This window comes from Solanum lycopersicum, chromosome 7 (assembly GCF_036512215.1).
Source record: "Solanum lycopersicum chromosome 7, SLM_r2.1".
NCBI lineage: Eukaryota > Viridiplantae > Streptophyta > Magnoliopsida > Solanales > Solanaceae > Solanum > Solanum lycopersicum.
Genome location: NC_090806.1, coordinates 29,292,469 through 29,364,557, shown reverse-complemented (window position 1 = coordinate 29,364,557; position 72,089 = coordinate 29,292,469). Strand labels below are relative to the sequence as shown.

The 72,089-nt window shown below is 36.6% G+C and overlaps 3 protein-coding genes across 7 annotated transcripts; 2 read left to right on the top strand and 1 right to left on the bottom strand.

Moving 5' to 3' along the window:
* Positions 1-111: 111 nt before the first annotated feature.
* LOC138337377 (uncharacterized) lies at positions 112-504 on the bottom strand. The gene has a single exon (XM_069287287.1). The coding sequence runs from the start codon at positions 502-504 to the stop codon at positions 112-114; it is 393 nt and encodes a 130-aa protein (XP_069143388.1).
* Positions 505-24,880: 24,376 nt separating this feature from the next.
* Positions 24,881-39,162, top strand: LOC101261632 (pentatricopeptide repeat-containing protein CRP1, chloroplastic-like). Of its 4 annotated transcripts, none has more exons than XM_069286785.1 (3): positions 24,881-28,684; positions 28,970-30,043; positions 38,832-39,162. In XM_069286785.1, the coding sequence occupies exons 1-2, from the start codon at positions 27,623-27,625 to the stop codon at positions 30,020-30,022; spliced, it is 2,115 nt and encodes a 704-aa protein (XP_069142886.1). In that variant the 5' UTR covers positions 24,881-27,622; the 3' UTR covers positions 30,023-30,043; positions 38,832-39,162. The 4 variants fall into 4 exon arrangements, with proteins under 4 accessions (XP_069142886.1, XP_069142885.1, XP_069142884.1 ...); XM_069286784.1 differs by lacking the exon at positions 38,832-39,162 and adding an exon at positions 33,420-33,837; XM_069286783.1 differs by lacking the exon at positions 38,832-39,162 and adding an exon at positions 30,566-30,866.
* On the top strand, positions 38,859-67,903 carry LOC138337169 (uncharacterized). 2 transcript variants are annotated; one of them, XM_069286787.1, is made up of 3 exons: positions 38,859-39,012; positions 53,398-55,540; positions 67,332-67,903. In XM_069286787.1, exon 2 carries the CDS (start codon positions 54,298-54,300, stop codon positions 55,516-55,518), a length of 1,221 nt encoding a protein of 406 aa, XP_069142888.1. In that variant the 5' UTR covers positions 38,859-39,012; positions 53,398-54,297; the 3' UTR covers positions 55,519-55,540; positions 67,332-67,903. The 2 variants fall into 2 exon arrangements, with proteins under 2 accessions (XP_069142888.1, XP_069142887.1); XM_069286786.1 differs by lacking the exon at positions 38,859-39,012 and having other exon boundaries at positions 53,305-55,540.
* The last annotated feature ends 4,186 nt before the right edge of the window (positions 67,904-72,089 follow it).

The window sequence follows — 72,089 nt, the reverse complement described above, 5'->3', positions numbered from 1 at the left end:
AAGTTTCAAGTACATGCAAATACGCTGAAAATGCAAGTACAAACTGTAAGTACATGATTCTAAGACTTAATTTATGCATAAATGCCTTGAAACTGAAAAGGAACTATTATGTCAAGCTTGAGTGGAATCGGAAGGAAAGAGGTGAGGATACTTAGCTTTCATGGCTGCTTCTGCTTCCCAAGTAGCTCCCTCTATAGACTGACTCCTCCACAAATCCTTGACTGAAGCAACTTCTTTGTTTCTCAAACTTCTAACCTGATGGTCAAGAATCTCAATTGGTATATCCTCATAAGAGAGACTATATTTCACCTCCACGCTCTTCAATGTCACTATTGAGGCTGGGTCAACCACACACTTCATCAAGAGTGAGATGTGGAAGGCTGGATGCACTACTGCTAATTCTATTGGCAACTCTAACTCATATACCACCTTGCCAAACCTTTTAAAGATCTTGTAAGGTACTACATATCTAGGACTGGGCTTTCGTTTCTTTCCAAATCTCATTACCCCTTTCATAGGTGAGACCTTCAGAAAAACCCAATCATCGACTTGGAACTCTAGTTCCCTTCTCCTTAAATCTGAAGGTCTTTCAAATTCTCTTTCAACTCCTTAAGCTCTGCTTGTGCCATTCTGTAAGGAGGAATAGAAATAGGCTGGGCATCTGGAAGGAGATCAATTCCAAAGTCGATTTCCTTTTCGGGGGGACTCCAGGAAGATCTTCTGGAAACACTTCTGGAAATTCATAGAGTACTGGAACTGACTTAAGACTTGGGGTTTCAAGGATAGAATCCTTAACCCTAACTAGATGATAGAGATAACCCTTAGATATCATCTTTCTAGCCTTAAGGTAAGAAATACATCGACCCATAGGCGCCAAGCTACTACCATTCAATTTTATGATTGGTTCGTCTGAAAACGTAAAACAAACAATCCTAGTTCTACAACCGACTGAAGCATAACATGAGTGTAACCAATCCATGCCTAGAATGACATCGAAGTCAACCATTTCTAACTCTACTAAATCTGCTGAGGTGACTTTTTGAGAGACTGTGACAGGGCAATTTTGTATACTCGTCTAGCTATGACTGGGTCACCGACTGGAGTAGATACTGAGAAAGGTTCTGAGAGAGTTTCTGGACTGACATTGAATTTGACTCCTATATAAGGAGTTACAAAAGAAAAAGTAGCCCTGGATCTAACAATGCATGAAAACATCAAGGTAAAAGACACGTAACGTACCAGTGACGACATTAGGAGAACCTTTTTGATCCTGGCGAGCCTGAAGAGCATTAAACCTATTCTGGCGCTGACCGCCCCCTATAACAGATGAGTTACCCTGCTGAGTTGGCGACTTATTTGTGCTGCTAAAGTTGTAGACTGAGCTCTACCATTACCACATACTTGACCTTGTCTAGAAGGACAATCTCTCAGCCAATGACCAGACTGACCGCACCCAAAACATCCCTCTTTTCCTGCAAGACACTCGCCCGAATGGTTCTTACCACACTTAGGGCAAGTGGGGTAAGTCTTGGTGCCTGAAACACTTCCCTGAGATTTAGATCCTGGTGCTCTACCCTTCTGGTCGTACCTATTCTTGGAGGATGGAACACTAGCGGATGAAGGAGTTGGAGCCAAAAACTTTTGCTGACCCTGCAAGCGATGTCCACCACCCAATTTTTGCTGAGAATAGCCACAGTTCCCAATCCTAGCCTTCTTATTTTCCTTAGCATGTTCCCTAAGATTATCACCCTCAACCTGCTGAGCATGACTCATAAGTCTAGAGATGATCATATCTCCAAGTAACATCGCATTTCTGCACTCAGTTTTTGCCAAATCTTACACTTCATACAAAAACTTATTCATCTGCGCCCTGGAGTCTGCAACCATGTGAGGAGCATACCTAGAGAGTTGGTTAAACTTGAGTCCAGACTCTTGGACTGTCATGTTACCCTGCCTTAAGTCCATGAATTATTGGGCTTTTGCTTCTCTCAACTCTATTTGCAAAAACCTATTGAGAAAAGTCTCACTAAAGAAATCCCAAGTGATAGGAGCCATATTTTCACCCCTATTCTCCTTCCACTGAGTGTACCAAATATGAGCAACATCCTTTAACTGGTATGATGCTAACTCAACTCGATCATTCCCACTGACTTGCATTACCTCAAATATCTTATTGATCTCATCCGAGAAATTCTGAGGATCCTCATTAGCTTGCGGTCCTAAGAACTCAGGAGGATTCATCCAAACAAAGTCACGGACCCTTGCTACAACTGATTCACCATTTTCATTCATATGAGCATGAACTCGATTGTTCAAGTTAGTCATACTCTTAGCCAACATCTGTATGGCATTTCTAAACTCAACATTGGAGACTTCCTCATCTAGGGTTGGAGGAGTTGCATTTGCATTTCTGGCGTTCACATTCCTAGTGTTAGCTCTACGAGAAGGTATGATCTGAAACGTAGAATGTCAAGTTCTAATGGAATAATATCATACTTCACGCACGATAAGAATACCAAGAAAGTGAAGTTTTTTCCTAAAACAATTCATAGCCTTCCTCTCATTAGACGTGGTGCACTTCACACCCATGAAAAGGACTCTACTTAGTGCGACTTTTCATACATATTAGGACACTTAAACCTAGTGCTCTGATACCAAGTTTTGTCACTCCCCGAGCTACCCTTGAGACGCGGATATGGAACTTAGAACCACAAGTGATCCCAAGCTAAACCTGCAACCAGGATCATGAGCATACTAAAGATAATAAACTAATGCGAAAGCTAAATCATAATTAAATCTAAAAACATAAGGAATACCCATATTTTATAACTGATATATTTAAAAACAATGAGTTTAATACAATGGAAATATTAACTCAATACTAAGTTGAATCTAACTATGTCTGAATTAAGCCTCTAAACTGGACTAGAAATACTCGGACAAGCCCCAGCTAAATCTAGAAAAACTAAAACTAAATAACTGAAGACTGAAGTTAAACTCATGATTGTTGTCCTCGGAAAATAAGGACTCACCACTGAAACTGCTGAACTAGAGATTGAAAATCAATCTAGGCGTGATCTAGATATTGAGAACTTGAACCTACATCAAGAGAAGATGTAGCACACGTATGTGTCAGTACTTGAAAGGTACTGAGCATGTAGGATAGAGTAAAGATGAATAAGACATAACTCAACAAGCACAAAAGAAAGTATAATAATGTGAACATAATATACTGAATTTCTGAGCTAACTTAATGCAATGGCCAATTTATAACATGCTGAAATTGAATACTGAATATACTGATAAATGTTCAATGTAGAGAGTTTGGCTGATCTGTGGGAGCTACTAATAACCGATAATAAAACCACATGAGCTAAATGTGGAGTCCTATGTATACGCCCCATCGAGAGGACCTAATATATCTTGCCAAAGGTATAAAGGCATGTTGGGGTGATCACTAAATTGATTGCCCACATAGGGGACTTACGACCTACTTGGCTAGTAGTTATTAGACTAATTGGGTGACGCTGAACCCTAGTCCAACTCGTTATTATGCTACTCCCATGAATCCTATTAACTGATTGATTATGTCTTAGTTTCTGTAAATACAAGATAGCTCGAAACTGAACATGCAAACTGAGAATGCAACAATGAATCTGGTAATTATGCATTTATAACTGAGGCATATATATCTGAAGTGTTTGAAATATCCCTAGCATGTGTAATTCATGAATTAAATAAATACAAAGCTAGGGTTTTGAAATTCATGCGAAAATCTAAGTAATAACATGATAATCTTATTTGGAACATATATTTAATAAATTCATGAAGTTTTGTTACAGTTCTAGAAACCCTAGGTCTAATCATGATACGGAATCAAGAATCTGACTGAAAACTAGGGACCTAATGGGTGAAAGGAACCCACTAGTCAAATCTCACATACCCGGTGATGAAATCCACGAAAAAATACTTAAGTTTTAGGGTGGGAACTGTTGGAACTTGTGGCTTTCATGAACTAGGGTTCTTAAGTTTTTTCTCCTCTTTTAGTTCTAATATTGTAGGGTTTTATTTAATGATTTGACTTGGATATGTTTTAATTATGTTTCTAGGATTAAACTCACTAAAATCTGATGATTTATGGTTAAAACGACGTAATGTAAGTTTTAAATGGAGTGGGAAAGGTCAAAAAGACTCTGGGAAATTTGCGGTCAAACAAAACGATGGCCAGGATTGATTGCACATCGTCTGACCGATACCCTGTCGTTGGGCCCGTCGATTGGGTATGTTCGACATGCCGTTACTAAAATTGGCATAACTTTTTACTCGGAGGTCTGATTTTAGTAAAGTCGGTGGCTATGGAAATATAATTCAATTATCTATATGTGGATAGTTCATGGGACATTAATTCATTTTTTACTAAGAGTTATGATCATTTTTAGTTAACCCAACTCTATTTCCCCTTAACTGTCTGCACATTTTCCACCTAAGGACTGTGCTGGTCATCCATATCTCTTGTTAGAGAGTGGGTGAATGGGTGTCTCGATTGACGGTAACAGACTATGTACCGTCCTCTGACCTACGGACCGTAGGTTTGTCCGTAAATCAAGACTTAGCCAAATTTTCCAAGCTATGTTTTTGGGAGTTTCTGATCCCATCGACGGTTGTGCAGGATGGACCGTCATCTATCCTACGGAGTGTCGATGACACCGTTTGTCGCACCTGCAGATTTTTCTGAAAAAATTGATTTTGTTCTATTTTGGCTACCGGGTGTTACAATAATCATAACCTCGATAACCTCCAACTTTATAATCATTGTTCTTGTAACCTGTTAACCTCCTCCATCATATTCATGTTAATGTCATTTTTATGACTAACCTTTTGTATGTCTCAATATTACACTATAAATAGAAGCATAAGAATTCATATTGTATACACTTGAAGAGTTGGAATAATAAGAAAAACATTCATCTCCTTTCTCCCGATTTCTATTGCTTTGTTTTTCAATATTTCTGGTCTTATTTTGCATTATCATTACAACAGAAATAGACATGAATAAATTGTTTATAGTTTTAAAACAATTGTTTACCTAATTGTTTGGCTTTATATAAAATATTTTCGGATAAGTTTTTTAATTTTCTTTGTCAAAATGTTGCACAAAATGGGAAACATGGGTTGGGTGGTTAATTTAGATATAAGAGGGTTTCTGTACAATCAAAATAATTAAAAATTGAATATTAAACCCTTATGAGAATATAAGAGGTGTTTTATGTGTTGTTTAGAGTTTAAAATTAGAGGGGTTGACCCTAGTGTCTTAATAAACGAGCTTAGGGTCAAAACATCCGGACATGACTCTTAAAGACCAACCAACATGTCCTTGAGGAGGACCCAGAGTTTGGCAAGGAGGATGCCAAGAAAGTATGCAGGCACCCCCTTTTTTAGGGTGCGTCCTTGGCACTTAAAAGGAAAATAGTCTTCCTTACAACGCGAGCTTGTCATGAACCATTCTGCCTCAAATAAATTCCAGAACCAAGAATTAGAAGTGTTCTCATGACTCACCGCCATAACCTAGATTTGGTTGCGTCATTTTATAGCCAAATGAGACTTGCTTAAAAGGTCCAAATTGTGTAGGGTGTTTTGGGTACTTTGAGATTTATTATAAGAGGTTTTGATTCACTTTTAACCCCAATTCACTAATCAAAACAAAACCCTCAAGTTGAAAATCAAAAGCTCTTCATTCTCTTTCTCCAAAAACCTCCATTGATGATGCATTCAAGATCTGAGGAAGAAGTAAAAATTCTCCAAGTTTCAAACCTAATTTCATGGGATTTCTATCAATAAGGTATGATGATTTTATCCTTGATTCTTCTATCATTCAAGGATCCAATTCAAAGGCTTTCTAAAAGATCTCAAAATCGTAAAAATCCTATTTCGAATTATAAGCATGGGTTCTTCCATAACAACATTTAAATTGGTGATTTATGAGTTATTCAATGTTAATCGATAGTTTTATGATAAAAAAACTCCATGAAACCATGTATTCCTTGAATTCCTAATTTTGGCTCTAAAGTGGGTATTTTGATTATGCTCTAATTATGTTGAATTCATGTTTAGATTGTTATGGGATATTTAGTTATATGTTGATCATTGTTCATAGTTTTCTCTATATTATTGATATCTATATTGGGGTTTGTTAAATCATTGACGTGGAAGAATTGGTGGCCTAGTCTCATGGACATTGTAATTGGTAAGTTCTATTAATGTGTTGAATTGTTGGAGATGTTGAGTGATGGTGATGGTGGCTATTGTAAGGAGGTAAGTGTCCTAATTCCCTTATTTAATGTAGAATTTATATTGGATTGCTATTTATTGATATGGTCCACTTATGGTGGTAGTGCTTAATTGTTATAATTGCTATAAACATGGCCTTGTTGGAATTACTATAAGAATGTGTAATGTGAAGGTGTTCATGTGATCTTAAGGAATATTATGTATGGCTATGTGATACTGTTAATGAAAGTATGTTACATCTAATTGTTGGTATGTGATGATGATATACTATGAAGAGTCTCTATATGTTGATTAGGTGTCTTATTTAGGTAGGCCTAGCTGTCGCTACTTGATGGATGAAAGTTATGTGAATGTGATCTCTTGATTTGATAGGCTTAGACACCCTTGTCATGCATGTATGAACGAACGGAAATATAGGCTAGGTAAACTTAAAGTAGGTACCCTTCTATAAAATACTAATGTGAGACCTTGAATATGAAAAGAAGGTTAAAAATGTGAAACCTTGAATATGAAAAGTAGGTTAATAAAGAAGCCTTGAAGTGGTAGACCTAAATGATGCCTCCTTCTTAGGTGGAATAATGGACTTAGAGGTAGGTTGACTGGAACTACATGAAACCATATCTAATAAATTCATAAGATCTATCCTAATGAACCTTGACCGGCAGCCTCTGTGGACCCCTTCTTGGAAATGGTATTATTAATTGGTAGGACTCAGTAATGGTACCTTCTCTAATATACTTATGTGAATGAACTTACTCTATGAGAACTAAGGCAAAGCACCAAGTGGATATGCTTAAGGGAGTAACTCTACTTGAGTATGAGGCTGGAGTACAAAGAAACCTTTTGATATCTCCTAAACCATGTGTCTAAATGGAATGTGTCCTAGTTCTACCCTTGACAAATAGGATGTAATACCTCGAAAATTACTTATGTAAAACTAGAACCTTAAATGTTTATCATGATATTATAAGGTCAAATATTGGTCTATAATGTGGTATTGAGGTAGTGTTTAGAGTTTTAGGTAAATTGGAAGTCAAACATCAACGGACTACCAAGACGTTCGGCGACTAAGTCACCTATGTGCCTCATATGTGTTTATGTGTGATTCATGAGGTTATAAGGTCCTTAAAGGAGTTATTATGGTATTTGAAGGCAGTGTGTCATGTTTCGTGAAGTTTGGAGGTCAAACGTCCATGACATTCGAAAAGTTTGCCTTGAAACGACCTTGTGTGTCTTGGCATATTTTGTCGAGTTTAACGTGTTAGTTTTGAATGAAATTCATGTAAGATGTCATAAACTTGTAAACAAACATATTTAGGTCGGAAACATCGGGGTGAAAGTCCCTAAGGACCAACCAGGGGTCAGTGAGGAAGGACACTTTCCTTGAGCCAAGACTGTCCAAGATAGCCCCAAACGACGGAGGCAGTAGACGGCTCGTGGGATAGTCGATTCCCCATCCATGGGTGTCGTGGGTGGAAAATTAGGCTTTGGAGGATAGAAACCAAAGACCAGCCTCAGTCCCAAACCACGACCAATACGACGGTCCATTGGTTGGGAAACGAGTCATCGATGGCCACTCGTTGGTTGAGGTTATTTCTGCGCAGGTTACTGTAATGTTTAGGGGTGAAGTTTTAAATTCACCCCATGTCCAAATAAGATAAAGGGATATTACTTAGTCTTTAATACTCCATTGGAGGAAAACCTCAAGGAAGGGCATGGATTGGAGGACTGAATGGAGATTCTTCATCAAATTGGTGGATTATATTTAGTGAGGTATGATTTTCGATCCTTAAAACTCTTTTCATCAAGGATCCAAAATTCAAAGAAGTTTTTTAAGATTTTTCAAAGATGAATTGTCCAATTTATGATCTATCCGTGGGTTCTTGTATTAAGGGTTTTAAAGCATAGTATATTGATTGATTTTTTTTAATTATATTATTTTAACTCAATTAACATATGAACCCATGTAGTTGATGAACCCTAGTATTTCACTACCTTATGGGTTGCTTGATAGTGACTTAATGCTTATGAATTCTAGTGTAGTTTTCTATGGGCTATTCAATGATATAAGAAGTGCATTCATTGATGTATAGGTTGTCTTATATTGATAAATCTATATTTAATTGACATAGAGTATCATATTTATATATTGAATTGATGTTTATGGCCATGGGTAAGGGTCTTATGGTATTAAATTGGGTGATTTAGCACTTGATTGAAGTGTTGAAAATGGATTGGTGGTACTCTGCCCTAAATTTTCTTTATTTTATGTTAATTAGACTTCAATTATGTTGTGATTGGTATAGTCCACTTATGGTGGCGGTGCTATGTGCTTTACTTGCAATTGATGTGGCCTTGTCGACGTTACTTTATATATTATGATGATCATGGCCTTGTCGGCACTACTTGAAGTACTATAATGATTTTTGAAGTTGATTTATGTGAAGTATGATCATATCTATCTACATGTGAAGTAATGTGAGAGTATGTGTTCTTCTATTGATATTATATAATCATGTTACACTATGACTATGACTTTATGTGTGTAGTCTTAGGGTTGATGCATGATTCTTCCTAATTGGTTATTGAGTCTTATGATGGCTATATTGATGATGTTATAGTAGTGTATAGGGTTATCTAAAGGTGATGAAGGTTTTGCCTATGTGCTTCTTCAATATGATATGCAATATGTAATAGAGTGAAGTCCTAGTGTGTCTTATGTGGTAAACTTATGTCCCTTACTTGAGGCATATATGAATGTGAATATGAGATGTCTTGAATTGGGATGCTAAATCCTCTTAGTCTTGTATGACATGAGACCTTGAATGATGTTAAAAGGGTCCTTTATGTGAAACCTTGAACCTAGTGGTAAGGTTATGAACCTTGATGTCGAAAGTCGTAATGGTATCCTTCTGGTAATGAATGATGGACTTAAGGTTGGTTAACTAGAACGACATCATATCAATCCTTAGGAAAGTCATTATGAGCTTCTTGTCGCCATTGTAAGGCAGCCTTCAGTGGACCTCTTTGGTATGATAAATGTGATTGGGTTATGAACTTGATATGGAACCCCTTTATATAAACCTTTAATGTAAATTTTTTTATGAGAACAAAGGCTAGACCGAGTGAGTATTGTAAGGGAAGTATCTCTAGTGAAAGGATGAGACTAGAGTACCAAGCACGCCTTTCATATTCCTTAACCATGTGCCTACATGGGATGTGTTCAAGTTCTACCATTGGCAAGTAGAACACCCTCTATCGAAGTAGGTTACCACTCTGGATTCCATGCTTTTCTACCATGATATATGTATTTTATTGTCTATTCTGACCATTTGGGATCTACTAGCATAAGAGAAGTTCCATGAAGTTTAGGTGGTGGTATGAGACGCTATGTAGACATTGCACAGTAGGCTTTAAAGGTGATAGTTAGAGTCCCTAGGTCTTTGATACGCACAAACCTACTTCTCAAATAAGAAGTAAAGTGGTCGTGTCAAGAAAATAACCCAACTAATGAGGTTGGGATTGTTCCCACAAGGAAAATAGTTTAGACTTAACTTCAATCTACTATAACTAATGTTCAATCAATTACTTCCTTGAAAAGAAAAAATGATAAAAAGGGAGGGTTTATTTCTAAATGAATGAAAATAACTAGAGAAATTAAAGGAGACAACTAACAACTTCAAATGTTGGAGTTTAATCAATTAATAAAAGTAACTACGATTTACGTGTTCCCCCCAGGTTCATAACCTGATAATTCTAACTATAACAATTCTTTCCTAGTATCTTGCATGCAAAGTGATAAGTTATGTATTTCTAAATCCTTGGTTCGGCATCTAGAAAAATTCACTCCGCACCTTAGTCCGGCTACGTGTGTTGCTATACTAACCCTTATCTTTACCTCATATTAAGCATCATTTTTGATATTTGACTAAGTTATTACCTCTTACCAATCAATACTAGCCTATTAGATAGTATACACTAAATCTATGTTGACAATTCTTTTCCTATTATCTACCTCCTTGGTCCGGCAAGTAGCATTAAGGCGAGTTCTAACGTTAGTCATCCGTTAAAAGGACTTCTAGGCGAAAGAATTATCAATACATGCAAGACACTATTCTAGCATTGTTATTTTAGTTAGGTTTTACCTCATTATTCGCCTATGGTTCCCAAAACCCTAGTTATGGAGTTTAGTCACCCATAGTCATAATCACAATATTCAAATATATCATATAAGAATTCATGCACTTACTTCAATGAGAAAGAGTAAAATTCGAAAGTTCACTTGATTAATGAACAAAAATCACCAACAATCAATTACTGAAATTAATTGAATAACAAAGATTCTCCAAAAGTGTAACAGTAGTCCTCAAGTTTAATCCACAAAAGAAGCTCAAAAATCAAGAGTCTAACAAAGAGTCTAAAAATAATCAAGGGTCTAACCTCAAAAACGAGGTTTTTTGAACTATTTATAAAAACTAAAAACCTAATTAATTAAGGACTCTCTTTGCTGGAAGTCTGTCAAACTCGGCTGGATCGACAGACCTCGCGACGGATCATCGTGGTCACGACGGACCATCATGAACTCAGTCGTCCCATACTTGTGCAATTTCTTCTGCTGCTCTCTTCATTACCCTCGACGACAGGTATGGCGGATCTTCACAGGCACAACGGTCCTTCGAGGGTCTCCGTTCCAAAACACTTGAACTCTTGGAATTTGGGTACTGGACTACTTCTCTGATCTTCATGATGAACTAGAAGGACGGACCGTCATGGCTACTACGGTCCGTTACGCACTCCGTAACCCCACACTTGGTCAGACTTCCCCATCTTCCTTCAGCAGCTGAACTACGACGCCACCTTTGGACCGTCACAGGCACGACGAACCGTCACAAGCTCCATAGGTGGTACTTTCTGTATTTCTCGCTCAAACACCTCCGCATTTATCTTTTAGACAAATTTCCTGCAAATAAAGAGAAATTTACATAAAAATTAGTAAAAAAAAGGCTTTTGGACACACTAAACTTAAGGAAAAAGCATTAAAATACTGTGAAACCACAGTATATCAACACCCTCAACTTAAATTCGTTGTTTGTCCTCAAGCGACGCACTATGACTCAATACCAAATCTTTGTACAATAGTATCCATGTTTGATCTTTCTCAATCATTTGGCTATCAATCCCGATCAGTCACATCATGTTTATGCTTGCTATCACTATTAGATTTTAATTATGTGGAATCAGACCATGACACAGACACACCATGCACTAACACCTATTCTCTTCAACTTCTCAACGAGGTGTTAATATTTCTGGTATTGCCACTAGTGTCCTCACTTCGAAACAAAATCCTCATTTTTCACACAATGATTTCAGTTTGAGTATAAGGATTACTTTTCAACACTCACTCTCAGAACAAATTCACACTCATTCATACATATTTCCATAAGTTTGCCCTTATTTTCACTGCTTTAAGTTTGCTATACAATTGTTATGATCATGATAGGACTTTCTTAGCTCGTAACATAGGCTCAGGGTCAGGTAGGGTATATTTAGGTATACTTTAGTGAATTTTGTCCTCCTTTACATATCGGCTAAACAAACCACTTTTTATCATTTTATCCCACCCAGTTTCTCATATTCTTTCACCTTGCTATTTTCCATTCTTTCTTCATTTGTGTAAGTAACTCTCTTCTTTTCTTTCTTGTATTTCTTGTCTTTTTTCTTTTCTTTTGTTATTATTTATTTTTCTTTCAACTGATTCTTGAGTCACTTTACTTTTGTACTTTCTCTCTCTTTGTTCTTTCAACCCCACTTTCCAAAGCATTCCTCATAATAGCCACCCTCAACTCATGAGTCAAATTACACATACCCAAAGTTGGGTCAGAGCCATAAAAAGGGTTGTTTACTGCATTAGCCACCCTCAACTTATGCTTTTGGCATAAGCTAAGGTGCACATGTCCAAAGAGGGACCAGGGCCAACACATTATTCTCAGAAAAGATTAGTTTGGGTGAAAAAGAAAGGTCTAGTTTAAGCTCAAATCATTTGGATCAAAGAAAGATTAATTTCATTTGGTTCTCTTTTAATTAGGCTGAAAATGGGCTAGATTGAATAAGGGCCTATGATCCTTTCCTAATTGTCTATTACATCTTGCTTTTAGCAGGACTAACCAGGTAAGTTCTAGCTCAGTACGAATAGTGGACTATTCAAATATTTCCCACACTTACTTGACATCTCATTACTCTACCAGATTATTAGACACCTAGTTCAAATTTTAGACTTAGGGTCATGCAGTGGTGTACCTCTATGTCATGCTTAGAGCCACACATTTATCAATTACTATGCCTAGTCACGCATTATTTTCATTTTATCAGGTTATCATTTTAGCCATCATTCTTCAGAATTAAACTATGTACATAAGATATAGACATGTCGGTACAATAGAAAAAAATAATCAGTCTCTTGAAAAAAAGAACACAGGCAAGAAAACCCAAAAAGAGGATAGTGAATTGGGCTACTCAGACTTCATCCTATCACTCACTTTCCATTTATCCCACCCCCAAAAAAAAGACATGCAATTGTCCCCAATGCATAAGAAAATTGAAATACAAGAGTGGTAGGTGAAGCAAACCTGAGGAGCAAAGCATCAACGATCAGCACGAACTGTTGTGATTATGACTGTTTGTCTTCGATGTCCATTATGGTACACTTAAAAAAAATGGGGACCCTTAGGAGAGGGGTCTCTGACCGTCATGACGCTTATGAAGGTCGAACCGTCAAGGGTATGACGATCCGTCGTAGGTGTCCGTCAGAGGATACTTGGAAAAAGTATGGAGACCCTTATAAGAGGGGTCTCTGACCGTCATAACGGTTCTGCAGGACGAACCGTCGAGAGTGTGAAGGTCCTCCGTAGATGTCCATTGGAGGACACTTAGAAAAAGTGAGAGACCCTTAGGAATAGGGTCTCTGACAACTAGAACGGTTGTGCAGGATGGACTATCGTGGGAACGACGGTTCGTCGCATGTGTCCGTTGGTGACTGTTGTAGAGTGATTTTCTGTAGAATTTCCCGGTGATTTGACTGCAAATTTTAAACCCATTAGTAGAAAATGATACCATTGCTAAAAAGTAAAAAAACTATAAGTATTGGGTTGCCTCCCAATAAGCGCCTGATTTAACGTCGCGGCACGACTGAGGACACTTGATTACTTAGCCTTCATCAAGATGGTATGCCTCTATCACTTCATTAACCGATGTAGTATGCCCAAAATAGAGTTTTATTCGTTCTCCATTCACCTTAAACCGCACTCCCTCCTTGGTTTCTAACTCAATTGTTCCATGAAGGAATACTTGGGTAATCAAGTAAGGGTCAGTCCATCTGGACTTGAGCTTGCCCAGAAGCCAACGCAACCTTGAACTGTCTAGAAGCACCAAGTCCCCAACCATAAACTCTCGTTTTTCACTTTTTAGGTCATTATCCTTCTTCATCTTTTCTTTGTGGGATATAGCGGATATCGATAGGAGCTCACCACTGTGCCTCATGGACCTACAAATGTTGAAGGTCGCTTCTTCATTGTTCAACCGGAATTTAATCTGCCCTTTTTCCATATCAACTAAGGCTCTACCCGTAGCAAGGAATGGCCTCCCAAAATAATAGGCACTTCAAAATCGACTTCACAATCAACAATAACAAAATCTGCCGGAAATATGAAAGACTCCACTTTTACTAGCTCATCGTGGAGTATCCCTATAGGCCTTTTCACTGTTCGATCAGCCATCAATAGCCGCATTGCAGTGGGGTTTGGGTCACCTAAACCCAACTTCTTGTAAATCGAGAGGGGCATAAGATTTATGCTTTCCCCCCAGATCACATAATGCTTTCGCAAAATGTAATGACTCGACTGTACAAGGAATAGTGAACGCACCCGGATCTTTTTTCTTTTGTACGAGAGATCTTGTAGCAATAGCATTACAATGCTGCATTGTATCATCATCCTCGAAAGTGACCGATGTTTTCTTTGTAACCAGATCTTTCATAAACTTGGCATAACCGGGCATTTGTTCTAGAGCTTCTACCAAAGGGACATTGATAGAAAGCTGCTTCAACATTGTTATAAAACGCCGATATTTACCATCCTCGGTATTTTTCACTAATCTCTATGGAAAGTGGGGGTGGTCTAGGCATGGGAATTATCTTTATAGGAACTTCTGCATCTTTTCCAATGTTGTCTTCTGCTTCACCACTACCCTCTACCACCTTATCATTATCCTTTCTCACCTTTTCCTCATTAGACGACATAGGTGGGTCAATGGTTTGCTTACCACCCCGAGTAGTGATTGCCATACAGTGTGCATCATTTTTTGGATTTTGGATAATGTTGCTAGGAAGAGTTCCCGGTTGCCGTGTGTTCACGGTCGCAGATAATTGGGTCATTTGCAACTCGATCTATTTAATTGATATTGCATGTTGTCGCAGTTGTAGCTTCCATCTCGTACATAATGACCCTCACGGTTATACTTACCATAGATCCGAACTTGGTTCCTTTGACCTTGGCGCCAATTCTCCTGATTAGAGCCTTGGGTACTTGGTCAGAACACCCCGTCTGCTCGTTTACCGCATAGGAATCCTCCGCATAATAGCATTCATCATTTGGTGGTGGTGGTTTAGACAAGTAGTTAACTGCATTTATCTTTTCTGCACCCCCAGTGATATGTTTTAATACCAACCCAAGCTTAGTTCTCATCTGAGCCATTTCTTCACGAATCTCATCTGTGGCTGGGTTGTGAGTGGACTGCATTGCGAAGGTATTTCTCCCGGTATCTGACTTCCTAGTATTCCAAGTTTATTATCCCGAGAGATTTTCTCTAATTTTTAAGCAATCTCAGCATAAGGACACTCCCCATAAGATCCACCTACTATAATGTCCAACACCGCTTTTTTATTATCATCCTGTCCCCGATAGAAGTATTCCTTTAGTGACTCATCATCTACACGGTGATTTGGGATGCTTCTCAAAAACAAGGTGAATCTATCCCAAGAACTACTAACTAACTCTCCTAGTAGTGCCACAAAGTTGTTCACTCTGTCTTTGTGGTTTAGTTTCTTGGAGACCGGGTAGTAGCGTTCTAAGAAAACATCCCTTAGTTGGTTACAAGTGAAAATTGAGTTATACGGGAGCTCAGTGAACCAAATAGCAGCCTCTCCCGTCAGTGAGAGAGGAAACACTCTTAGCCCTATTACATCCAAGTCCATGTCAGACCTCCCTACACAACTTTTACACACTGCCCTTACCTTAGCTATATGGGCATGTGGATCATCAGAAGGTACCCTGAATACAAACCTCTGGCAGTGAGCATTTGCATAAGGCTACTAGTTACCACAAAAGTGTGGCATGGTGGTAGAGGGGGCAAGACAAGTGGCCCATCGGAGTCTGCTATATTGTCATAGCCTTTGTAGTATTCTTGGGGCCGTGGAGCGGGATTTTGTCCCCTCTGTTGGTGTTCACCCAGAGCATCGGGTAACAACTGAACATGAACATCAACCGGAAGTGGGATGTTCTGCATTGGATCATCATCATTAATTCTCAATTTTCGATTTATGTTGCGTAGTGTACGCTCTAATTCGTGATCATAGGGAAACAAGGGTTCTCTTCCTCTGAGTGTATTTGGCATACAAGGCAGATGATTCTGCAAGACTAAAAAACAATAAAACAAAGTAAAATTAAGAAAATATCAACTAAACTATAGTAATAAGTTTAAGTTAATCTAAAAGCTACTTTCCCCGGCAGCGGCGCCAAAATATGATATGCTAAAACTTACTTCTCAAATAAGAGTAAAGCGGTCATGTCAAGTAAATAACCCAACTAATGAGGTTGGGATCGTTCCCACAAGGAAAATAGTTTAGACTTAACTTCAATCTATTATTACTATTATTCAGTCAATTACTTCCTTGGAAAGCAAAAATGATAAAAAGGGGGTTTTTATTTCTAAATGAATAAAAATAACTAGCGAAATTAAAGGAGACAACTAACAACTTCAAATGTTGGAGTTTAATCAATTAATAAAGTAACTAAGGTTTATGTGTTCCCCCCTAGGTTCATAACGTTATAATTCTAACTATAACAATTCTTTCCTAGTATCTTGCTTGCAAAGTGATAAGTTATGTATTCCTAAATCCTTGGTCCGACATCTAGAAAATTTCACTCCGCACCTTGGTCCGGCTACATGTGTTGCTATACTAACCTTATCTTTACCTCATATTAAGCATCGTATTCGATATTTGACTAAGTTATTACCTCGTACCAATAAATACTAGTCTATTAGATAGTATACACTAAATCTATGTTGACAATTCTTTTCCTATTATCACCTCCTTGGTCCGGCAAGTAGCATTAAGGCGAGTTCTAACGTTGGCCATCCATTTAAAAGACTTCTAAGTTAAAGAATTATCAATACATGCAAGACACTATTCTAAAATTGTTATTTTAGTTAGGTTTTACCTCATTATTCACCTATGGTTCCCACAACCCTAGTTATGGAGTTTAGTTACCCATAGTCATAATCACAATATTCAAATATATGACATAAGAATTCATGCACTTACTTCAATGAGAAAGAGTAAAATCCGAAAGTTCATTTGATTAATCAACAAAAATCACCAACAATCAATTACTGAAATTAATTGAAGAACAAAGATTCTCCAAAAGTGTAACAATAATCCTCAAGTCTAATCCACAAAAGAAGCTCAAAAATCAAGAGTCTAACAAAGAGTCTAAAAATAATCAAGGGTCTAACCTCAAAAATGAGGTTTTTCGAACTATTTATAAAAAATAAAAACCTAATTAAATAAGGACTCTATTGCTGGAAATCTGTCAAAACGCGGTTGGATCGACGGACCTCACGACGGATCGTCGTGGTTACGACGGACCGTCATGGCCTCCGACGTCCCATACTGGTGCAATTTCTTCTGCTGCTCTCTTCATTACCCTCGACGGCAGGTATGACGGATCGTCACAGGCACAATGGTCCGTCAAGGGTCTCCGTTCCAAAACAGTTGAACTCGTGGAATTTGGATATTGGGACTACTTCTCTAATCTTCATGATGGACCAGCAGGACGGACAGTCATGGCTACGACGGTCCGTCACACACTCCGTAACCTTACACTTGGTCAGATTTCCCCATCTTCCTTCAGCAGCTGCACTACGATGCCACCTACGGACTACCGTCACAAGCTCCGTAGGTGGTACTTTTCTGTATTTCTTGCTCAAAAACCTCTGCATTTATCTTTTAGACAGATTTCCTGCAAATAAAGAGAAACTTACATAAAAATTAATCCAAAAAGGTTTTTGGACACACTAAACTTAAGGACAAAACATTAAAAATACAGTGCAACCACGGTATATCAGTCTTCTCTAAGACAATTACTTGAAATGTCCTTATGTGATGAATGTATCCTAAATGAACTAAGGAATGTTATGACTTACGTTAAGAAAACATGTTACTTCAATAAGTACTTATCAAGAGTAGTTAAGGGTTGTGTAGTTAAGGTGTGAAAGGGGTATGGGAATGGGCACTTCGTATCTTACCTAGATAAGTCTTAAAAATGACTCTACTTAGGAAAGATGATTGATTATGTAGACATGATCTAAGTCTTAGGTAGTCTTAAGGATTGTTTAGATAATCTTGAAGAGGTTAATCATGGACGGTATCTTCTTGATTTATTTAAGTAAGTCTTTTAATAGCCTTTGGAAGGAGAATGTCATATTATCTATATGTTGATTTATTAAGTGAGAATGATTCTATATTGGATAGTCTATAGGATCTCTTTAGTGTGTTAAGGGATTGTATGGGCGATCACCTTTGGTAGAAGGATCTCATGTTCACGTGATTAATGTATTTGTAACTATGTGTATATCATTATAGGTGTCTTAGGGATCATTTAGGTGTGCCTATAGAGGTTGTATGGACGTTCTTTGTTTGTGTTAATTAAGTGAATCTTAGGATAGCTCTTAGTGAAGGGATTACATGTTAGAAAGTGTCTAAAGAGAAGATAAGGCACTTCATTGTACAGTGAAGGAACTTTACTGTAACAGTGCACTGTAAAGTGACCTTAAAAATGTACTAAATTGCTTAAATATTATCTTTTTTGTTTCTAAGGTGTTAAATGTTATTCTTATGATTATGATATGATATTTAAATGAAAAATATGCATATTTCCAATACATGTCAATTTTTATGATTTTTATGCATTATATCATACTGCATGTTGATAAGGCACTTCGTTGTACAGTGAAGGAACTTTACTGTAACAGTGCTCTGTAAAGTGACCTTAAAAATGTACTAAATTGCTGAAATATTATCTTATTTGTTTCTAAGGTGTTAAATGTTATTCTTATGATTATTATATGATATTTAAATGAAAAAGATGCATATTTCCAATAAATGTCCATTTTTATGATTTTTATGTATTATATCATACATAGTACATGTGGTCGTAGTAATTCCATTCTTTTATCTACGTCTATAGTGGTTGGTAGGTGAAGAGCATTTGAGAAGCAAGACTTGGATCGTAGCATCATTCAAGTGAAGTCAAGTATGTCCTCATTTGACTTGAGAGCATAGATGTCTTTTATTTCTCTTATTGAAGTATTGTAATAGACTAAGTATTTGTATATTCGTATTGTATGGGCCGTGTCCCAAAGTATTATTATGTCTAAAATTTAATGAAATGAGACTTAGTATTTCCTATGAGTTTTATATGAAAGATATTTTAAAGACTTATAGAATGTGTATGAAAAGTTTTAATTCCGCACTACTTTTCATATGTTTATATGCGATGAACGATACGAAAGGGTTTGTACAAGACTCCAAGAGGTCGAGTACGCCGGTTGCTTAGAGTAACCTTAGGTAGTTAGTCTAAAGTGATGAAAATGCTTACTTGTTGAATATGGAATTAAGTTCTATACGGGGATGCTTGTTGAATATATCTTATATGTGATTGTTAACTTGTATTATGTCTCTTAAACTCTTATGATGAAGATTTTTATTAAATTAGCATGAAGAACATATCCTTAAGTAAATGTCCACTTTTGCAAGGGTTTCTTGCATGTTCACCATACTTAAAGCATTAATTATGCTTAATTCCATATGTTTTCTATGTCTAAAAGTGTAGGTGGTGGCAAGTGAAGAATCCTAGAAGTTGAAGCTTAGGAAGTTGATTTCTCTCAAGATTGGTATGTCCTCATATGATCGAGGACATAAATTTTAGTTCTAATTTTCTTTTATTAAATATTTTGTATTAGATATATGTTTTCCTTTAAATGAAAGGGATGTGACCCTATGATATTAACATGTGTCTATGATGGCTTATGATGAGACTTAGTCTTCTTATGTTTTATAAAAGAGTTTCCTTATTGATTTTATATGTGAAAAGTTTTAATCCGAACTACTTTTCATATTTATGTGAAAAATGATTATAGTTTGTTGGTCAATCATGTAAAAAGTTTGTCGGCCAATTATGTAAAGTAAATAGTATGACGGTGTAATTTATGTGTATAAATAGAGGAGCTTTCCTCATAAATAAAACACACCTTCATCCTTACATCTCTCTTCTTTCTGAATACTCTCTCTCTACGCTTCCACCCCCAAATTGGTATCAGAGCTAGTTAATTAAATAATTATGGAGAACAAACCAACTATGTCGGAAGATCTACAAAAACAGGTATACCATTTTATATTCATGAGTAGCTAAATTAATTTATTCCTGAAAATCTCTTGTTAATTATAATTGTTTATCATGTTTGAATAATGTTATAATAACCATCTTTAGAAAGTTTGCTACAGAAATATTCTTCGAATAAGTATGCCCAGACTATGTCATCCTAAGGTTGAAATCGGTAGGCAGAGAAGGCCGTTTAGGGGAGTAAACAAAGTTGAGGCGCTGTTAGGATAACTAATCAAAGAAGAAAGCTGTAGTAGTGACCAGATGAGATGATTATTAAATTATTATTTTTGCATAATAAACAAGTATAATTTATTAAGAGGTTGGAAGGAATAAAATTTTAGTGAAAAATGAAAATAATAAAAATGGAAACATACCTATTAGACGATAATGTTGATTATAAGATATTACTACTCTATATACTGAAAAATTTGAATACTGATATAAAAAGAGAAATTTATAATAAATTATTAACATATGAGATAATAGAAATAACAACTCAAGGTTGGACTAAGTTAACCATACAAAGTATACAAGATGAGCTTTATTATGACATGTATGATTTATATGATGATTTAGATATTGGAGATTAAATATGACTGAATATTGGCTAAGGCGATATGGTAGAAATTACAGGTTAAAAAAGATTAGATATCCAGATAAATTAAGTAAGCTTTTTAAAATATTATATAAAAGGTTATGATGAATAAAAATAAAAATACTAAAATAAAAAGAACTAAGATAGATAAAAAGGTAAGAAAAATATGGAAAAAATTAAGATCTTTATATATAGAATATGAACTATCACAACTAGTCAAAATAGATAATGATAGAAAAGATCAATTGATAAACATAATTTCAAAAACAGAATATAAATATGTCTGCTATTTGAAAAAACAGTATGAACAGAGAAATCTATAAACAACAATTAATAGAAGAAATAATGGAAAAACTGGCTGAAAAAGAACAAGAATTACAACATAGAAAAAGAAGATTAGAAGAAAACATATTAGCAGGAGTATGTAATAAATCACTACTAGCACAAAGAAAAGATATATCCATGTTAAAATTAGAATTAGATTGTCTTGAATATGAGTTACAGCATAATATAATACATAGATTATAATGAATAAAGAAAAATTTGCAGTAGACGAAAAAACATACGAAAATCAAGACGGAATAATAATAAAAATAATATTTTCAAATCTAGGAAGAAGATATAAAAAAATTGGAAATAATTTATACTTAATGTTAGAAAAAGAAACGGCAAAATTAGAAGATAGTTTAACAGCTATGATAAGAATAACAAAAGAAAACGAAGAAATAGACAAATCAAGAGAAATTGAAAAAATAAAAATACAAGCAAAACAAGAAGTACAACAATTAGAAGAAATAAAAAATACAAGAATAAGTGAATTAGAAAAAGAATTAGCTAGTTTAAAATTATTATATGAAAATAAGCAAAAACAAAAGGAAAAAGATAAAGAGCTTGAATTAACTAATGAAATAAAAGAAATGGAACAAAAATTAAATGAAGATATTGAGGTAAATGAAGTAAATGAAATAGATGAAAATGAAAATGACCAAAAATCAGAAATAAGTGACATAAGTGAAACATATACAGAAATCTTAGAACAGACAAATAAACTAAAAAAATTAGAAATAAACACAGGAGATATGAATAGACCTAGTACGTCAAGAGTCAAAACCCAAGATAATAGTCCCAGAAATAGCCCTAGAAGTAGTCCTAGGTGGACACCACCAACTTATTATACAAAAAGTTATCAACAATCAGATAGAAATAATGCAATATGGAACAGTAGATTAAATAAAAATTGGATACCGAAACCAATAAGTGAACAATATAATTTCTTAGATTTAGACTGCGTCACAGACATAAATAAAGCAATATTACTATGGACAGGAAATATATCCAAGCAGTTAATAGATAACAAAATAGAAACAACAAAAACACCAAGATATATAGAAAGAACATTCATAGGAACGGCAAAATTATGGATAGAAAATCTACCCCCAGAAAGTTTAGAAGTACTTAGAAATGATAAGAAAATGGATGGATCCCCATCAGCAACAAATATAGATATACTAGACAAATATGAATCAGCAATAAGAAATGAATTTGGAGGTATGACCACGGATATAAGAGAACAAAATAGGGAAAAAATAACAAATAGACAAGTCATGACAAAATTAGCTATACGTAAAATGTGTTATATAGAAGAATATACTTGTGCATTCAAAGAATACTATTACAAATCTAAATACAATTTAGACGAAGCAAAAGAAATAAGAAAACAATATATTACAATATTACCAGAACCGTTTAGCACAAAAATAATAAAGGATTGGAATAATGAAGGAATGGTAGATACTTTAGGAGCTAGAATAAAATTTCTATCTCAATGGTTTACACAATTATGCGAAAGCCAAAAAGAAAAATTAAAAATGGAAAAAGTACTAAATAAAAATTTATCATGTTGTAAAAATAAAATGGCACCACAGTTTGGGTGTACAAATAAGAAACAAAAATCTAGAAGATATAAAAATTATAGAAAAAATAAAACTAAGTATAAATATAAACAACCAAGACGAAGCTATTATGTAAAAAACTATAAAATAAAAAGACCATATAGACCAAAAAGAAAGATATCCCAATGTACATGTTATAATTGCGGAAAGATAGGACACATAGCTAAAGACTGTAAATTACCAAAAAATTTAAAAAGAAAACAAATTGCAGAAATAGTTATAGGTAATGACGAATATATGCAAATAGAATACATAGACTATGAATTAAGTGAAAACGATAGTATATATGAAGTATCAGATATAGAAACTGAAAATGGAGAAGAAAAACTAGATAATGAAATAGAAGAAGAGGAAGAAATATAATGTCTGAAAACGAAATAATATCTAAAGAGAATTATGAAGATGAAGAATCATCACACCAAAAAATCATATTTGATAATACACTTTTTGAACAAATAAAAGGAAAAGAATTAGATTTAAGTGTTGAAAAAATACTTGGCATACCTATACTAAAAAACCTTTTTTAAAGACAGAAAGAAGAATATTATGTGGTTAGTCAAAAAGAACATATCATAGACGGAAAATATACAAGTGGAAAAGCATATATACCTATAATAAACAAACGAATAATAAATAAAGAAATACAAAACATAAAAAATAAAGAAACTATAAAATATGAACATTTAGGAGGAACGGAAATACTAATAAAAGCTTGTTTCCGAGAAGGAATAGATACGCCCATTGAAATATATTTAGCAGATGATAGAATAAAATATCCTATAGAAAAAAGCGTAATAAGTGCAGTTAAAGGAAATTTAATATACCAGAAATTTAAATTTTTAATAAGTGCTAATTATACAGTAGCATTAACAGATACAAATATAGACAAATCATTAGTATTATATTGGAAAATGTCAGGAATAGAGTTAGCACCAGGAAGTAAGGTATTCACAGCAACATGTAAAAATCTTTATATATTAACAACAAAACATAAAATAACAGCAAAAAATAAAATTGATAAAATAAAAATAGAAAATCCTTTTGAAAGAATAATTACGGTATTAGATAATAATGACTATAGTTATAAAGAAATGGTTACAGAAGAAGAATTGGAGATAGTAAAAGAAAGATTAAGTACTTCAAGTACACCAAATACAAACTCATTAAATATGATGACTAGAGCTTCCTCATCAAGAATGAGTTCATCTAAAAGAAAATATGAAATATCACAAGATTTAGGAGAAATAACAATATATCATTATTTTATAACAGGAATAATGGACCAAAGAAAATATAAAATCTTGATAAACACAGGACAAGAAGAGAATCATATAACAAGAGAACTAGTATTAGAAGAAGAAATTATGAAAACAGGACACATATGCCCTGGATTACCTAGTGAAATAATAAATACAAATGAAGAGACAACAGAAAAAGAAATAATTATAGGAGGAATTCCATTAAAAATACAATTTAAGATATATGAAGGAAATCATAATATCACATTAGGAATAAAATGGTTAGAAAAAGTTAAACCATACAGCATAGAAAATGAACAATTAACAATAACTTGCTAAAATAAGAAAATAATTATAAAAAGAACCAAAAATGATTAATGAAAATATTCATACTTGCAAAAATTATTGTAGAAGGATATCACAACAGATATTATACACCTATGATAGATACAGGAGCAGAAGCGAATATATGTAAATATAATTGCTTACCAGAAGATAAATGGAAAAAATTAAAAACACCTATGGTAGTAACAGGATTTAACAATGAAGGAAGTATGATCAAATATAAAGCAAAAAATATGGAAATACAAATATGGGATAAGATACTAACAATAGAAGAAATGTATAATTTTGAATTTACCACAAAAGATATGTTATTAGGAATGCCATTTTTAGATAAATTTTACCCTCACATAATAACAAAAACACACTGGTGGCTTACTACGCCATGTGGCTATGAAATAGGAGCAAAAAGAGTAAAAAATAAACAACGAAAATCTATAGAATGGATTAGAGGTAGTGAAAAAATAAACCAGGAAATGAAAAATATAAGTGAAAAACAAATATCACGACTAGAAATCATTATATTTGCAATAGACAAAGTTAAAATAATCAATGAACAGCTAGAACAACTATATAATGAAGACTCATTACAAGGATGGGAAAAACATAAAATTTTGTCATGAGTTGTCTATTTATTATTTTTTTCCTATTTTGTTCTCTTATATCCGTGGTCATACCTCCAAATTCATTTCTTATTGCTGATTCATATTTGTCTAGTATATCTATATTTGTTGCTGATGGGGATCCATCCATTTTCTTATCATTTCTAAGTACTTCTAAACTTTCTGGGGGTAGATTTTCTATCCATAATTTGGCCGTTCCTATGAATGTTCTTTCTATATATCTTGGTGTTTTTGTTGTTTCTATTTTGTTATCTATTAACTGCTTGGATATATTTCCTGTCCATAGTAATATTGCTTTATTTATGTCTGTGACGCAATCTAAATCTAAGAAATTATATTGTTCACTTATTGGTTTCGGTATCCAATTTTTATTTAATCTACTGTTCCATATTGCATTATTTCTATCTGATTGTTGATAACTTTCTGTATAATAAGTTGGTGGTGTCCACCTAGGACTACTTCTAGGGCTATTTCTGGGACTATTATCTGGGGTTTTGACTCTTGACGTACTAGGTCTATTCATATCTCTTGTGTTTCTTTCTAATTTTTTTAGTTTATTTGTCTGTTCTAAAATTTCTGTATATGTTTCACTTATGTCACTTATTTTTGATTTTTGGTCATTTTTATTTTCATCTATTTCATTTACTTCATTTACCTCAATATCTTCATTTAATTTTTGTTCCATTTCTTTTATTTCATTAGTTAATTCAAGCTCTTTATCTTTTTCCTTTTGTTTTTGCTTATTTTCATATAATAATTTTAACCTAGCTAATTCTTTTTCTAATTCACTTATTCTTGTATTTTTTTATTTCTTCTAATTGTTGTACTTCTTGTTTTGCTTGTATTTTTATTTTTTCAATTTCTCTTGATTTGTCTATTTCTTCGTTTTCTTTTGTTATTCTTATCATAGCTGTTAAACTATCTTCTAATTTTGCCGTTTCTTTTTCTAACATTAAGTATAAATTATTTCCAATTTTTTTATATCTTCTTCCTAGATTTGAAAATATTATTTTTATTATTATTCCGTCTTGATTTTCGTATGTTTTTTCGTCTACTGCAAATTTTTCTTTATTCATTATAATCTATGTATTATATTATGCTGTAACTCATATTCAAGACAATCTAATTCTAATTTTAACATGGATATATCTTTTCTTTGTGCTAGTAGTGATTTATTACATACTCCTGCTAATATGTTTTCTTCTAATCTTCTTTTTCTATGTTGTAATTCTTGTTCTTTTTCAGCCAGTTTTTCCATTATTTCTTCTATTAATTGTTGTTTATAGATTTCTCTGTTCATACTGTTTTTTCAAATAGCAGACATATTTATATTCTGTTTTTGAAATTATGTTTATCAATTGATCTTTTCTATCATTATCTATTTTGACTAGTTGTGATAGTTCATATTCTATATATAAAGATCTTAATTTTTTCCATATTTTTCTTACCTTTTTATCTATCTTAGTCCTTTTTATTTTAGTATTTTTATTTTTATTCATCATAACCTTTTATATAATATTTTAAAAAGCTTACTTAATTTATCTGGATATCTAATCTTTTTTAACTTGTAATTTCTACCATATCGCCTTAGCCAATATTCAGTCATATTTAATCTCCAATATCTAAATCATCATATAAATCATACATGTCATAATAAAGCTCATCTTGTATACTTTGTATGGTTAACTTAGTCCAACCTTGGGTTGTTATTTCTATTATCTCATATGTTAATAATTTATTATAAATTTCTCTTTTTATATCAGTATTCAAATTTTTCAGTATATAGAGTAGTAATATCTTATAATCAACATTATCGTCTAATAGGTATGTTTCCATTTTTATTATTTTCATTTTTCACTAAAATTTTATTCCTTCCAACCTCGTAATAAATTATACTTGTTTATTATGCAAAAATAATAATTTAATAATCATCTCATCTGGTCACTACTACAGCTTTCTTTTGATTAGTTATCCCAACAGCGCCTCAACTTTGTTTACTCCCCTAAACGGCCTTCTCTGCCTACCGGTTTCAACCTTAGGATGGCATAGTCTGGGCGTACTTATTCGAAGAATATTTCTGTAGCAAACTTTCTAAAGATGGTTATTATAACATTATTCAAACATGATAAACAATTATAATTAACAAGAGATTTTCAGGAATAAATTAATTTAGCTACTCATGAATATAAAATGGTATACCTGTTTTTGTAGATCTTCCGACATAGTTGGTTTGTTCTCCATAATTATTTAATTAACTAGCTCTGATACCAATTTGGGGTGGAAGCGTAGAGAGAGAGAGTATTCAGAAAGAAGAGAGATGTAAGGATGAAGGTGTGTTTTATTTATGAGGAAAGCTCCTCTATTTATAAACATAAATTACACCGTCATACTATTTACTTTACATAATTGGCCGTCAAACTTTTTACATGATTGGCCGACAACCTATTTACTTTACGGCTTTTGTACATTTGGCTTTTTTCAGCCGACGCAAGACGACAAAAATAAAAAGACTCTCACTTTATACATATGGGAGTGCTCTCAGATCGTGACAATTAGATTTGGTAACTTTTTAATTTAAAAAAGAGAACGCCTTGAAATATATTTATATTTCTTAATATTTACAAATTGAAATTGAAAATGACTAAATTATTTTAAAACTTTCTTTTTTAAAAAAAATGTAACATTGAGAAATTTCCTAGTGCTTTGTTCATAAGTTTTTAATTATGCATATTAATTGTTTTTTAAAAAAACTCAAAAGTATACGTATATACCATCCACCCAGTTCCGAAAAAGGTTTTATTTATTAAGAGAAGTTGTGTAACTCTCCTGCAATTTGATAAACCCTAATTTGTTTGATCTGAATATGAATATGAAGCAACTAATGAGCAAGCGAACTGTCGAGAAATTGTCAAAACTCAAAGCTACGCAAATTCTATGTCATTTTCACTCAAAATCCTCAATCCCTACCTCCTCTCTTCCACCGTCCACCAGTTGGACCAAATGCCGATTTTTCCAAATTCACAACACACCAATTCCAAAATTTGAATCTTGGAGTGCTAAAAGATTGATTTACACAGATACAGTTACTGATACACCTGAAGAAATGGTAATTGAGACTGAGGATGATATGACAATGAATGACTTCTTGTCAAGATTTGTTTGGATAATGCGTGGAAAACTCAATCAACTATATCCAGATTTTGAGAAAAAAACTATTGATGAGATGCTTTTGGTTATTGTTGACAAGGTTGTTTCTGAGCTGGAAAAGGGTGGTTTTGATCAGATTGTTGGAGGTAAGTCGTCGGATGATGATTTTAGTCACGATTTGTGGAAGACAGTGTGGGAGGTGAGTAATGTGGTTTTGGAAGATATGGAGAAAGCGAAAAGGAAGGATAAAATGAAGAACTTTCTTCAAGCTGAGCAAGTTAAGGAGATGTGTAGGTTTGCTGGTGAAGTAGGTATACGTGGAGATATGCTAAGGGAGTATAGGTTCAAATGGGCACGCGAGAAGATGGAGGAAAGTGAGTTTTATCACAGTCTTGAACGTTTTAAGGAGGAAGAGCAACAACAACAAGGGACCGAACATGGTATTGGTGAAAGTCGTGCGGAGGATCCTAAACTTGTCACTCTTCCAAAAAGGCGTGGCAAAATTAACTATAAGATTTATGGACTTGATTTGTCCGATTCAAAATGGTCACAAGTGGCTGATAAGATTCATGAGGCTGAGAAAATCATATGCCCTCAAGAACCAAAAAAAATAGACGGCAAGTGCAAAATTATTACTGAAAAATTACTTTCTTTGCAGGAGGAAAATGATTATTCTCCACTAATAGCAGAATGGGTACAACTTCTCCAGCCTAGCAGGGTAGACTGGATAAATTTACTTGATAGATTGCAGAACCGAAATCCTAGTCTATATTTGAAGGTAATTGGTTCTCCAATTAAGTGTTTTCTTATTAGCATGACTTCAATTTCTATTTTTATTTGTAACTTTTGTTCGTCCCATTGCCAACCGCAAAAACTGGGAGACTTGAAGTTAATATTCTTAATGTCACTTGTTTTTGAATGCTCGTTCTTCGTACTGTTAATTTATAATAGTATAAAGCAAAGGTTGTCACAAATCTGAATTTGAGTCTGGCTATAAAAGAAAATGTGAATTTAAGTTGTTTTTTAGTATTAGCTAACTCCCACTTTTTTGTAAACATGTTAGATTGCAGAACATGTGCTTGGTGAAGAGTCATTCGAAACAAACATACGTGACTACTCAAAACTCATTGATGCCCATGCTAAAGATAACCGGCGAGAAGATGCCGAGAGAAATATCCGAAAGATGAGAGAGAATGGAATTGTACCTGATATTCTCACATCAACAACCATGGTTCACATGTACAGCAAAGCAGGTGATCTGGATCGAGCAAAAGCCGCATTTGAGAGCTTGAGAAGTCAAGGATTTCTACCAGACATGGGGGTTTACAGTTCCATGATCCTAGCCTATGTAAATGCTGGCGACCCGAAGAAAGGTGAATCATTGATGAAGGAAATGGAGGTAAGAGACATGAAACCCTCTAAGAAGATCTATATGGCCCTCCTAAGGTCATTTTCTCAGCACGGTGATGCTAATGGAGCCCAAAGAATAGCAACTTCAATGCAATTTTCAGGATTTCAGCCCACTTTAGAGTCATGTATGTTACTTGTTGAGGCATTTGGAAAAGCGGGTGACCCTGATCAGGCAAGGCAGAATTTTGATTACATGATTAAACTTGGACACAAGCCAGATGATAGATGCACTGCTACCATGATAGCAGCATATGATAAGAATAACTTGCTGGATAAAGCCTTAAGTCTTTTAATAGAGCTTGAGAAAGATGGCTTTGAGCCTGGGGTGGCTACTTATTCGGTTTTGGTGGATTGGTTGAGTAAAATGCAACTAATTGATGAAGCTGAACAACTCTTAGATAAAATTGCTGAGCAGGGTGAGGCTCCTCCATTCAAGGTTTATATTAGCCTATGTGACATGTATGCAAGAGCTAATGTTGAGAAAAAGGCTCTTCAAGCTCTTGGAGTTTTGGAGGCAAAACAAGAGCAGTTGGAACCAGAAGATTTCGAGAGGATTATATGGTCGCTTATAGCTGGTGGATTTGTACAAGATGCTCAAAAGTTCCAAGGATTGATGGAAGCTCGGGGATTTACAGTGTCTGAGCAACTTCAAGTGACACTCATGGCGTCTCAAACTTTTCTTCGCAGAAGACCATCTGTAAGATAATGTTGATCGCTTGCATAAAAGGTAAGTTAGTGCTATCTATCTTGGGAGTAGGCTCATGAAAGTGTGTTTTAGTGTTCTGAAGCCTATAAGATTCAATGGCCTCATTGTGATTCTGGAATCACCATGAATTGTCTCCATTCATTTAAAGCAGCAAGATGATTACTGTTCTTGTCTTCCTGAGCATTTTACGACCATGCAGCCTATTTCTTCTGACTTGTCGTTGTTCTTAGACACAGAATAACTAATAGGTTTTGACTTATAAATGTCTTCTCCATTGTTAGATGAATCAATTATGGTTATTATGATGTTTGTAGATCTTTCTTTTTTTGAACCCTTTTTTTTCATATCCTTGTTACTACTGGGAGTTGAATTGCCACATGATTTGGATTTACTTTGAAATGAACATTAAAAGACAGATAAACTGATTTGCTTGTCCACTAACTGTTTTTGGTTTTAGTAGAAATATATTTCTCTTAAGCTTACAATGAGGTGGTGCTTTAGCTTTTCATGGTGTGATCTAACCACTTGCTCTTGTTGCTGTAGAACTTTTTGCGTGGTGAGATGTGGTGATTAGGGGGCAGGTGAATTGCTATCACTGATTCCTAGATTATTTTATGGAACATTATATATTAATTTAATGTTGTAAATAATAAATCATTCAGTATAGCTGATCCAGATGATTAGCTGTTTTACTAGTAGTAATGGATGTTCCATTGCTGTGTCTATAAGAAATGGTTTAGGTAATTTCACATGGTATAGTAAAATGAAAATTTCTGTGGTGCTTAGCCCTATTTGTGCTGCAGAGAATGTTTATAAATCGCCATGTGTGTGAAAGTTGTTTCAACTGTGAAGTGCAAAAGCACTGGTTGTTTCTGGTCTCTGCTGATGCAACATTATGGACTGATTGGCCATGAGAATATTGCAGTTTTTTCTAGAAAAGTTTTACTTTATTTGAATATCTGCATTTGAACAAAAAATGTTACTTTTTGATTAAAAAAATATCATAGTCATCAAGAGTAACATATAAAAAAATCATGAGTAAAAAATATTTAATAGCACAATATATATCATAAAGTTCATGATAGATACTAGATGGGAAATAATAAATAAGGTATCACAGTATCTACACCTAACATATATTTTGGCTAATTAGAAAAAAACTAAAGAATTCTTATTTTGTTCCAATAACGTTGTCCCAATATTTTTTCTTTCCAAAGTATTTTTTTTCCAGCTGAAACTGAAGATTGGGATGGAGAATTAATTAGGAGCCTCATTAATTATTTAAACGACAATAATATATTAGTGAAATCTACCAAGTATGTTTGATGATGAAAGAGTAAATAAAATTATTGGCCTAAAACAAAATTCTAATAAGTGACCTCAAATATGTATTCATAGTTATTATTTTTAATTATTAATAGTATTTTTTTTCCAGATGAACATCAATGTACTAAAAATATTATTGAACAATTGCTCTTTACAAACATTCAATACACCCTAAGAAAATTATTAATATAATAAATACTTGTAAAGATTATGAAAACTTACCAGTTCATGGGAAAAAAGTGGTGTTTGATTGAGAAAGGGAAGGAAAATTTATAATTGTAAGAGAAAAGTCACCCAAAGACAAAGAGAGTTGATACAATATTATTACATAACTTATTAAATAAGTCTAAATCATGTTAAGACTCTCTTAAAGATTTGATCAGTTCAGACCTTTTCAGGTTCATTAAGAGGCTTTTTGAAAAAAGAAACAAATGAACTAAATGAGCTGAATCTGAATCATTCAGATTCAAACCTAAAACCAAACACACTTAATGGGTTGAATCTGAGATTAAGATTCAGGCCTCCATTAAGTGCAAAAAAAATAAAATGAGGCCTTAGTCTCTGGTATGTAACCGTCCTTCTTTCTTTGTTAGCTGCTCTTAACCCCTTAGAAATGCATATATCTTCTCTTTTTCCTTGGCTATTCTGATACTTTCACCGCCAAAAAACCTGCCTTTGACTATCCATCCAAACAAGATAGGTCTCGGAGCTCAATAATCTCAGCAAGCTCCGAATTCCCATGAATTGTACACGGATTCATCATGGTTTCCATACTTCAATACTTGGTTGTATAGGCATGTATCAATGAACTCCATAGCTTCATCAAGATATCCTGTACTTGCCACATATGGCTCCATAGAGAGAACAATGTCATAATCCTTACTCATTGATTCGAAGTGTAACATGCCCTCAACTATATAACCAACAACACTACAACCATGGAAGACACTCAAACTTTTGGCCATCAGGTTTCATCCTAGTTTTCTTGAATTACCCAAACAATTCTATTGCATCTTCTCTAAGACCATCTTACCAAGCCATGTAATCATTGTGTCCCAAGAAGTCAAATTATGTTGAGGCATTTATCGAAACACCAAGAAGGCATCATTCATGGAGGCAACATCTTCCATATATTTCAAGAATCTTATTGTACATTTTGATGTTAAGATGAGGATGAGATCTCAAAAAGGTGTTCATGAGTTGATCTAGCATCCTCAAGGGATTCATCCTCATCACATCCATCCATCAACATAATACATTGAGACAAAATTGACTGTGAAATATTACATCTCAAAGAAATGCAAAACTTCTACTGCCTTCTTTATGTTGCCTTGTTTAAAGAAGTCACTGAGCTCATCAACTGAACCTTTTCTACTGCTTCTATCAGCAGAATCAATCGACTGTTCTGTTGAATTTGTCATTTATTGATGGTCTACTATTTCATTCTGAGATTGATAAGAAGTTTGAAGTGATATACAACACTAGAAGGGTTAAAGCGACTCAAGTTTTGCTGAAAACGACCCATCATCTCCCTTTAGCCACTTGACTTCTTATGCTTTCCATGTTTATACTCGCTTGCATTTTTGTGGATACATTTCAGAATTTTTGGATTGAACATTCCTTACATTTCCAGGGTTATAACTGGGAAGGTTTTCGCTGAGGCACTCCTACACTTTTCCTTTAATTGCCACAGAATTTCTACTGTGACATTTCACTGTTTCCACCATTTAAATTCTGTTGATACTGCCCATATACTCCACTTTTTACTCGGCTGACCTTCTAAACCTCCCTCAAACCTAGATCTACGCATGAAATTTGAAAAATGGTAATCACTATTATTCCTGTATATTTTCCGCCAAACCTTATTTTCACTTTTTCCCTCGCTATTATATTTTTCAAATTTTACTTTAATTTTTTATTTCTATAAAAATGAGTATCTGAATCATATTTCATTTTTTAAAGAAAAGTACAACTAAGAAGTATCATTTAAAAAAATTGTTGTGTGGTTAGCATTTTATGTAAACCTAGTGCTCTACATTTCTGATGTAAAGCTCTGTTACTTTTGATGTAGAGAGTTATGAAGTCCAGTGGTCGATAAATTGAAAGGGAGGTTTTGCAAGAAAACGTAAAACAGTTGAGGATTTGCCATACAGACTTGTTAATTGATAGTGATTGTAGCAATGACATTCCTTTGTAGTTTTGATTGTCATAAGATGTCAGCATAAAGGGAAGCAATTTTCTTGGCTGTTGTGTGACATTTGTGATTGTTGGTATCTTCCTCTTTCACATTGCAGTGAAATGATTCTTAGAGGAGGAGAAAGGAAATATCAGGTTTTCTCCTATGCATGATATAACTTGTTCCAGGCTGCTAACCTAATGTCACTTCAATCAGTTTTGATGTTTTGCCTTAAAAAAGACGCTTGTAAAAGCCCAATGAGGTTTGAATCTACATTACTTTTCTTTTCTCCCATTATCTATGGAGTTCTAAACATCCTCAGTGAATCTGTGCTCCTTTGATATGAGTAGGACGTTTTCATAATGCTCAAATGTCAATGAAAAGGGACGAAGCTCGTCGTCAATTAAAACCCAACAAAGAATTCCAAGACTAGTATATTGTTAAGAATTCAATTAGAGAATTAACTAGCAATTAATTTCAATGAAGTTCAAAAAGGAAACAGGTGGAGAAACCACCAATTTCAACAACACTGATTTTAACTCCCAATCGACAAAATCACTATAGTTGATGATTCAAAGAACTAATTGTCTATAAGGGTGTGGAGATTGAATATTTATTTCATTTTGGGTATTGTAGAATTGCTCATTATAACTAACTAATCGCCAATAAGTAGGTTACCATCGTTGATGCTAATCTTCTTTCTATTTCAAAGCTTGCTTACATGGAATCTTCGCTCAGTCTCATCAACATGTCATCTTGATTAACCCAAAAATTTATAAGTGTACTTATTACCCACTTCTATGGTTTTTTTTTCCGAGTACCAATGCAAGAATGAAGCTAAAATTGAGTTGGCCACCTTAATGCAAGAATTAATCAATCGACAATTAGTGAATTTTCATAAAACAGAGCAATTCAATGAATTCACTAAATTATATCAACAATCCATTCCGTAATCACACTCCAAGAGTTTGGTGTTTAAGCCACTTTGCAAAGTGTAAAGAAATTATACTTTGCATGCAATTAGCCATGGGTAACATGAAATTGAACACTTAAAATAGCAAACCCACTTCAAATCCGGCTTCAATTTACCCAATTCAAGTTTACAACTCTAAAAGAGATTCAAAACTATATTTGGGCCCGTTTAGAAAGTCACTTGGTAATTGAAATTGGTGTAATTATTAGGGTAGTAATTACTAGCCTAGTACTTACACAGTCTAGTAATTACACGGACATGTTTGGTCATCATAATGTAATTACACACATTCTGTAAAGTTTATACTAGACAATGAGAAACTACATAAATAATATTATATTAAATAATTAAGAGATATATTATTTTTTTAAAATATATTAATTAATAAATTCGTGTTCTTAACTAATATTTGTTGAAGAATAAGGAAATGAACGATGGAAACATATCAAAGGAACAGGACCAACGCAGTTGACTAACTTGTCTACAATAAGTGTTGATGAAGAAGAGTGCTTAGGATTGGAACATGTCGAAGGAACAGATCCAACGAAGCTGACTGGTGAGTTAAAACACTGCTGAAGAATTAGAGTCACACTAAGATTAGACTTCCTATTTTATTTATATGATTAAGATTATAGTACAACTAGGATTAGATTATTTATAGTTGCATTATTATTATTCTAGTAGTAATATGTATTATAAAAGGACTCTAAGTATAGTTGACTTAGGACTCTACAATTATCTCCTATATAAGGAGTATGTTAGTAACATTGAGTATTGGTTAAAAAAATGAAAAAATATGAAAAAAAATCACACGTTGCAACGACCCCTTCTACCAAAAATCATGTCAACCTCCCCACTTCACAAAATAATTGTCGGATGCTCCATTAAACTTAAGCCAACAAACTACCTCATAAAGAGGAGACATATATCCCAATTGATTCATATCTTAGAGAATAAACCAAGTAAAAGCATATGTTCCACTAGACAGATTGCTAGGGAAGTTGTAGCGGCTAAGAAGGATGCAAAATCTAGTGACACCATTGATGATTGGAAGAAGAAAAATGTGTTACTAAGGAGTTGGATTTCAAACTCCTTGACCAAAGAAAGCACACAACTAATTATAGGCTACTCATCTTCCAAGGAGATGTGAGAATACTATTAAAAATAACTTATATTCAAAAAAAAAAGAAAAAGAAAAAAAGAGCAATTAATTTTGCTAGAAGCTTAGGTAAGACACCATATCCCACCCTTAATCAATATGTTAATGCTCTCACAGGCTTTGAATATAAGGGAAGAGGAAGAAAAAGCGTCATAAAAAAATCATAATATGTCATTATTTGCCCAAAAAGACAGGGAAGAGGAAACAACAACATTTACATACTAAAGCATTGACAAAACAAGTTTTTGCTGGGTATTTAAAGTTTTTTTGTTGGATATTCGGAAAAAACAAAAGTTCAATATACCAAAGCATTGACAATACAAGTTTTTTGCGGTGTATTCAAAGTTCTTTTTGCTGGATATCCAAAGCAAGCTAGGAGTAATTGTTCCTCTAGTCACTACCTTAAGGGGAAGTATTGAAGAAGAAAGAAACTGACGATTTGAACATGTCAAATGAATAGGTTCAACTCAGTTGACTGACTTGTGTACAACAAATGTTGATAAAGAAGGAAGCTGGTGATTGGAACAAGTCGAAGGAACAGGTCCAACGAAACTGACTTGCGAGTTATAACACTGCAGAAGAATTACAGTCGCACTAGGATTATACTACCTATGTTAATTAGGATTAGATTCGTCTAGAATTTTTTTTATGATTAGGATTATAGTACAACTAGATTAGATTATTTATAGTTGCATTATTATTATTATAGTAATAGGTATTGTAGTAAGACTCTAAGTATAGTTAACTTAGGACTCTACAATAATCTCCTATATAAGAAGTATGTTATTGACATTATTATTTATCAATAACATCATTATTGATCAATAGATCAATACAATAAATATAGATTAATATATCAATTTGTCAATATTGATCAACCTATTAATACTATCAATACAATCCTTGATTTCTCTAATCTTGAACTTGAGATTTCTACATGGAATTCTACAATATTATGAACTAAAATAATTGATTTATATTTTTTCAAATTGATACATTTCAATTGAACTGATCATAAAAACTCAAAGTATGTAATTTCTGCTAGAATTATACTATTGTTAAAATAAACATGACACAAAAAAATAGATAATACAATAAAATTGTGTAGAATCACATGAAGTAAGGTTGAGAACGAGAAGAAAATAAAATATAATTATACAAATAAAAATAAACTTTTAGAAATGAACTTAAAATAATAGAAGTAAAAAACTTAACAAAAATAAAGATAGAATTTCTTTAAAAAAGAAATTAAAAAGTAAATAGCTAATAATTGCACTATGTAGTTACCAACAATTCACATCCTCTGGTTGTGATGTGGAGAATTTAATTAACCCTTTCCAATTACACCAATTACCTGTTGACGAAGTAATTACCTGTCCAACCAAACAGGACACAAAAGTGTAATTACACCCAATTACACCAAATTCAATTACCCGGGTGTCTTTCCAAACAGGGCCTTGTCTTTCCAAACAGGGCCTAAGCATTCTCTCATATTGGAAAGAAGTTTTTCTCTCTAAAATGTTCAAACTATTCTTCTCAATATTTGCATACCCTCTTTTTCTCTCCTGTGGGCTATTTATGGTTTTTCAAAATTTTTATTCAAAAAATAACTTTGTGTCTCATTCGACAAAGTTAGCTGAGTTCGCCATCTGCATTCGGTGAATCATCCACCTTCCTTTAATTCACCTTTTTCTTCTTTTAGGCTTTAGTTGTTTACGCCTCATTCGGTGATCACGTTCAAGTTCGCTTCTGTCAATACAATGGATCGCCATTTTTACATCATATCACCCTTTGGACTATCATTTTATCTGCAGAAACTGTCATTTTTGGTGATATCTACTCACTTTGCCTTTTGTCTTTTGGAGAATCGTTGTTCATATCTCACTTTGCCAATTAATTTTGAGAGATGGCTCAGTGCATTGTTACCTTAGGCGGTCTCCAGTTCGTTTGACAATTCGTCCTCCCTGTAGGGCGATTAACAATATGTAATTTATACTTATTTTTACGTTTATGGTTATTCTTTAAAGGAAAAAGGGTAAAAAAATACCCCTTAATTTAGTTTATTGTTTAATTTTACCCTCACCATTAAATGAAGTTTGTTTTACCCCTCCTTTTACTATTTTCATCAAAAATACCCCTCATTAAATGGAACTTACAAAATTGACCCAAATTACCATAATTTTTTTTAAAAAAACCTATCCCTATCTTTAGCCCATGCCCTGCCCGCCCTGCCCCATTTAGAATGACCCTGTTAACCCAACCCATTCTCTCAATCTTCTTTTCTCCCGAGATTGTCATGGAGACTATTGAGAAGGTGGTTTCAAATCTTAGTGCATCTACTAGTGATTCTCGATTAGAAGAGCTTGCTAATTGATAATACCCTTTATGCCTTCCAGGAGTAAACCAGTGAAAATGCCAATGTTATGCTTAATGGATTTGGTGCTATTGTACATGTCCTTGGACAAAGAGTTACGCTATACCTCCCTTAGATTTGTAGTACTATAAATGGCGACTGAATAACAAGAGTGTCCAGAAATTTTTTGGGCAACCAATTATTCCTTCTTTATATTATCTTAGATCTTTAATTATCTTCTTCTTACTTGTATAAAGAATCAACCTTTTCTCCTTTATTCATTACTCAAGTTGACAATCTTTTTTTTTACATTAATACCATGTAACTATACAATCCTTTTACATATGCCTATAGTCTTTGCAACAATATTATTGGGTATTCCATAGATCAATTTTTTTCTCTTTTTCACCTTTTTGTTCTTCAAACTTGATTTGTTGCTTCTTTGATCCTTTTAGGAGTAGGTTGTTATATTTTGGGATATGTATATGTTCTTTTCACATATGTCACATTTGAAATCTTTCATTATTTCTTTTAGTTATTTGAGAATTGTTTTGACTTGAACCTTCCCTTGAAAAAATATGGCTATAGTCCTCGAGATCTCCAGTGTTGCTTTCTCATTAGTTATAATAATGTGAGACAACAAGCTGCAGATCTGATATTCAGAATTGTAGTAGTTACAAAGCAGTCTGGTAAAGAACAACTAATGGGGGAATACTGATATACCGTGGTTTCACGGTATAACTAATACTTTTTCCTTAAGTTTAGTGTGTCCGAAAGCCCTTTTTGTGATAATTTTGATATAAGTTTCTCTTTGTTTTGCAGGAAATCTGTCCAAAGATGAATGCGGAGATTTTGAGCGAAAAATGCAGAAGAGACCACCTATGGAGCTTATGACGGTCCGTTGTGCCTGTGACTGTCACGACCCAAATCCGGGCCGCGACTGGCACCCACACTTACCCTCCTATGTGAGCGAACCAACCAATCTAAACCTTAACATTTCAAGGTAATATCAACATAAAGTAATGCGGAAGACTTAAACTCATTAATAAAAACAATTCAAAACTATTATTATCATCCCCAAAATCTGGAAGTCATCATCACAAGAACATCTACGATCAAATGACTAAACTAAGAGTATTCTAAAAGCTAAAAATACATAAGAAGCTAGTCCATGCCGGAAGTTCAAGGCATCCAGACTTGAAGAAGGAGATCCAGTCCAAGCTAGAAGCATTAGCTCACCCTGAATTTCCGATGTAGTAAGACTGGCTTGAATTACTGTTGAGTTAAAGACGATGGCACGTTTGCTGCACTCCACAAATAAACAAGAAGAAAACATAAAAGTAGGGGTCAGTACAAAATACGGGTACTGAGTAGATATCATCGGCCAACTCAAAATAGGGGACAGTATATATCAATATTATCGTAAATCAACTATAAAACTCAACATGTAGACACAACAAGTATTATAATCATCAATAAGTACCATCAAGTTCATCCATGAGGGCTCAAGCCTCAACACCATACTCATTTGGGAATTATGTTCATTAGATTGAGTATATTATCATCTTTCAAGATTCATTATCTTTAATTCTCTTGTGTCGGTACGTGACACTCCGATCCCTCATATTCATTATTCCTCTTGTGTCGGTTCGTGACACCTGATCCCCTAATTCTACGTGTCGTTTCATGACACCCGATCCCCTAATTCTACGTGTCGATTCGTGACACCCGATCCCCTAATTCTACGTGTCGGTTCGTGACACCCGATCCCCTAATTCTACGTGTCGCTTCGTGATACCCGATCCACTAATATCATTCTGTAAATCATCAGGCCTTCTCTATACCAAGGCATCATCAATCCCATTACTTTAATTCATCAAGCCTTCTTCTATACCAAGGCATCATTATTAATTATGTATATTAAAGTTTCCTTTCAAGACTTGGGATTCAATATTTTCATCATGCTCATCTTATCATAATCACACAATCATATTCATGCAAACATACAATTAAGCATATAGTAGGGTTTACAATACTACCAATACATATCATTCTCTATTAAGAGTTTACTATGAAAGCATGAAAACCATAACCTACCTCCACCGAAGATTAGTGATCAAGCAAGCAAATTTTTCTCCAAGCTTTGTTTCTCCCTTCTCGTTCGATTCTCCCTCTCTCTCTTGTTCTTTCTATTTTCTTTATTCCAACCCTCTTTCTTTTACCCTAATTAGTATATAATTAAGAATAAAAGATGGCAATAATACCCCACTAATTAACTTAGGGTTACCTCTTTTAACCTCTCAAGAATTTGAGTTATTAATATAAACCCACGAACTTTATAATTAAGGCAAGAATAGTCAAAAACGTCCCTTAAAACTTAACCAGAAATCGACTCTGCCTGGGATTTGTGCAACCTGTGACGGGCCGTCGTGCCTGCGACGGTCCGTCCTGCAGGTCGTCGCAGAGTTCAGAGACCCAATATTTCCACCAAGGGTCTGTGACGGTCCGTCACACCTTTGACGGTCCGTCCTGCCATTCCGTCACAAAGTTTAGAGAGTCGATTTTTAGTATCCAATTTCAGATTTTCTAAGTGTTTTGAAACGAGACCCTGCGACGGTCCGTCGTGCCCATGACGGTCCGTCGTGGGGTCCGTCGCTTCTGCCAGTTTTTCCAGAAATAAAGTCTGCTGCTCAAAACGACTAAACGGGTCGTTACATTAGATATCAATTTACCCATCGTTCGTCCCCGAACGATCAAAAGAAGGAAAACAAGGGCGAAAAGGAGTACCTGAATCTTTAAACAGATGTGGGTATCTTTCTCGCATATCCGCCTCCTTCTCCCAAGTGGCTTCTTCAACCGGTCGATTCTTCCATTGCACCTTGATGGATGCAATCTCTCTTGACCTCAATTTGCGAACTTCTATATCTAAAATAACAACAGGATCCTCCTCATAAGACAAGTTCTCATCAAGCAAAACTGAATCCCAACGGATAATGTAGTTTCCATCCCCATGGTATCTTTTCAACATCGACACATGGAATACCGGATGTACTCCGGACAGCCCTGGAGGCAAGGTTAACTCATAAGCCACCTCCCCCACTTGCTTAAGTACTTCAAATGGTCCAATGTACCTTGGACTTAGTTTACCCCTTTTACCAAACCGCATCACCCCTTTCATGGGTGAAACTTTCAACAAGACTTGTTCACCTTCCATGAACTATAAGTCTCTAACCTTTCGATCTGCATATTCTTTTTGTCTACTTTGCGCCGCTAGAAGCTTTTCTTGAATAGACCTCACTTTTTCCATCGAATCCCTCAAGAGATCAGTACCCCAAGGTCTGACCTCGAACGCATCAAACCAACCAATGGGAGACCTACATCTCCTACCATACAATCCTTCAAATGGGGCCATATCAATGCTTGAGCGATAGCTATTATTGTATGAAAACTCCGCTAAGGGTAAGAATCTATCCCAATAACCACCAAACTCTATCACACACGCACGAAGCATATCCTCCAACACTTGAATCGTTTGCTCAGACTGACCATCGGTCTGGGGATGGAACGCAGTACTAAGGTCCAACCTAGTACCCAATTCTGCATGCAATGTTTTCCAAAACTTAGAAGTAAACTGCGTACCTCTATCTGATATGATGGATAGTGGAACCCCATGCAATCGCACCACTTCCGAGATGTAAAGTTTGGCTAACTTTTCTGCATTGTAAGTCACCTTGACCGGAATGAAATGAGCAGATTTAGTTAACCTATCAACAATCACCCAAATGGAGTCATACTTACCCATTGTCTTCCGAAGACCAACCACAAAATCCATTGCAATTCTTTCCCACTTCCATTCCGGAATGGGCATTCTCTGAAGTGTTCCTCCGGGTCTTTGGTGTTCATACTTTACTTGTTGACAGTTTGGACATTTGGCAATAAAATCCACAATGTCACGCTTCATTCTACTCCACCAAAAGTGTTGCTTTAGGTCACGATACATCTTGGTTGCGCCCGGATGTATAGAATACCTTGAACTATGAGCCTCTGTCAGAATAGTATTGATCAAATCATCGACGCGGGGTACACATACCCTTCCCTTGATTCTCAAAACACCTTCCTCATCGATTTGTGCTTCCTTAGACTCTCCTCACAATACTTTATCTTGAATTCTGCGCAGTTTCTCATCATCAGACTGTCTTCCCTTAATCTTGTCAAGAAAGGAAGATCTTGCCTCCACAGAAGCCAACAATCCTCCCCTCTCATTTACTTCTAATCTCATCAAGTCATTAGCTAGAGTCTGAACCTCTCTAGCCAATGGGCGTCTAGAAGCTTGCAAGTGAGCTAGACTTCCCATGCTTCCCGCCTTCCTACTTAAAGCATCCGCTACAACATTCGCCTTCCCCGGATGATACAAGATAGTGATATCGCAGTCCTTTAGTAACTCCATCCATCTCCTCTGTCTTAAGTTCAAATCTTTCTGAGTAAAGACATACTGAAGGCTACGATGATCCGTATAAATCTCACACTTAACCCCATATAAATAGTGTCTCCATTGTTTTAATGCAAACACTACCGCGGCCAATTCCAAATCATGAGTGGGATAGTTACGTTCATGCACTTTTAATTGTCTTGAAGCATAAGCAATCACACTCTTCTCTTGCATTAGTACTGCACCCAAACCAGAATAGGATGCATCACAATAAACAATGAAGTTCTTACCCTCTACTGGCAAGGTAAGGATAGGTGCGGTAGTCAACAAAGTCTTGAGCTTCTGAAAGCTTTCCTCACATTCATCCGACCATACAAATGGGACATTCTGCTTAGTCAAGTTCGTCAATTGGGAAGCAATAGAAGAGAATCCCTTGACAAATCGGCGGTAGTAGCTAGCTAACCCAACAAAGCTCCTTATTTCTGACACATTAGTGGGTCTTACCCAATTCTTCACTGTCTCAATCTTAGAAGGATCCACCATCACTCCATCCTTAGAAACCACGTGCCCCAAGAAGGACACCGCATCTAGCCAAAACTCATACTTAGAGAACTTGGCATAAAGCTTTTTCTCCCTCAACATTTCCAATACCATTCTCAAATGCTCTTCATGTTCCTTCTTGCTCTTTGAGTATACCAATATATCATCAATAAATACGATCACGAAGAGGTCCAAATATGGCTTAAAAATCCCGTTCATCAAGCTCATGAACGCAGCAGGGGCATTCGTAAGACCAAAGGACATCACTACAAATTCGTAATGCCCATACCTCGTTCGAAAAACAGTCTTTGGCACATCCGTTGCCCGTATTTTCAATTGATGATAACCGGATCTCAAGTCAATCTTAGAGAAGACACAAGCACCTTGTAACTGATCGAACAAATCATCAATGCGGGGAAGAGGGTACTTGTTCTTAATAGTTACTTTATTCAGTTGTCTGTAGTCTATGCACATCCAAAAACTCCCATCCTTCTTCTTTACAAACAAAACCGGAGCACCCCAAGGAGATGCACTTGGTCTAATGAAGCGTTTGTTCAATAACTCTTGAAGTTGTGCTTTTAACTCTCTTAACTCCGCGGGAGCCATTCTATAAGGGGGTATAGAAATGGGGCGAGTACCGGGTTCAAGATCAATACAGAAGTCAATATCCCTATCCGGTGGCATACCATTTTCTTAGCACGAAGAAAGGAGACGATGCGGACCGGATTGGAAGTGTAGTCACCCTCCCACACTAACGGGTCTGTCCCAGGCTTGGCTAACGTCACCGTTTTAGCATTACAATCCAAGATTGCAAATTGCGGAGAAAGCCAAGTCATACCCAGAATCACGTCAAAATCATCCATTTCTGAGATAACCAAATCTACATAAGTGTTGCTCCCCACAAAGTTTACCAAACAAGACCTATATACCTTTTCAACTACCACAGACTCACCAACCGAAGTAGAGACACGGATAGGCATATCAAGTAATTCACAATGTAAATTTAGACCATTAGCAAATGAGGAAGATACATAAGAAAACGTGGATCCAGGATCAAACAATACAGAAGCCATGCAATCACAAACCAGAAGATTACCTGTGATGACAGCATCAGATGCCTCCGCTTCAGACCGCCCAGGGAAAGCGTAACAATGGGCCCTATCGTTTGTCTGTCCGTTGCCCCTACCATGTTGTGATGTAGTGGCCCCAGTTTGCCCATTACCTCTGCCGTTTTGGTGACCACTATTACCTCGACCACCACGCCCTCCAGAAAAACGGCCTCTACCATGACCACCTCTACCTCTAGCTATTGGGGGTCTGTAACTTGGTCTGGGACAATTTCTCCTAATATGTCCAATCTCCCCACATCCATAACATTCTTTGGAGTCGATCATATGCCCCTCGGAGAAGTGTTGACCGGTCTGAGGTGGTCCCCCAACTACAGTCTGTAGTGAAGACTGAATTGGTCGGATTGAGTAACTTCCCGAACCTTGTCCTCTAGTGTAAGAACCATTAAACTCACCTCCCTTTCGAAGCCTTTTTGATGTCGATGTTGTGGTGAAGTCGTCTGGCTTCACTCCTTCCACTTCTATCACAAAGTCTACCACCTCTTGGAAGGATTTTGCCGTTGCCGCTATCTGTAAGGCCGAAATCCGCAATTCTGACCTCAACCCCTTCACAAACCGGCGAATCCGCTCTTGAGGACTGAAACAGAGTTGAGTGGCATATCTGGATAGTGCACGAAACTTAGCCTCATAAGCATTAACCGACATCCTACCTTGCTCTAGGCTCAAGAACTCATCCCTTTTCTGATCCCTCAAAGTCCGGGGGATATACTTCTCCATAAACAAACTAGAGAATGAGGCCCAAGTCATAGGTGGTGCCTCTATTGGTTGACACTCGATATGTGACCGCCACCACATTTTGGCGTTCCCTTGAAACTGATAAGTCACAAACTCCACACCAAACCGTTCTACTATACCCATCTTGTGTAGTAACTCGTGACAGTCAACCAGAAAATCATAGGCATCCTCCGATTCAGCACCCTTGAAGACCGGAGGTTTCAATTTCAAGAACTTACTGAAAAGTTCATGCTGATCATTTGTCATTATAGGCCCAGTAGTCAGACGTGGAAATGTGCCTATGTCCAATGGAACATCCATGCGAGGAGCCATAGTAGCCGCATGTTGTACTTCTGAAACCGGAGGTGTTGGCGCAGAAAACACTGAAGGTGCCTGACCTTGATCAGATAACCTGCTAAGATAAGCCAGAACCTGATTGATCATCTCTGGGGTAGGTTGGGGTGGCATTTCCTCATTTTGCACTTGTTCAGTTTCCCCATCCTCCCCTTCTCTTATTACTTCCTCGGTCGGTGGAGGGGTCACTGCTCTAGTATCAGATGGGCTAGGTGCTTGTCCTCTCCCTCTAGAGGACGTCCTCCCACGACCTCCTCCACGGCCCCTTGCCGCTGTTCTTCCTCGAGCCACAGCCCCAGTGGCTGGCTCAGTTATTTCTTGTCTGGCCGATGTTGGTGTTGGCGTAGTCGTTGCTCTAGTTCTAACCATCTGCGAAAGAGAGTGAAGATGGTCAGATACCAATTCGTATCGCCTAGATACCAATTGGACTCAAGTAGTAGCACGAACGAAAGAATGAAAGAGTGAAATTTTTCCTAAAGTCTTATAGCCTCTCAAGGAAAAGTAAAGGCGTCCCCCTACCGTTCCTTAAGACTTTACTAGACCTGTTCTTGTGTGATGAGACCAACGAACCTAATGCTCTGATACCAAGTTTGTCACGACCCAAATCCGGGCGCGACTGGCACCCACACTTACCCTCCTATGTGAGCGAACCAACCAATCTAAACCTTAACATTTCAAGGTAATATCAACATAAAGTAATGCGGAAGACTTAAACTCATTAATAAAAATAATTCAAAACTATTATTATCATCCCCAAAATCTGGAAGTCATCATCACAAGAACATCTACGATCAAATGACTAAACTAAGAGTATTTTAAAAGCTAAAAATGCATAAGAAGCTAGTCCATGCCGGAAGTTCAAGGCATCCAGACTTGAAGAAGGAGATCCAGTCCAAGCTAGAAGCATTAGCTCACCCTGAATTTCCGATGAAGTAAGACTGGCTTGAATTACTGTTGAGTTGAAGACGATGGCACGTTTGCTGCACTCCACAAATAAACAAGAAGAAAACATAAAAGTAGGGGTCAGTACAAAACACGGGTACTGAGTAGATATCATCGGCCAACTCAAAATAGGGGACAATATATATCAATATTATCGTAAATCAACTATAAAACTCAACATGTAGCCACAACAAGTATTATAATCATCAATAAGTACCATCAAGTTCATCCATGAGGGCTCAAGCCTCAACACCATACTCATTTGGGAATTATGTTCATTAGATTGAGTATATTATCATCTTTCAAGATTCATTATCTTTAATTCTCTTGTGTCGGTACGTGACACTCCGATCCCTCATATTCATGATTCCTCTTGTGTCGGTACGTGACACTCCGATCCCCTATATCTACGCGTCGGTTCGTGACACCCGATCCCCTAATTCTACGTGTCGGTTCGTGACACCCGATCCCCTAATTCTACATGTCGGTTCATGACACCTGATCCCCTAATTCTACGTGTCGTTTCATGACACCCGATCCCCTAATTCTACGTGTCGATTCGTGACACCCGATCCCCTAATTCTACGTGTCGGTTCGTGACACCCGATCCCCTAATTCTACGTGTCGCTTCGTGATACCCGATCCACTAATATCATTCTGTAAATCATCAGGCCTTCTCTATACCAAGGCATCATCAATCCCATTACTTTAATTCATCAAGCCTTCTTCTATACCAAGGCATCATTATTAATAATGTATATTAAAGTTTCCTTTCAAGATTTGGGATTCAATATTTTCATCATGCTCATCTTATCATAATCACACAATCATATTCATGCAAACATACAATTAAGCATATAGTAGGGTTTACAATACTACCAATACATATCATTCTCTATTAAGAGTTTACTATGAAAGCATGAAAACCATAACCTACCTCCACCGAAGATTAGTGATCAAGCAAGCAAATTTTTCTCCAAGCTTTGTTTCTCCCTTCTCGTTCGATTCTCCCTCTCTCTCTTGTTCTTTCTATTTTCTTTATTCCAACCCTCTTTCTTTTACCCTAATTAGTATATAATTAAGAATAAAAGATGGAATAATACCCCACTAATTAACTTAGGGTTACCTCTTTTAATCCCTCAAGAATTTGAGTTATTAATATAAACCCACGAACTTTATAATTAAGGCAAGAATAGTCAAAAACGTCCCTTAAAACTTAACCAGAAATCCGACTCTGCCTGGGATTTGCGCAACCTGTGACGGGCCGTCGTGCCTGCGACGGTCCGTCCTGCAGGTCGTCGCAGATTTCAGAGACCCAATATTTCCACCAAGGGTCTTTGACGGTCCGTCACACCTGTGACGGTCCGTCCTGCCATTCCATCACAAAGTTCAGAGAGTCGATTTTTAGTATCCAATTTCAGATTTTCTAAGTGTTTTGAAACGAGACCCTGCGACGATCCGTCGTGCCCATGACGGTCCGTCGTGGGGTCCGTCGCTTCTGCCAGTTTTTTCAGAAATAAAGTCTGCTGCTCAAAACGACTAAATGGGTCGTTACATCGGTCCGTAGGTGGCAGCGTAGAGAAGCTGCTGAAGGAAGATGGGGAAGTCTGACCAAGTGTCGGATTATGAAGCTTGTGACGGTTTCATCATGGCTATGACGGTCTGTCCTGCAGGTTTGTCGTGAAGATCAGAGAAGTGATCCCAGTACCCAGATTCCAAGAGTTAAAGTATTTTGAAACGAGATTCTCGACGGATCGTTGTGCCTATGACGGTCCATCACACTTGCCGTCGAGGGGAATGAAGAAAGCAGCAGAAGAATTGCACCAAGTATGGGACGACGGAGTCCACGCGGTCCGTCGCGTGGTCCGTCGACCCAGCCACGTTTTGGCAGATTTCCAGTAATTAGAATCCTTGTTTAATTAGGTTTTTATTTTTTTTATAAATAGTTCGAAAAAACCTCATTTTTGAGGTTAGACTCTGTGAGATTAAACATCATATTATTAGACTTTGTGTTTTGAGTGATTGATTGTTGGAGATTCTTACAAGTGATTTTTGGTGATTAAACAAGCAAATTTTTGGACTTTATTCTTTCTCATTGAAGTAAGTACATGAATTCTCGTTTAACATATATGAATATTGTGTTCATGGCTATGAGGAACTAAACTCCATAACTAGGGTTGTGGGAACCATAGACAAATAATGTGATAAACCATAGCTAAAATAACAATTCAAGAATAGTGTCTTGCATGTATTAATAATTCTTTCGCTTAGAAGTCTTTTTAACGGATGATAAACGTTAGAACTCGCCTTAATGCTACTTGCCGGACCAAGGAGGTAGATAATAGGAAAAGAATTACTAACATATATTTAGTGTATACTATCTAATAGGCTAGTATTGATTGGTATGAGGTAATAACTTAGTCAAATATCGAATACGATGCTTCATATGAGGTATGGATAAGGGTTAGGAAAGCAACACACGTAGCCTGACCAAGGTGCGGAGTTAGATTTTCTAGATGCCAGACCAAGGATTTAGAAATACATAACTTATCACTTTGCATGCAAGATACTAGGAAAGAATTGTTATAGTTAGAATTATCAAGTTATGAACCTGTGGGGAACACGTAAACCCTAGTTACTTTGATTACTTGATTAAAACCCAACATTAAAAGTTGTTAAGTGTCTCTTTCAAGTTCGTTAGTTATTTTTGCTCATTAGGAAATACAAACCCCCTTTTTATGCTTTTACTTTCTAAGGAAGTCATCAACCGAACAATAGTAATAACAAGTTGAAGTTAAGTCTAGACTATTTTCCTCGTGGGAACGATCCCAACCTAACTAGTTGGGTTATTTACTTGACGCGACCGCTTTACTTCTCATTTGAGAAGTAAGTTTGAGCGTATCAAATTTTGGCGCCGCTGCTGGGGAATTTAGCTTTTAGATTAACTTGAACTTCTTACTATAGTTTAGTTGATATTTTCTTGATTTTACTTTGTTTTATTGTTTTTGATTTCTTTTCAGCACTATCCTCCTTGTATGCCAAATACATGAAGAGGAAGAGAACCGTTGTTTCCTTACGATCACGAGCTAGAGTGTACACTGCGAAACATGAATCGTAATTTGGGAATCAATGATGAGGACCCAGACCAGAACATCCCAGCTCCGGCTGATGTTCATCGTCAGATGTTACCCGATGCTCCGGGTGAACATCAACAGAGGGGACAGAATCCCACTCTACGGCCCCAAGCATACTACAGAGGCTATGATAACATAGCAGATTCGGATGGGCCACTGGTTTTGCCTCCTCTACCACAGGCCACAATTTTGTGGTAACTAGTAGTCTGATGCAAATGCTCACTGCCAGAGGTTTGTTTTCAGGGCTACCTTCTGAGGATCCACATGCCTATATAGCTAAGGTACAGGCAGTGTGTAAAAGTTGTGTGGGGAGGCCTGATTTGGATCTAGATGTAATAGGTCTCAGAGTGTTTCCTCTCTCACTGACGGGAGAGGCTCCTATGTGGCTTGCTGAGCTCCCATACAACTCCATCTTCACTTGGAACCAACTACGGGATGTATTCTTAGCACGCTACTATCTGGTCTCCAAGATATTAAACCACAAAGACAAGGTGAATAACTTTGTGGCACTACCAGGAGAGTCAGTTAGTAGTTCTTGGGATAGATTCACCTCATTCTTGAGAAGTGTCCCAAATCACCGTATTGATGATGAGTCACTGAAGGAATACTTCTATCGGGGACAGGATGATAACAATAAAGCGGTGTTGGACACTATAGCAGGTGGATCTTATGGAGAATGCCCTTATGCTGAGATCGCTGAGAAATTAGAGAAAATCTCCCGTAACAACAAAGCTTGGAGTACTAGGAAGTCTGATACAGGGAGAAACACCTTCGCAGTGTAGTCCACTCACAACCCAGCCACAGATGATATTCGTGAAGAAATGGCTCAGATGAGAACTGAGCTCGGGTTGGTACTAAAACATGTCACTGGGGGTTCAGAAAAGATTAATGCAATCAACTACTTGGCTAAACCACCACCCCCTAACGGTGAATGTTACTATGAGGAGGATTCCTATGCAGTCAATGAACAAATGGGGGGGTTCCGACCAAGCGCCCAAGGCTCAAATCAGGATAATTGGCGCCAAGGTCAAGGGAACCAAGGTCGGAACTATGGTAACTACAACCGTGAGGGTCATTATGTCCGAGATGGTAACTACAACCGCGACAACAACTTCAACAGGAGTAACTATGGTAATAGAAACGACAGGAGTAGACCCTATGTTCCTCCTCAAAATCGTGAAGTTACTCCTAGGGATGGTGGAGATAGTATGGCACGAGTTGAGGATATGTTGCACAAAATGATGAGGAGGTTCGATGCTAGTGATGAGCACATTAAAGAATTAAGGGGTGATTTAGCTAGTATTGGGCAAAAAGTTGATACACACGCAATTTCGATTAAACAAATCGAATTGCAAGTGGCCCAATTATCTGCGACAGTGAACACACTGCAACCGGGCACTCTTCCTAGCAACATTGTCCAAAACCCAAAGAATGATGCGCACTGTATGGCAATCACTACTCGGGGTGGTAGGCAAACCATTGACCCACCTATGCCATTTGCCGAGAAAAATGTGAGAAAGGATAATGATAAAGTGGTAAAGGGTAGTGGTGAAGCAGAGGAAAGTAATGGAAAAGATGCAGAAGTACCCATCAAGGTAATTCCCATGCCTAGGCCACCACCACCTTTCCCTCAGAGATTAGTGAAAAAGACCGAGGATGGTAAATACCGGCGTTTCATAACTATGTTGAAGCAACTTTCTATCAATGTCCCTTTGGTAGAAGCTTTAGAACAAATGCCCGGTTACGCAAAATTTATGAAAGATCTGGTCACAAAGAAAAGATAGGTCACTTTCGAGGATGATGATAGACTGCAGCATTGTAGTGCTATCGCTACTAGATACCTCGTACAAAATAAAGAAGATCCTGGTGCGTTCACTATCCCTTGTACAGTTGGGTCATTACATTTTGCGAAAGCATTATGTGATCTGGGGGCAAGCATAAATCTCATGCCCCTCTCAATTTACAAGAAGTTGGGATTGGGGGATCCAAAACCCACTACGATGCGGCTACTGATGGCTGATCGGACAATGAAACGGCCTATAGGGATACTCCATGATGTGCTAGTAAAAGTGGAATCATTCATCTTTCCGGTTGATTTTGTTATTCTTGATTGTGAGGTCAATTTTGAAGTGCCTATTATTCTTGGGAGGCCATTCCTTGCTACAGGTAGAGCCTTAGTTGATATGGAGAAGGGACAGATGACTTTTTGGCTGAATAATGAAGAAGCGACCTTCAACATTTGTAAGACCATGAGGCAGAGTGGTGAACTCCAATCGGTATTTGCCATAGACCACAAAGAAAAGATGAAGAAGGAGACTGAACAGAAAAATGCAAAACAAGAGTTTGTGGTGGGGGATTTGGTGCTTGTAGACAGTTCTGGGGTGCCTCATCTTCTGGGCAAGCTCAAGTCCAAATGGACAGGCCCTTATTTGATTACCCAAGTATTCCCTCATGGAGCAGTTGAGTTAAACTCCAAGGAGGGAGTGTGGTTAAAGAGGAATAGAGATAGAATAAAACTCTATTTTGGGCATAAAACATCGGGGAATAAAGTGATCGAGGCATACCATCTTGATGAAGTCTAAGTAATCAAGTGGCCCCAGTCGTGCCGCGACATTAAATCAGGCGCTTGTTGGGAGGCAACCCAATACTTATCGTCTTTTTAATAATGGTAGCATTTTTTTTTCTATAAATGGGTTTTAAATTTGCAGGCATATCATCAGGAAATTCTGCAGAAAACTACTTCGCAGTAGCCACTGACGGATACAACGATGGACCGTTGCGAATGCAACAGACCGTCGTATGCATCCGTCACACCAGGTATGTATTTCTATCATTTTTTGAAAGTAGGGCACACACGACGGAACCTACGACGGGGCGTCGCAAGTGCGATGGACCGTCGTCGGGGAACCGTCACGCGATTAATGAAATCTACCCGACCCGACCCGGCTGGACCCTTTTCAAAATCTGACCGTTTATACTTCCCCCTCCATATTCCACCCCATTACTTCCTTATTCCCCTCATCTCCCCTCTCTTTTCAACTTCCACACTTCCCCTCACTGATCATTGCTCCCCAAAACCACCTAAGCCTTATAATTACCATCTACTTGTCGGTGCTGCTACTGTCGGTGTCTACCTTGCCAGAACCATTCTCCGTTTGTCTTCTTCTCCATTTACAAAGTATGTGTCTCTACATTTTTACTTATTTATCTTACATTTTGGTTTTGTAGTTTGTATTAGCTTAGTTCTTAGTCGTATACTATTTCCTTTATATGCTTATGTCTAAACCTAGGTTCAAAATGTTCGAATGTGCCATGTTGATAACCCTAGGCATAGGTGATTTTGCTTTGGTAGTTTCTTAGGTCATTGGGATAGACACATATAGGTTCACAACACTACACAACCATGTGGGTTCATCGGGGATGCGTAGGGTACCCCCAGTTCTAACACTGCTACTCAGAACGAGACCCCGATGATGGCCCGTTGCACACACGACAGACCGTCGTAGAGTCCGTCGCACAAGCCCTAGCACCCTCCCTAACGACGCCTGTGACGGACTGTTGTCTTCACGACGGTCCATCCTGCACGACCGTCATGGTTGTCAGAGACCCCGTTTCTCAGGGTCTCTCAAAATTTTCTAAGTGTCCTACGACGGACTCTTACGATGGACCGTCGTCCCTGCGACGGTCTGTCCTGTTTGACCGTCATGATGGTCAGAGACCCCTCTGATAAGGGTCTCTCAAAATTTTCTAAGTGTCCTACGACGGACTCTTACGACGGACCATCGTCCCTGCGACGGTCCGTCCTGCTTGACCGTCATGATGGTCAGAGACCCCTCTTATAAGGGTCTCCCAACATTTTCTAAGTGTCCTACGACGGACTCTTACGATGGACCGTCGTCCCAGCGACGGTCAGTCCTGTTGCCCGTCATGATGGTCAGAGACCCCTCTTTCAGGGTTCTTTCTATATACATTGACTAAGTACAACACGACGGACCTCATGACGGTCCGTCGTATCCACGACGAGCCGTCATCCAGCCCGTCGTGTGATACAGTTTCACTATCACTAACACACTATGTTAAATGTTTTATGTTGTATGGGCTTGCTTGTCTTGTTTGACATTACTCGTACTAATAGTGATCCTTTTCAGGTACTATCTACTATGGCACCCAAGCAAGACCGAGCCTACGCACGCGGGCGATCCAAGTCTGTTGCCCATCTGCACGCTTGATCATCGGGTCTGATGATGAGAGGGACCCTGAATATGTGCCCCCAGGCACTTCCGCACCTTCCCGTGCTGCACGTGCCCCCAGAGCCACACCCAAGACGGTGGCATCCGGTGTAGTCACTGCCTCCTAGTCTGATGAGGAGCACACACTGACCGGCACACCCTTTGGGTCAGCCACAAACGAGGAAGGAGTGTCTGGCTCCTTAGGAGTATCCTGGTCCGAGGAAGCTTCAGGATCTGCTGAGGTTCCCGCACCCGCCACTGCTGCAGCGTCGGCCTCGTCTGATGAGGCTGACAGTTCAGACTCCACATCCGGCGCACCAGCCCAGGTCCCCACCCTAGCCTTTGACCAACCAAACCGGTGGTGCGTCGAAGGACAGTTTCAAGTTTACTACGACGCAAAATTCCTTACTGATAAAAGGGTAATGACTCGGACACTCATTGGAGTGGCGTGTACTTACAGGGAGTCTCCCATCAATGCCGGAGATCCAAAACACCAGGCATCACTTAGAGTAAACAGCCCGTCCGTTGGGACGATACAGCGAGGAAGTGGTCCGAGAGTTCTACACATCCTTCATAGCGACTCTCCGATCACAGATCGATAGGCGGGCTGCTCCCGCTAAACAGGCCCCACTGGAGCAGGTTCGAGTCCGGGGCGTGCAGGTTGACATTTCCCTGCCAGCCATCCTTCGGTTCCTATACGGCGAGAGTGCAGATGCTACGCGGACCCCCCACACTGCCGAGTTTGACTACCGCTGGCAGATCGTGAAGGATGACCAGTTCTTGCGCGAGCAGGCACTGAGAGAGACCACCAAGAGGTGGATGGACCTGCATCTATCAATCAACGGAGAGAGTGCAGATTGGGTCACTGAGCCGAAGGGGGCCATCAAGAAGGCCAACCTCACGTTCTTCGCGAAGTTCTTGTGGCTGCTCGTCCGTCACTGCCTTTCCCCTACAGCTGCTGATAACATCGTCACTTGGGATCGAGCAGTGCTGATAGCGGCGATGATAGACGAATTCGAGGTCGACTTCGCATGGCTTCTCCAGGCAGTCATGCACGAGAGGGCGTTCAAGGTCACTACTACCTACCCCTTCCTGTGTATGATTTTTGCTCTTTGCAGGACCGCAGGTGTGCCCATATGGCACATAGATCAGTTGAAGACCCTACAGGGCACCGTTGACGTCGTCCTCATCAGAGACGAGGCCAATGAGTTGGCCCCACGTCAAGGGCCCCGTCCAGAGCTGCCACCACTTGCTGATGATCTTGCGGACACGGTGGCCCAGGCCCGCACCGCTACACAGGCGTCCACTAACACTACCTCGGTCGAGTCTATCCCGAGTAGTAGCCCAGCCCCGAGCTCATCTCGTACAGCTCCTCTACCGTTACCGGCCCCGTTGGCTAGGGTCCAAAAATTGGAGGCACAAATGGCCACCCTTCTGCATCATATCCAGCCGTGGATGCAAAAGGCTACTACTGAGTCTGAAGCACGTATAGAGAGGAAGATGCAGCGTAAGAGTACTGAGGTTCACCAGCGCCTCGATGCATTTGAGTTGAGAGTGTTAGCCCGTCCAGCCCCTATGGTAGATGTGTCGACTCTACAGGCTGCAGTCGACAGTCTTCGTGCAGACACCGACACGATCCTAGAGGTGAGAGTGCCGGAGCCTGTCGAGCCTGTTGAGGACACTGTATTGGCGGCCCTGTTTGCTACGTCAGAACTTCCCCCACCTTCCCCGAGAGAGAGTGCCAAGAGGCGGAGGGGTCGATCAGAGGATGAGGCGCGAGCAAGGAAGAAGGAGCGCCGAGAGATGGAGGTCGAGAGGAGAGCCTCCCTTGCTGAGGCGGAGGCACACCACATCAGAGCATCGCAGATAGTGGCTGGGGCATCTAGCTCCCGCACTGTAGAGACAGCAGGAGGCACTACTGAGGGTGCGGTTGTTGCTGAGGACATCACTGAGGGTGTCCAGATTGCTGAGGACCCCACTGAGGGTGTCCAGATTGCAGAGGATGTGGGTTCTGGGAAACCAGACCCACCAGATTGTTGATCGACGGCGCTATTCGCCACAGGTTTGCTTCACCTACCCCTCTAATCTTTAGATTTTTTTTATGCATTGGGGACAATTGCATGCTTTTTTTGTTGGGGGTGGGGTAAATGGAAAGTGAGTGTTAGGGTGATGTCTGAGTAGCCCAACTCACTATCCTCTTTTGGGGTTTTCTTGCCTGTGTTCTTTTTCCCTAAAAGACTTATTACTTTTTCTGTTGAACCGACACGTTATATCTTTTGTACATAGTTTAACTCTGAAGCATGATGGCTAAAATGATATCCCGATAAAACTGGAAAATATTGCATGAAAAGGCGTAGTAACTGATAATTGTGTAGCTCTAAACATGAAATAGAGTTACACCATTGCACTACCCTAAATCTTCAAGTCGAACTAGGTGTCTGATAATCTGGTATAATGGTGAGATGTCAAGTGAGTGTGAGGAAAGTTGAATAGTCCACTATTGATACTGAGCTAGAACTTGCCTGGTTAGTACTGCTAAAAGTATGCTGTAACAGACAATTAGGAAAGTATCATAGGCCCTTATTCAATATAGCCCATTTCTAGCATAAATAAAAGAAACCAAATGAAAGTTATCCTTCTTTGATCAAAATAATTTGAGCTTAAAATTAGACCTTTCTTTTTCACCCCAACTGATCTTTTCTGGGAACAATATGTTGGCCCTGGTCCCTCCTTGGACATGTGAACCTAAGCTTATGCCAAAAGCATAAGTTGAGGGTGGCTAATGAATAAACAACCTTCGTTATGGCCCTGACCCAACTTTGGGTATTGTGTACCTTGACTCATGGCAAAGCCATGAGTTGAGGGTGGCTGTTTTGAGGAATGCTCTGGAAAGTGGGGTTGAAAGAACAAAGAGAGAGAAAGAACAAAAGTAAAGTGACTCAAGAACTCTTTGAAAAAAAAGAGAAATATTCAAGAATTACAAACGAGAAAATAAAAGAGTTACTTACACAAATGAAGAAAGAAGGGAAACAACAAGGTGAAAGAATAGGAGAAACTGGCCGAGATAAAGTGATAGAAAGTGGAAGGTTTAGCCGATATGTCAAGGAGGGCAAAAAGTCACTAAAGTATACCTAAATATACCCTACCTGACTCTGAGCCTACGTTACAAGCTAAAAAAGTCCTATCGTGATCCTAAGGGTTGTATAGGGAACTTAAGGCAGTGAAAATAAGGGCAAGCTTATGGCAATAGGTATGAATGAGTGTGACTTTCTTCTGAGAGCGAGTGTTGAAATGTAATCCTTATACTCAAACTGAAATCATTGTGTGGAAAATGAGGATTTTGTTCTAAAGTGAGGACACTAGTTGTTATACCGGAATTGTTAGCCCCTCGGTGAGAAATTGAAGAGGATAGGTGTTAGTGCGTGGTGAGTCTGTGTCATGTTCGAATCCCACAAAATTCAAGCCTAATAGTGATAGCATGCATAGATTTGATGAAATTAATCAGGATTGATAGCCAAATGATTACAAAGGATAAAAACATGAATGCGGAGATTTTGAGCGAAAAATGCAAAAGAGACCACCTACGGAGCTTATGACGGTCCGTCGTGCCTGTGACGGTCCGTAGGTGGCAGCGTAGAGAAGCTACTGAAGGAAGATGGGAAAGTCTGACCAAGTGTGGGATTACGAAGCTTGTGACGGTCCGTCATTGCTATGACGGTCCGTCCTGCAGGTTCGTCGTGAAGATCAGAGAAGTGATCCCAGTACCCAGATTCCAAGAGTTGAAGTATTTTGAAACGAGACCCTCGACGGACCGTTGTGCCTATGACGGTCCGTCACACTTGCCGTCGAGGGGAATGAAGAAAGCAGCAGAAGAATTGGACCAAGTATGGGACGACGGAGTCCACGACGGTCCGTCGCGTGGTCCGTCGACCCAGCCGCGTTTTGGCAGATTTTCAGTAATTAGAATCCTTGTTTAATTAGGTTTTTATTTTTTTATAAATAGTTCGAAAAAACCCCATTTTTGAGGTTAGACTCTGTGAGATTAAACATCATATTATTAGACTTTGTGTTTTGACTGATTGATTGTTGGAGATTCTTACAAGTGATTTTTGGTGATTAAACAAGCAAATTTTCGGACTTTATTCTTTCTCATTGAAGTAAGTACATGAATTCTCGTTTAACATATTTGAATATTGTGTTCATGGCTATGAGGAACTAAACTCCATAACTAGGGTTGTGGGAACCATAGGCAAATAATGAGATAAACCCTAGCTAAAATAACAATTCTAGAATAGTGTCTTGCATGTATTAATAATTCTTTCGCTTAGAAGTCTTTTTAACGGATGATCAACGTTAGAACTCGCCTTAATGCTACTTGTCGGACCAAGGAGGTAGATAATAGGAAAAGAATTATTAACATAGATTTAGTGTATACTATCTAATAGGCTAGTATTGATTGGTACGAGGTAATAACTTAGTCAAATATCGAATACGATGCTTAATATGAGGTAAGGATAAGGGTTAGGAAAGCAACACACGTAGCCAGACCAAGGTGTGGAGTGAGATTTTGTAGATGTCGGACCAAGAATTTAGAAATACATAACTTATCACTTTTCATGCAAGATACTAGGAAAGAATTGTTATATTTAGAATTATCAAGTTATGAACCTGTGGGGAACACGTAAACCCTAGTTACTTTGATTACTTGATTAAAACCCAACATTAAAAGCTGTTAAGTGTCTCTTTCAAGTTTGTTAGTTATTTTTCCTCATTAGGAAATATAAACCCCCCTTTTATGCTTTTACTTTCTAAGGAAGTCATCAACCGAACAATAGTAATAACAAGTTGAAGTTAAGTCTAGACTATTTTCCTCGTGGGAACGATCCCAACCTCACTAGTTGGGTTATTTACTTGACACGACCGCTTTACTTCTCATTTGAGAAGTAAGTTTGAGCGTATCAAATACTCCTAGGTTTTTTGGGTCAATTGGGATTTTTGGGATAAATAAGTTAATCGGGCAATCTTAAATGGGACAGGGGATTGGGTTAAAAATAAGGAATAAGTTTTTCTAAATAAAATTTGGATAATTTGGATCAATTTTGGAAATTTCATCTAATGAGGGGTAATTTTGATGAAATTTGTAACGGGAGGGGCAAAATTAACTTTATTTTAACAGCTAGGGTAAAGTTAAACAATAAATTAAAATTAAGAGATATTTTTGACCTTCTTTAAAACATGTTGTTCATTTGCTTTGATAATTGCAAATCATAAATCTTTTATGAGAATAAGAAAAAATTAGATATTTAGGACACTAATTATTGATCTAACTGAATGTTAAATGAGCGTAAGTATACCTTTCATCACGTATCCCCAACAATAACATCTTCCTTTGCTACCCCCCATAAAAAGTTGTGTGCGAAGTTAATGGATATTATATGGGCTTCTGTTAGGCCGAATAATCTCATGTTATTTGTTTTAACCAAGGACATCTATTATTTTATTTGTTTCTCCATACTCCTTGCTTGTCTTCTCCAAATTATATAAATAAGAAAATATTTTTTTTCATCTCACCTAAACGTGAACCACAAATAAATAAATATTTAAAACAATTCATCAACACTTAATATTATGGTATTACTGTTATAAAAGCAAGATCATAATAATATAATCATAAAGTGAAGAAGAGAGAGAAGTAGATAGAAGAAGAGGAATTTTCTTCTTATTCAAGTGTATATTACAATGGTAAATGATATCTCTATTTATAGGTAGAGAAATTAACCAAAAGGTCACCATGTTTAATGTTATATTAGTAGATACATTTCTATCCCAAAAAGGTTTATATCACCATAGGAATACATATCCATGGTAACGATAAGTTTATGATAAGCTTAATGGAAAATCCACTTAATTCAATGTATTTATAACACTCCCCCTTGGATGTCCATAGATAATGTGCCTCGTTAAAACCTTACTAGGAAAAACTCTGTGGAAAAAAATTCTAATGAAGAAAAAAGAGTACACATATCCTTTGATACGCACTGTTTGTTGCCTCATTAAAACCTTGTAAGGAAAACCCAGTGGGAAAAAAACCTCGATCAAGGGAAAAATAGTGCAACACGTGTTATACTCCCCTTGATTAAAACATCACTTAATTTCTTGTAATGATGTCTTCAATTTTTTTACATTGTGGTTGGTATATTCTTTTTCAAAAAAAACCCACACATTTCCTGAATATGGTGTGTCATTTATCTCAACCAGACGCACTTTTGACTTGCTTCATGGAGGGCTTTTATTTCTGCATAGCAACATTGCTTCATTGATCGCCAGGATATTATTGTGCCTCCACATGCAAACACATAGCGTTCTTGAGATAGAGCTTTATGCGGATCAGATAAATATTTTGCATCTGCGTAACCAATCAATTTTGTCTTGGATTCCTCGGAATAAAATAAACCCATAACTATGATCCTTCAAGGATATTCAATTATGTGCTCAACATCATTTCAATGTCCTTTTATCGGGGAGAAATTGAATCTTGCAAGAATATTTACTGTAGAACAAATATCTGGTCAAATATTGTAAGTAAGATGCACTAGTGCCCTGATTGCACCAAGATATGGAGTTTCATCACCAAGAAGCTCTTCATCCTTCTTTTGATATCAAACTGAATCATTATTTATGTTAAGTGATCTCACAATCATTGGGGTACTCGATGAATGTGATTTATCCATATAAAATTGCATAAAAACTTTTTAGTGTGTGTGCATTGTTAGACAAATATTTCATTTTTTAAATTATCAATCTGTAGATCAAGACAAAATTCTGTCTTACCAAGACATTTTCATAAAATACAAGAACAATTTTGGTCATTCTTTTGTACCCTTTTCTTCCTTGACTCTATTAATCCATATAAGGATTCTTAATTCTTTCGTGAAAAGTTTCCTTGAAACTTTCATATGCTTCAGACACCTCGATTGCTTTAAGAATTTTCATATAACCTCCATTGTCTAGCTAGGCATGACAATTATTCATTATATGCATTCAAGTTTTTCATATATTGCCAGATCAAAACAAACCTCATTGCATTCACCATAGGAGAAAACATCTCCAATAATGTTAGGATTCTTGCGACAAACCTTTATGCCCCAAGGCACAAGTCGTACTTGATATCTTACGATTATACAATCGTATAATAATTTATTTGTACCCCACTGACATTATACTTTGATTTATGGACAATCAGTCCAAAACGTTACTTTTCTAAGTGAAATAATATACTTGAATTATGCATTTTACTTGGCCAACTATTTATATGTTCACACTCTATGACATAATTGAATTAAAGATCCTCGTCACAATTTATATCATTGAACGCTACCTCATATCAAAGATACTGTCGATGGTTATTTTATATCGATTCTAATAAGCATAATTTATCGAGATCTCCTCATTTTTCTTCATTTTTCAGGTACCTGAACATTTTCCGAGGTTTTATATCACTTGCCTCAATATCATGACCATATTGATTATTTCTTCATCATATAAGCCACATAAATTCTCAATTATATTTGCATCACATCCAAACCATGATGGTCAACTGGTCACGCTAACTGATATTTATTTCAGTACATGTATAATTTACTTTTGCATATGATTTTATCAGCATGTTTATGTTTGTCTGCAACAAACAAGAGGAAAAATGGGATAATGTTTTGCATAAATATTTATAACCCTCTTCGGTTGTGATGATTTATAGTCTCAATATTTATTTTCAACTCATCCGAAACTTAAAAAGTTTCTTTTGAGACTTACTACAACCCCAATATTATTCCTCTGATAATAGCACAACTTGTTAGAGCTTGCATTCAATTTTGTGTACTATCACATATTGCATGACACCATCCATATGGTAAGCATCTCCTTCAAGGAGGAAATTATATTATTATTGTCATGGTCAAAATCATTATGAGCAAGACGTCTTTCTTGATTTACTTTTGTTGTACCATAGGTACACAACCAATGACAAATTTGTATTGCCACCCAATAATGACCGCAACCCTTTTAGGCAAGAACCATTTCTTTCTTTTTCCCTTTGGATAGTTAACAATAAACATGCCATAGTGAGGTATAAACGTACAGTACGATTAGCCATTTCTAGCAGATAAAATTTATTTCCTCTCAAACCTCCTGTAGAGGTGAGTTTTGACATATATCATTTTTTCTCAAGCCTCCCATAGAGGTGAGTTGTGGCATATATTCAATCCATAATGATTTTACCACATCTTGACCCATTCTCTTATAGAATGGTCGAGCATTCACGATACTCATCACAAGTCACATTTTCTTCAAGGAATGGACTAATCATTTATATGTGCTTCACAAATTTTCATTATAAGTACATTGTCATGGTTTTAAAATTCATCATATTTCTATGACACACCTCAACATCACTTTGAAAGATCAAGTGTACCTCACTCTTCTCGTCTTTTGATGTATGATTTATAAAATTGTCAAATTATTCGGTCGACTACATTCACAAGTCCAATGTCCTTTCATACCATTTTGATAATGTAAACTACCTTCACATTTTGAAGGACTATTTGGAGAACCTATAGTGTTCTTTCTTTTATAATTTCCACTATGATGAGTATTGTAATTACGTCCCTTCATGCCCTTTTTCATATCGTTAATCATTTGTCATCTTTCAGACTAATTATTTATTGCTACCACATTCATACGATAGAATGGAGCAAGTCAACATCAGATTTCAAAGTTATCATATATTGCTACTACATTCTTTTCATGGAATTGAGCAAATTCAATGGGACAAATTTCAAGGATTTTCATCAAAAATATATTATTTTTCTTAGTCATCATTTTATCATTGCTGTGGTGCATTGGCTCAAACTCAATACCCATATAATGCGTGTTACGCCATAATTCTATGGGACTTGATCCCAATCACTGTGCATCAAAACTCAAATTGATGTCTTACCCTTTTGGTGCGATAAGATTTGAATCTATCGTCTTATCCTCAAATATTTTTCATTATGTACATCTGGACTTAACCTGATGTTTTGCCCTTTTTGGTGCGATGAGACTTGAACCCATCGTCTTACTTTAACCAACGCTATAATAGACCGAAGTACAACATGACTCACCCTTTGAGTCTTTCAAAACAATCAAAATAATATTCAAACTCATGATATTGAAATGTTATACCTTCTTCTATTTGAGAAATTTTGTATAGCATGTCATATTCAACCAATAGTAGTATATGTCTGATTTTATGCATATAATACCTTGATTTTCATAATGATATCAACCAAAACATGGGTAAAAGAAAAAGTAAAACTCAATCTTAATTGGCTAAAGAATCGTGCGTATAACGTGTAATAAAATCAAGCTCACAAGAATATAATCATAAAGAGAAGAAGACAAGAGAAGTAGAAAGAAGAGGAATTTTCTTTTTATTCAAGTATATATTACAATGATGAATGATATCTCTATTAATAGGTAGAGAAATCAACCAAAAGGTCACCATTTTTAATGTCACATTAGTAGATACATTTCTATCCCAAAAAGTTTCATATCACCTTGGGAATACATATCCATGATAATGATAAGTTTATGATAAGGTTAATGGACAATCCACTCAATTCAATGTATTTATAACAATTAATATATATTAAAAACATAAAATCTAATTTTTCTACCAAAACTAAATGACAATAATAATACTCAAATTTTCCTTTCCTTTTTTTAATTAAAAAAAATTTGTTAAAGTTTCTAATTTAGAAATTTATTAAAACAAAGGATGAAGTGAAATTATAGTAATTAAACTTTTTGAAATCTCTCAAGTACTCACAATATCTTATATTAGTGGAAGGTTTATAAAAAATAATCTCTATGATATAATAAGGGGTAAGAATGTGGGCATGCCATTCTTCCTAAATTTTATTCATGAAATAACATTACTTTATTATTTCAACATATTTTTTTTCTTGTGAAAAGGAGATCACTATAAATACTAAAACAATTGATGTGTGCGCGCATATGGAGTATATAAGCGAAACAAAAAGTACTCGTATTTTCTTGCTGTAATGCTTTGGGCGTTTTAAATTTTCTACTTGAAAGGATAGTAAATTTTCAAAGTTGAGTGATTTTAACCGGAAAGAAATATGTATTGTAGAATAAATGTATCTTGCTTGAAGGATTAGATAATTTAGAAATATTTGTTGGATATGAATTATGATGGGGAAAAGGTTACTCGTAAAAAAGCAACTTCCACGATGGGGAAAAGAAGCTAAATAATGTCACAAATGTTGCAAGGTATCAAAAGGAAACCTATTTATATTAGTGTCTGTCTAGCCTCCTTTTATTTTGTACATGAACAACATTTTTTCAAATGGAAACACGTAGATCATCCTTAAGACTTCCTTGGTCTCTAGATGAATCACCAATCCAACCATCTACTCAATCCAATGCTAAAACCACAACCACAACCACGACCCTGACTGGTGAAACCCAAATCTCTTCTCAACCCTCTAATATCAACTCTATCTCCAGAAATTCTCCGTATCAAGTTACTACTAGACCGAAGATTGGTCAGAGGCCATCGTTTAGGCCAGCTCTTTCTCCAAAGAATCGGGAATCCAGGAAAAAGTCTCAATCACCATCACCATCTCAACCACTAGTAAGTACCGCTTAGCTTCACCATCAAATAAGTCTCAGTTGTCTCAATCTCCATATTCATTTCGCTTAACTCCTCAATCATCCGCCCCATCACGCAAGACTCCCAATGTTCTTTCAACTAAAGCAAGCCAAGAGTCTGTTGTAAAAACTACTCAAATGCAAGAAAAGAATAAGGCACTACAACACATCGCTTCCAAATCTACACAAGCACTGTCACCTATTCTGGATAACAAAGAACAAATGGAGCTCCAAACTAAGAAACTAACTTGTCAGATGCTGTCTATGAAGCAAAATTAAGTTCCACAGACAAGACAATGCAATCTATGAAAGTATTCACCAGCAATACTGGTGAATCCTCTTACAAGTTGCTCAAAGAGTCGACTAGCAACATTCACGAAATCAAACAAGTGGTTCACAAGGCAATAGGTAAGGAGTATGGTGCTGGAGAACAAGTTGAACCAAAATAAGTATATCTGGTGAAGCAAGAAGAGGTAAAGATCAAAATTTGGTGAACCCTGTAAGACAAACGAGAGCAAGTGCATCTCAAAACAACACTATATCCATTGGTTTCAGTTAGAAAACTGCAGCATCCAATGAACCACATATTCCCCTACAAAATTTAATAGAGTAGTAGTTGGAAGTGATAACCAAGAAACTGCAGGAAAAACACCAATGAATGTGATCACTCGTGCAGATAACAATCGAGGAGCATCTATGCAACTTGGAGCTGACTCATCCACAAAAGGAGGGCGAATCCATATTCATAGAGGATACAAAATCATCCCTGACAAAATCATTGATGCAACCACACATGTGGAGGGAAGAAAATCAAAAGATGCACATGATGATGCTATCGAGGATCAAACAGTAGATGCATATGTAAATTACAATGTACAGGGCATCAATAACTCTATTTTATGTAACATTACCATTACATAAAGAAATCCAGGTGTACATATGTTGCTCCCACGTATGCCTTCAGAAACTGTACAACCAACAAGACTATTTGAGGCAGAATGCAGTGTTATACCTGCAAGAACAATAAAAAGAAGATGTCTCAGAGGACTTTTCCTTGAATCAAGTGATTCTGATCAAGATAAACCTTGCCGACATGGTTGTCGCGTTGGATGCAATGATAAGAAAAAATAACAAGCTAAATGTTCTACTATAGTTTTTCTTGGCAGCGTAGAATGTAAGAGATTTCCTTGCGTACATATTTAATAAAAAAATAGGCAAGCAAAATGCAATAATCTGTGAGTGATCGATGAAATATGCCTGTTTTAGCAGATTTTGTCACAAAGACAAGAGAAAAAGAATATACTCTCTATAATTTAAAGGGCTATCATATTTCTTTCAAGTTGAGTAATTAAACATCTATCCAAAGAATATACTCTGTAATTTAAAGACAAAACCCCGATAAGTATTATTTCTTAATTTATCTAGATTTATTTCTCTTACTTTCTTTTAGTCCTTTTTGAAAAAAAATCTCTCCTTTTTTTGGGCAATTTTTGGATTTGAACTTTCACATATTAGCATATTCAATACGAGAAAATTAAAAGACATTTTGATACATTCTACATATTTTGACTTAAAGACGGCATGATCAAAAGACTTACTAGTTACTTTCTTAAACTTCGTGTCAAGTAAAACACGAAACAAATAAATTAAAACCATTAAATTAGGAAGTTATATACAATCTTGCCTCATACCCAAAATTAAACCTCTTCTTACTCCAGGGAAATTCTGTTATGGTTTTCTAAGTTTCTAATAAGAGAAACAACTAAAGATGGATCCACTGTTAAACTAATACTGAAATTCACCTTTCTTGTTATGGTAGAAAAAAGAAGAAACAAATTTTACTGGGATGGCGGAGAAAGTATTTGTGATTACTGTCAATTTTTTTCTCTTAGTTCTTCATATACTAGATGGGTGATGCCCGTGCATATCAACAATTTCAAATTTCAAGGACCATTTCAACCTTCACTATAAGATATAAGATATCTCTTTTCTCCAAGCTTTTGTAGATCATCTTTGAACCTTCCTAATATGAGAATCTTTGTCAAGAAAGATGACAAAATCAATAGTGAAAATGTAATACTTCAGCAACACATATATAGTTACCTACATCACATATTCACCTTTTCATTAACAGAACTATAACAAATAAATGCTATCCCTCAGTAGCACATGTTCAACAATTTTCACTTTCTTGTTGCTCTCTAACTTGTAAAGAAACAGTAGGCTAAAAGTGACAAATAAAGTCCAAGAACTATGCATTTCTCCATAATATGATAGGAGATTGCTCATCTAAGAGGATTTACTTTAAGAAGACAATGATGTTTATAGCATTATAAGCCAAGTCTAGAAAGTCAAGTACTTGAGTAATGTGGCAAACATACAGTACAACATAATGTGACCATGTAACATGACTAATAAAAGAGAAATTACAATTTGATCTGCTATGTTTCAACTGCATCAAGTGTTTCCGTAATGTAATGTCTTTGTTGGATTTGATACACACCAGTAAAATAATAAACATAAATTTTGTTTACAAAACGTACAAAGGGAAAATCATCGACGCAGGGTATACATCGATTGAAACTAATCATCTTGCAAAATAAAAACCTAACCCAAAATCTACTTAAATGAAAAAGCTTGACCCGCTTATCCTGTTTGTGCTTTCTTATCCCTCACTCAGAAAAACATTTGTCCCTTTTGAAGGAGATTCCGTGAAAGTCATGTGCATCAAAGAAATGGGAGGGTTGTGCCTTTCTATCTTTAGCGTAGCTCTTCCTAGCTTGAATGAATGCGTGAACTGAGAATGCCACCCACCCACAGAGACATTATAGTTCGGTTAAAAAGGAAATCACACACACACATACACCACACACACACACACAGAAATATATATATACATATATATATATATATATATATATATATCAACACGACTATAATAAATGAGTCTGATCCGTTAGGAGCGGATGTTTTGTAATATTACACTCTTTTATTGATACTCCAACGATACCATTCTTAAGGAATAATAGTTTAAATTAACTGGATAAATGACTCTGTAATAAGAGGAGTGAAGATAGGCAAATGTGTGTTAAATTATGATACTCTGAATAATGACAAGCTAACTCATAATTTATTCGCAGGAATTAAAAAGGAAGCAAATCAAGCAGCTTGCAAATTAAGAAGGCTTGGAGATCCAATAACGAAAGGATCCAAGTAGAACAACACAAACATGGAATGAGATATGTTCTGATCCCTACAACTCTATGAAAAAGGAAGGGCATAATCAAAGGAATTAAGAATAATTACTAAACAACATAAAGTTGACAGCAGATCAATTAAGCAAATTGTGATTGATAGGATCAGACTGAGAAAATCATCAATCAAGACAAGAGTCAACATGAATTGCTGGCACATCAATAAATCATCGGGGAATAAGTCCGTGACGCAGAGTTGCTCCTGCATGATTTTCAATATTATTTTTTGATAAAGTGGAGTCTACTACCTGCCCGCAACGTAGACTTGAGCATCGACCCAAGGCCACGCAAGTCTGCAACACGGACTTGTTTCTGATTAGTGTAACTTGACTGCTGCTTTGGAAGCTTGCCAAGACAAGTTTGGGGTCCCTTCGTTGACCCTTAGGGCGACCCTTCTGGTGTTAGACCTAGATGTTTATGCTATATATTCATTGATTTACTTATCCAAAGTCATTTTATAAGTTGTAGACCTCATACAACACCTCAAACCCTTTCGAAACCTAACGACGTTTCACTAGTTAAATTAGACTAGCTTCCAGACGTCATGGACATTTCTTGATGTCTTGACTCCAAAACTTCCTAAATTTTTTATAAACATTATGGGATGTACACTCTAGTTATTGGTTAGGTTCTACAACGTGTGGGTAGTGGAATGGGACACTCTTTACACATTGCACGAGTAGGCTTTGAAAATGCTAGGTGAGTTGCCTAGGTCCTTCACGACCATTATTTGAAGTTGTCTAATTGAATACTTTAGTATTAAATGGTTTTAATGAATAATTTTGACATAGTTAAAAACATGTTTAATAGAAAGGTTCTTATCTAAGGTAGCTCTGAGGATTGCTTAGGTGTGCTTGAAGAGGGTGTATGGGTGGTCTCTTCATGTCTAACCTAGGTGAGCCTTTGAATGCCTTAGGTAGAGGGTCTAAATGATGAAAATATTTACTTTATGAATATGGAACTTAGTGTTAAGTGAGTAAAAGGAAATATCTTTACTTTGAGTAGTCTTGAGGATCATGTACGTTTGTGTGAAGGGGTTGTATGGGCAGTCACTTCTTATCTTATTTAGGCTGTTCTCAGGATAACCTTTGGTAGAGGTTTAAATTCTTAAATGGAATAAAAGTGATTATATTCATACTTTGTGGATTATTTGGGTATTGTCTTATATGTGATTGTTGAGTATTATATTTCCTACACCCTTATTATGAAGGTTTTTTTTTATCAAAATGTCATGAAAGCATGTGAAATACTAAATGTCCCGTTCTCATGATTTTTGCATGACTTTCATACTTAATGCATTAAATGTGCTAACCCTTTATTTTCCCTTTTGACTATAGTGTAGGGATTGGAAGTCATGATATACCATCGATGATGGATAGGTATCTAAGTGTTGAAGGTGATGTTTTTGTGAGTCTTCATAGATTCTAGGACAAGACCCACATGTTCCTTTTATGGTCTTTTCGTACTTATTTCAATTCTTGTATGGGCTGAGTCCAAAATGTTGTATTATAAAATATAGATGGTTTAATCAAACATTGTAAAGGTAGAACATTTTTGAAAAGTCTTCCGCTTGCTAGTCAATGAATGTATTCTTCTTGTGTGAAGAATGTTTAAATTCTTACTTATGTTGAGTATTTTATGCAACGAATGATATGAGAGTCTTGTATGAGACTTCTCGGAGTCTTGTACGCCGGTAACTTTTAGTGGGTGCTCCCTGGTCGTTACAGACTTGCTATTAGAGCATAAGGCTTGGTAGTGTCTTAGATTGCCTCAAAAACCAAATCTAGTAGATTCATGTTCATAATGTCAAGTGCGCAACATTATGAATAAGAGTCTATTTGGTGCTACGAAAGTTTCACTTCTTCGTTATTCTAATCGTGCCTAAGAATTTGTTTATATGATGTCTTTCCCTTGTTGCTTCTATGATAGCCCTTAGAGTGTAGCCTTTGAGAAGTTTGGTTGTGTAGGTTTATGGAGATCAAAAGAGGTCATGCTTGTCTTGTTAGATGAAATATGGGAGGTTTTGATGATGACCTTAGTGTGATGAGTAGAGGTTTGATGTCGTTTTAATCTGACGTTAGAAAGGAAGGAGGTGATATTTGAAAGAGTAAGTTGAAGTTTCTCATGATAGAGGATTTTGTGGCTTGATGATGAGACTTTTGAGATTCTTTAATGATCATGAGATAGGCTTGATGCTGTTGTTTCAAGAGGTCCAATGAATTGAAGAGTTGGGTGAGAATTGTGGTGGTATGATTGATAGTTTCTTGATTGATATCCTTAAAGTATGTTCATGTTGACCTTAGATGGGTTTATCATAAGTGGGAAATTGCTGTGAGTAGTAAGGGTGTAGGGAGTGATATATCCTTATCTTTTCTTTATGTGCCTTTTCAAGCCTAAAACTAATAGTTCCTAGTATCTTGGTTTATGTCAGAGTCTTTTATGACATATGAGCTTCCAAATATTCACCTTGTGATATGCATGCTTTTATTGAATTCCTGCTAAAGGAGAATAAGCCTCTTTAAGGGGAAAATACCTAGACCAACTTTCTTTCCAAGACATCAATAAATGTCTTCAATGGGTCTGTTATTATCACTTACAGTACTGGCAGGGGGAAATTATTATGCTATTTAACGATTGAAACTTTAAAACAACCTTTTTTGATCTCGCTGGAGGGGGTGACCCCATATTATACCAGCCTATCTTCTTGAGAAAATGAGTTTTCATTCATTGTATTCCCTCATGTTCATATGCATTTAATGTAGATTGTATATTTGCTTCATAAGTTATAATAGTGAGCATGTCTATATTTTGCATGAGTTAACTTGGTGAGCGTATGAAGAAATTGCTTTAAATGTTCCTTATTGAAATGTTGCATGATTATGATATGATGAGAAATTGCATGATGTGCTTAGTAATGTTTAATTATCATGATGTAACTTGGAGAAAGAATTTCCTCCAATATCATGAGAAATGGTAAATAATGATGCATAAGGAGTTGGTAGAGGTAGTTCTACTTTCTTTAATTGCATGAAGTTGTCTGATGCCTTTTATGTGAAGTGATGTTCCTCCTTACTATGTGTATGTTTTATGATATTATATGCATGAGTGTGAGTGGTTTTCTTTGGTTACTATACCTTCAAGTGCGAAGTGTTATTTGAGGATGAATGTTCCCAAGTGGGAGAGAGTGTAACAACCCTAAAGATGAACTAGGTTGGACTAGAGATTCACTTGTGTTATATAGGTTGTTAACTGGCTTATTTAATGTGTTAATGAGTTTCTAGATCAGTCTGGATGAGTTTGAAGTCAAACGTCAAGGAACGACTAAGACGTTCAATGACTAGTCCTTTATGTGCTTGTATGTGTTCTAGTGTGCCTTTGCATGTTTCATGAGTTTATTGGTGTTTAAAGTGATTGAAGAGGACCCTAAGACCTTGATAAATTTTTTTAGGGGCTTAACATCCGGGTATAAATATACCAAGAACTCACAAGGGGCCTATAGGAGGACCCCGTCTCTAAACCAAGATGCTGCCAGGCATTGTCAAACGATGTCCACAAGGGACAGCCAATTGTTCAAACAATGACCAGTTATCCTTGGGTGTTGATTGGACCTGAAGGTCCTGCAAATGTTTATTATCTGTCCCCAATAACGGGGCGTCACTCCATCTACGGCCAGTAGATTGTAGGGCATCATTTGTAGCATGTTTTCCTGCAACAGTTCGGCCAAGCTTGAGGTGATATGGTAAATTCACCCCAAGTCTTTTAAAAGGGATTGACGGTTATTTTATGTTTATTTGGGTATTTTAAGAGTATTAAACTGAATAAAGCCTCTCCTAGACCCTAGCACCTAAATCAAAATCCCTTTCTCTCCCAGGTTTTCTCCAAAAACCTCCCACGGAAGCTCAAGGTCAGGATGGAGATTGTGGATTCTAATGGATTTCTTCTTCAATTTTCTTGAAGTTCTTCTAATAAGGTATGTATTTCCTTATTAAAGTCTTTCTATTACCTTAGATCCAATTTCAAAGTGATTTTCAAAGATCTTAATGTTTATGAAAAAACTCCAATTTTTACTCTAAGTAATGGGTTCTTGCATGAAACGTTTTCAAATGACTAGATATGATATTATTGATGTATAATTGATGTTTTCCAATTAAAATCTCCATTAACCCTTGATCTTCTCAAATCTCTAAATTTGGCTTATGAATGGGTTAATTTCATATGATCTAACGATGAATGGATTGAGTTAAGATTATGTTTTAAATGTTGATTTCTATGGTTAATTATGCTATTATATTGTAAATTTATGGAGATTTTAAGGAATGGTGATCTTGGATATTTGAAGAAGGTAAGTTGACCTAATTCCCTTAGTTAATATAGAATTGATATAGAATTACTATTGATTGGTATGATCCACTTATGGTGGCGGTGCTTATGTGTTGTATATGATTATGATCATGGCGTTTATCGGCATTATTATATGAATTGAAGTAGTATCATTTTAGATTTTATGTGAAGATATAGTGTGAAGTTGTATTTTTTATGTAATATGACTATATGCTAGGTGTTATGGTTTAGATGAATGTATAAAGTGAAGGATGATGTGATATATATATGATCTTGTATTGGTGATATAATGTTATGATTATT

What these genes read in the sequence shown, in the direction of transcription:
- LOC101261632 (XM_069286785.1), top strand. Translation starts at nt 27,623, where the DNA reads ATGAATATGAAGCAACTAATGAGCAAGCGAACTGTCGAGAAATTGTCA. An exon ending in ATCCTAGTCTATATTTGAAG is followed by an intron (nt 28,685 to 28,969) that starts GTAATTGGTTCT and finishes TAAACATGTTAG; the next exon opens with ATTGCAGAACATGTGCTTGG.
- LOC138337377 (XM_069287287.1), bottom strand. Translation starts at nt 504, where the DNA reads ATGAGATTTGGAAAGAAACGAAAGCCCAGTCCTAGATATGTAGTACCT.
- LOC138337169 (XM_069286787.1), top strand. Translation starts at nt 54,298, where the DNA reads ATGGACCTGCATCTATCAATCAACGGAGAGAGTGCAGATTGGGTCACT.